At 43.9% G+C, this 72,089-nt stretch overlaps 1 long non-coding RNA gene across 1 annotated transcript; it reads left to right on the top strand.

Moving 5' to 3' along the window:
- Nucleotides 1–13,496: 13,496 nt before the first annotated feature.
- LOC308676145 lies at nucleotides 13,497–51,756 on the top strand. The gene is made up of 3 exons (XR_014028274.1): nucleotides 13,497–13,628; nucleotides 43,144–43,291; nucleotides 51,640–51,756. It is a non-coding gene; the product is annotated as an uncharacterized lncRNA (long non-coding RNA).
- The last annotated feature ends 20,333 nt before the right edge of the window (nucleotides 51,757–72,089 follow it).

Genomic DNA, 72,089 nt, shown 5'->3' with positions numbered 1-72,089 from the left:
TTACTGTGACCGGGTTGATGATTCTCACAATGGGGAAAGGCCCAAAGAATTTTGGTCCCAATTTCTTGCTGGGTAATTTAAGACATAAATATTTAGTTGACAGATAAACCTTTTTCCCAACTTGGAATGTCCTTTGGGGAGCCCTCTTTTTATCAGCCTGTTTTTTATAAGTCTCAGAAGTCTTTTTTAATGCCATTTTCGTATTTCTCCAAACCTCTTCCCACCCCCTCACCCATTGATCAAGTGTCTGGGAAGCGGAGGGCACCTGAGGATAGTCAGACATCGGACTGAACTCTTTTCCTGTGGCTACTCTGAAAGGCTTGTAGCCAGTGCTGCTGTGAACAGAATTATTGTAGGCCACCTCGGCGAAAGGGAGGAGGTCAGTCCAGTTTGTCTGTTGATAGGAAACATAGCATCTGAGGTATTGCTCCACGATTTTGTTAGCAGATTCTGCAGCCCCATTGGTAGCTGGATGAAAAGCAGATGATAAGCTTTGAGATGATCCAATTAATTTAAGGAAATTCCTGCAAAATTTCCCTGTGAACTGTACTCCTCTATCTGAAATTATTCGCTTAGGGGTGCCATGCAGTCGGTAGATATGTTTCAGGAACAATTTAGTAAATCGTTGTGCAGATGGGAGTCCTTTACAGGCGATAAAGTTAGCCTGCTTCAAAAACAGATCTATCACAGCTTTGGAAGCTTTGGAGCTGTTTGCGAGTCTTTGGGGGCTGCCATTCAATTATAGTTTTTGTTGTGACTCAGGGCCAGCCTGTGGGTCCGACAGCCGGCTCCGATGTATCGGATGACTCAGATGAGGGGGAGGAGGGAAACGAACCGGCTGATGATGGTTTGGAGGCTTTGCAGAGCCCTCAGCCGGGGACCTCTTCTCAGCTGCGTGAGCCCGAGAGTGCGGAGGAAGATGACCCACAGCTGGCCCTGTTCAAGGACGCCCGACGCAGGAGGTGTTCTGAACCAGCCCTCTTCTAGCAAACCCCTATTCAAAAAGAAGAGACTGGAGAGCGTCCAAGGCTAAAAGGCTTCTGCCAAGATTTAATTACGCAGTTAACAAAAACACTAGAGCTTGTCTTCTCAAGCGGAAAAGTTGCTTTCAGCAACCAGCCCCTCCCCAAACACTCCTTTTATAGAGAGCTCAGGGCGTGGTCTCCCTGTGCCTCCTCCCGAGGAGTCCCACATTCTTTCTTTGTTTGTTCCTGCTCGACTGCCTCCTGCGTCGGGCGTCCTTGAACAGGGCCAGCTGTGGGTCATCATCTTCCGCACTATCGGGCTCACGCAGCTGAGAAGAGGGCCCCGGCTGGGAACTCTGCCAAGCCTCCACGCCATCATCAACCGGTTCGTCTCCCACACGGTCCTCCTCCCCCTCATCTGAGTCATCCGACACGTCTGAGCCGGCTGCCGAAACCACAGGCTGGCCCTGAGTCACAACAGGAGGCAGTCGAGCAGGAACAAACAAAGAAAGGCTGCGGGACTCCTCGGGAGGAGGCACAGGGAGACCACGCCCTGAGCTCTCTATAAAAGGAGTGTTTGGGGAGGGGCTGGTTGCTGAAAGCAACTTTTCCGCTTGAGAAGACAAGCTCTAGTGTTTTTGTTAACTGCGTAATAAATCTTGGCAGATGCCTTTTAGCCTTGGACGCTCTCCAGTCTCTTCTTTCTGAATAGGGGTTTGCCTTATTACAAGGCCAGAAGAGGGCTGGTTCAGAACAGTTTTTACTTTGGCTCGGTCCATTTCGATACCCTCATTGGAAATTCTATAGCCAAGATAATCTAATCGGGTTTGGTGAAATTCACATTTCGACAATTTGACATAAAATTTGGCATTCAATAGTTTCTTTAACACTTCTCTGACCAGTTTTATGTGGTCGGTCATATTCGTGCTGTATATCAGGATGTCATCAAGGGATACTAGGACCCCTTTGTATAGGAGATCATGTAGGACCATATTGATCAACTGCATAAATACGGCTGGGGCCCCCTGCAGTCCAAATAGTGTGACTTTTAACTGGTAGCTCCCCAAGGGGCAGTTGAAGGCTGTCTTCCACTCATCCCCCTCCTTTATTCTCATCCAGTAATAAGCTTCTCTCAGGTCTAATTTAGTGAAGACACTCCCCTTCGCCAGGTGGGTTAGTAAGTCTTTCAAGAGGGGAGAGGGTATGTATTTTCCACACTCACAGCATTCAGGCCTTTAGAGTCCACGCAGAGACGAAGAGACCCATCCTTTTTCTCTTTGAACAACACAGGGGCACCCATGGTTGACTTGGCCTGCTCAATGAACCCCCTCGCTAGGTTTGTATCTACATATCGCTGCATCTCCTCCCTTTCAAGGGGGGACATAGCGTACATTCTTGGTTGGGGGAGTTTGGCCCCTGGTAACAGTTCAATGGAACAATCATTGGGACGGTGAGGAGGCAAGGTATCACATTCTTTTTCACAAAACCCCTCCGCTAGGTCCTGGTACTTGCTGGGGATAAGCGGCTCGCCAGGTGTCCATAAGGCAACCATGTGCGCTAGCTCATTGGGTGGGCTAAATTCTCCTGTAACGTCTGTTGAATCAATGGGGGGAATCGGGCCCTATGGGTAGTCTCACAGTTCTCATTCCCTTTTCCCACGAGATCAATAGCTTCCATTTGTCTAGCCAGGCTAGTCCTAGGATCACAGTTTCAGACATCTTTGGAGCTACCAGGAAGCAAATAAACTCCCAGTGCTCGCCTATTTCTAGGCGTAAGGGCTCCGTTAATTGCGCGACTAAAGTCCCTCCCATTAGGGAGCCATTGGCTTGCTCAAACATCACAGGTTTGGAGAGCGGTTTAGCCCGTATGCCCTGTCTCAAGGCACATGACAGGCTAATGATGCATCGGGAGCAGCCAGTATCGACTAGCACTTTCAGGTCTACTTGTACCCCTGACTTAGGGACTATGAGTTTAGCAGGCAATAAAAAAGGTAGGATGCGTCGACTCACCATCGGGTCATTCTCCCCTTCATCGTTGCTGTGAAAACTGGGTAAAGTGGGGGGGTGGGTCCGGTCGGTAGGCTAGCGTCCTCCTGGGTGGGGTACGTAACCTGGGTAACGGGCTCCTGGGTGACCCAGTTGGACATTTCTCTTTGTGGCTGTTGCGCGGGTTTCTTCCTCGTTGTTGGATCTTGTCTACTCTGCTGTTGTGGGTAAAGAACTGGGCAGTTCGCTCCTCGATATCCCTGCTGTCTGCATCGGAAACACTTAATTGCCAGGTCTACAGGTGACTTGGGTCTTTCAGCCCTCACAGTAGTTGGAGATCTTCGTGGGGGTGAGTGCCATTCAGGTTGTTCTGACCTTGGCTCAGGTTCAGGTAGGAGAGGCTTCTTATAGCGGGCGAGCTGAACATCTAATTTCACCGCTGCCTGGTACCATTCATGCAGTTCGTCAGGCACAGCTCGGTAGATACATGCCAGTGAAAGGTAGTCATCTAACCCTTCTCTAAAAAGATGAATTATGGATTGCTCAGGCCATCTCTCTATCCGACCAGCCAGCTTTCGAAACTCCCGCACGTATTCCAGGGCAGGCCGGCCAACTTGCTTTATCTTATGGATTTGCTCTTCTGCTCTGAGGGTGACGGATGGGTCCTTAATGTGGTGGTCTCTCATGAAAATAAGACAGAATCTTTCCTTCCTCAGGATGAGAGCCCAGAGCAATGTCCAAAGCTCCCTTTTATTTACAAGGAAATTCACTCATTGGATTGAGCTCGTGTACAACAAAAAATCCTACTTTCCCATTGGCTCTGAACCTGCATGATATTCCCCTGGCTTGGTTATGTCAGCTGCATTTTAATAGCTAACAATTAAGTAATTGACCTTATGCTGAACAGGTGGTTTCATTATGGCTCATCTTCAAGAGACTGAAAAACAATTGTTTCAGCTGCGCTTATTCTAATGGCTGCAGCCTGCAATAATTTCCCTACACCTCAAATCTTTCCCTCAGCCTTAGGAGGAAAAAGAGGGGGTCTTCCAAGTCAGGGGCTTGCTCATTATATAAATTGTTGAACCATTCGGATGCTTCTCCCTCTAGGCTGGACGCAATCACATCGACCAAAGCACCTGGGTCTGGGTAGAGATGGGCCCAGCTATTCAAATGAGAGCGTACATGGTTGAGGAAGAAAATCAGTTTCTCTGGGTCCCCATCGAAGGTTGCTCTGAAGGGTGGGTACATCATTGGTTGCTGGGGTCCCCATTGCTGCTGACCCCTCTCTGGTTGTTGGTTAACTGGTTGCAGAGGCCCCCACTGCTGTTGTTGTCTCTCCAGTCGTGGCTGGCCCCACTGGTCCTGCTGTACGTTCAGGGGTTGCACGTTTGGGTCCTGCTGCTGCCACCCTTGCTGTTGTCCTCCCACCAGCTCCTGATCTCCAGGCTTCTGCACCACCCCCAGCTGTTGCAAGGCTTCTATTAGCTGGGGCAAGCTCAGAGGTTGTTTGCCTTTCACTTGTGGGGGCTTCCCAACCTCCCATTGCTGCAGAGGCCCCAGGCTGGGGTCCTCTGTCTCTATAGGTCTGGAGGGCTTAGCAGGGGACTCCTGGGTCTGGCAGGCAGTCTGATCTGCAGACAGGATTTTCCACTCACCCAGATTCTCAGTGGCTGACGATATGACATCTCCTCCCCATTCTGCTTCTGGGACTTCTTGCCGCACAGTCTGGCCTCCGTATTCTTTACTGGAGTGGTTCCAGCTTGACGACGAGATAAGCTCAGTTATCGGTCTAGGTTTGGAGATCAGCCCAAATTCATCTTCCCACAGAAAACTATCTATTATTTCCTCTTCAGAAGTTTCGCCAGCAATCAGGCCTTCCCTTTCTATTTTGAGGATTCTTCCCTGAATCTTTGCCAGCTTATCTCTCTTAACTGGAGACAGCGGCAGGGGTTCAGGACCCCCCTTTGAAAGAAAGGAAATTCTGGCATGATGTCATGGTTCCGATGAATAAGACAAATCAAACAAATTTCAGGCATATTATTTATCTAAAAAGTCTTAGTAATGAAATGAAACATCGGCACTCATGGAGGGATGCCAGAATCTGAAATCTCCTCCTCCCAAACCCATCATAACACACACACGATCCCCGCACTTATCTACATGTCATAAATCACATTATCCAATTAGTTTTACATATGAGGTTTCACTTCCCATTCTGTACACAGCTTTTTGCAATCTTATCACAACGTCCAGAGGGGACAATACACTGGACCTTGCTTATTCCAACATCAAGAAGGCTTTCAAAGCTATCCACCGCCCTCACCTGGGCTCCTCTGACCATCTCTCAGTGTTGCTTATACCAGCATATAAACCTTTATTAATCAGAGTGAAACCTACAGTAAAGCAGGTGAGGGTTTGGACAGAGGGAGCTATAGAAGCATTACAAGACTGCTTTGAGTGCACAGATTGGGGTATGTTTAAGGAAGTAGCTACTGATAACCAACATACAAATGTTGAGGAGTATGCCACCACAGTGTCTGCATATATCCAAAAGTGCATAGAAGATGTCTGTGTCCTGAAAAGCATTGTTGTGAGGGCAAATGAAAAACCATGGCTGACTTATTAGGTCCACAAGATGCTGAAAGCACGGAATGTAGCTTTTAAATCTGGTGACATGCTGGCACTTAGAACAGCCAGAGCAAATATGAAAAGTGCCATAAAAGGTGCAAAGCAAGCCCATTGCCAGAAAATTCAGAACTGTTTTCAGGACCCAACAAACATCAGGCGAATGTGGCAAGGGATCCAGGCCATTACGAATTACAAGGTGACTCCATCGAGATCCAAGGATGACACAGACTTCCTAAACAAACTGAATACATTTTTTGGAAGATTTGAGGCATCAAATAGCACTCCTGCTAGGAAAGCTGTGCCCCATCCTGACGAGCAAGTGCTACGTTTTGATGTCACCTCTGTCCAGAAGACACTGCAGAAAGTTAACATTCAGAAAGCAGCAGGCCCAAATAACATCCCTGGACGTGTCCTTAGGGAATGCGCAGATGAGCTGGCTTGTGTGCTCACAGATATTTTCAATCTCTCATTGCAGCAGGCAGTGGTCCCATTGTGCTTTAAGATGGCCATCATCTTGCCAGTGCCAAAAAAGTCCACAATTACAGGCCTCAATGATTACCATCTGGTTGCACTGACCTCCACCGTTATGAAATGCTTTGAGAAGCTGATAAAAGACATTATCATATCCAGCCTCCCACCAGCATTTGAGCTGCTTCAGTTTGCCTACCGACCAAATAGCTCTATGGAGCCGGCCGCCCTGTTTGGGGTGACTCGCTCCCTCCTGAATCAGGAGGTGAGGGAGGAGCCCCTGCAGGGTCGTGCCAAGGAGTTTAGTCAATATCTGGTGGATAAAATCGCTCAGATTCGGGCCAGCTTGGACTCCGACTGGGCAGAGTCTGACGATGGGGAATCAAGTGGTCTTGGTAACATTACTTGGGAAGAATTTGATCCTGTGACTCCGCAAGACGTGGACAGGATCATGGGGAGGCTGAGTTCCACCACGTGTTTATTGGACCCGTGCCCCTCCTGGCTGGTTAATGCAGCTCGGGAGGGAACACGAGGCTGGCTCCAGGAGGTAATAACTGCTTCTTTGAGAGAGGGTAGCTTCCCTGCCGCCTTGAAGGAGGCGGTGGTGAGGCCAATCCTCAAGAAGCCTGCCCTGGACCCGGCTATTTTGAACAACTACCGTCCGATCTCCAACCTTCGCTTTTTAGCAAAGGTTGTTGTGAGTGTGGTGGCACATGAGCTTCCTCTGTTCCTGGAGGAAGCGGATTATCTGGACCCATACCAATCGGGCTTTAGGCCCGGGTACAGCACGGAGACGGCATTGGTCGCACTGGTGAATGATCTCTGGCAGGCTCGAGACAGGGGTTGCTCCTCTGTCCTAGTCCTATTAGACCTCTCAGCGGCTTTTGATACCATCGACCATGGTATCCTACTGCGGCGCCTCAGGGGGTTGGGAGTGGGTGGCACTGTCTTACAGTGGTTTTCCTCCTACCTCCTGGGTCGTTCGCAGTCGGTGTTGGCAGGGGGGCAGAGGTCGGCCTCGAGGCCTTGAGGCCTCTCGTTTGTGGAGTCCCTCAGGGGTCGGTCCTCTCGCCCCTTCTGTTCAACATCTATATGAAGCCGCTGGGTGAGATCATTCGTGGTTTTGGGGTGGGGTATCATCAGTACGCTGATGATACCCAGCTTTTTATTTCCACCCCAGATCAACCCAGTGATGCCCTCGATGTGATGTCCCGTTGCCTGGAGGCGGGGAGGGCCTGGATGGGGAGGAACAGGCTTCGTCTAAATCCCGACAAGACTGAGTGGCTGTGCATACCAGTATCTCGGGTTGTCCATTCTATTCCATCTTTATCTATAGGGGGTGAGGTGTTACCCCCCGTAGATAGGGCTCGCAACTTGGGTGTCCTCCTTGACTCACAGCTCAGTTTAGAAGATCATATAGGAGCTATGACCAGGGGGGCTTTTGCCCAGGTTCGCCTGGTGCGCCAGTTGCGACCCTATTTGGACTGAGATGCCCTACGCACAGTCACTCATGCACTCGTGACCTCTCGGATAGACTACTGCAACGCTCTCTACATGGGGCTGCCCTTGAATACTACTCGGAGGCTCCAGCTGGTGCAGAATGCGGCCGCGCGAGTTGTGATGGGGGTCTCCCGATACTCCCATGTAACACCTCTACTCCGCGAGCTGCATTGGCTTCCAGTTATCTTCCGGGTGAGATTCAAGGTGCTGGTGATGACCTATAAAGCCCTAAATGGCATGGGTCCGGATTATTTATGGAAGTACCTTTTGCCGGCGTTAACTTCCCATCGTCCTGTGCGCTCCCACAGAGAGGGCCTCCTCAGGGTGCCGTCGGTCAGGGAATGTCGACTGGCGGCCCCCAGGGGGAAATCATTCTCTGCGGGCGCGCCTGCCCTCTGGAATTAGCTCCCTGTTGAGCTCTGGATGGCTCCCGACCTTCGCTCTTTCCGCCGCGACCTGAAGACTTGGCTATTCGAACTTGCCGGCCTGGACTGAGGGACTGGGATTTTAGATTTAAAATTTAAAATTTTACATTTTAGAATGTGTTTTATTGTTTAGGGCTACTTGGTTTAATTTATTTTATTGTTTGTATATTATGTGTTGTATATAGTGTTTTAATTGCCCTGTACACCGCCCCGAGTCCTTCGGGAGAGGGGTGGTATATAAATCCAAATAATAAATAAATAATAAATAAATAAATATTTCTTCTGTTCTCCATCTGAGCTTGAAGCACTTAGAGGAAAGAAATACTCACATGCGTTTGTTGTTTGTCGACTTCAGTTTGGCATTTAACACAATCATTCCCCAGCATCTAGTAGACAAACTGGGACTTTTAGGCTTAAACACTCCTTTGTGCAACTGGATTCTTGATTTTCTTACCAACAGGCCCCAATATGTGCGAGTTGGAACAAATACCTCTAATACCATTTTCTTGAGCATAGGTTCTCCTCAGGGCTGCGTCCTAAGTCCGCTGCTGTTCACGCTGTTGACTCGTGACTGTTGTGCTAGGTTTGCCACCAACCATATTGTGAAGTTCGCAGATGATACAACAGTAGTGGCCCTTATTCATGATGACAAGGTGGAAGCTTACTGCAAAGAGGTTGAGGGGTTGGTGAACTGGTGCAAGGAAAACAGCCTAGTTTTAAATACCAGAAAAACCAGAGATCATTGTCGATTTCAGAAAAGGCAGGCTCAGCCACACTTCTCTGTGCATAAATGATTCACCTGTGGAGATGATTACCAGCATCAAATTCCTGGGTGTGCAGCTAACGAGTAGGCTGGCTTGGTCACTCAACAGTGAGAAACTGGTGAAGCAGGCACAGCAGCGCCTGCATTTTCTGCGTCGCATGAGAAAAGCACATCTTCCTTCCCCTGTCCTGACCACTTTCTACAGGGGAATGATCGAGAGCATCCTGTCATACAGCGTCACAGTCTGGTTTGGAAGCATCACTGCTTCAGACAGGAAGGCGGTGCAGAGAGTGGTGAGGATGGCCGAAAAGATCATTGGCAGTTCCCTCCCCTCCATCCAGGACATAGCACAGAAGCATTGCTTGAGCAGGGTCCGTAGGATTATCTGGGACACTACACATCCTCTTCACAACCTGTTTTCCTTGTTACCTTCTGGGAGGAGGCTTCGTGGTATCTTCAGCAGAACATCCAGATTCAGCCATAGTTTCATTCCATACAGCATTAACCTTGTGAACTCTCAAGCTTCCTCCTTCCGTTATATATTCAAGATGGACAGTATTTAATATTTGTTATGTATATGTAGGGGTCTTGGTCTATACATATGTGTATATAGTATGGTTAGGTGTGTGTCATGTATGTGTTCCACTTTGAGAGCAGGCAACTAATTTTCATTTTTGATTTGTGCCGTTGTGCCCACAGTAAAAAAAAAAAGACAATAAAGGTTATCTTATCTACGTTAGTGACCTTGACATTCTTGCAGGCTCTCACAGTGCGTGAACAGCTTCTTGGAATTCAGTTTCCTCCCTTTGCTTTTTACCCCTCCCCCTTTTCTATGGCAGGTTGATTAGTGATAGAAGCTAGCAGGCAACATAGCGATTCAATTTTGACATGCCGACCCCCTGAAAGAAGGGTAAACCTGGAAAAATATTAAACACAAATTAGCATCATTAATCAAAATTAACATTTCATTATCCTTTAGGATGTTGAGAGTATTTGGCATGAAATCTTTTTATTAATCTGTCTGCCCTAACATGATGGGCAGCTACCCATTCAGCATCCGCTGAGGTGTAGCCTTTCCACTGTATTAAGTACTATAATTTCCCCTTAAAAATCCTTGAGTCCAGTATTTTCTTAATCTCATAGTGTTCCTCACCCCCCACCATAACCGGAGGAAGGGGCTTCTCTCCAACTGGTCTCAGGCTAGAATCTTGGAATGGTTTTAACAGGCTGCAATGGAACACCGGATGAACCCATCTTAATACTTTTGACAACCGTAGCTTGACTGTAACTAGATTTATAATCCGAAAAATTGGGAAGGGTCCTATATACTTAGGACTTAGTTTCTTACAGGGTTGCCTCAGCTTTGAGATACTTGGCAGATAGGTATACTTTATTCCCAATACTAAATTTCTTCTGGGGAGCTCTTTTCCGATCAGCCTGCCTGTTATGTGATTCTCTGGCCTTAATGGCTTCTGTACATCCCCCAGGTGGCTTTTAGGGTTTCCATCCATTCAGCTAACGACAGTGAGGATGGAGGTTCTCTCGGAAGCTCTGGCATCGGTACAAAATCCACTCCTGTAGCTATCTTGAATGGGGTGAACCCAGTGCTACTGTGTACCAAGTTATTATACAGAACCTCTGCAAAAGGCAGGAGCTCCGCCCAGTTGGTCTGTTGATAGTTTACATGGCAACATAAATATTGCTTTATAAATGAGTTGGCTCTTTTAGCCGCCTCATTTGTACTCGGATGAAATCCAGAGCTAAATCCCTGTGAGAAGCCTATTAGTCTTATAAACTCCCACGAAAAGTTTGCACTGAACTGCCCCCCCCAGTCGGAGATGATATGTCTCGAGACTCCATGCAGCCAATACACATGCTGCACAAACAACTTGGCCAAACTTCAGGCTGATGGAATCTTCAGGCACACCACAAAGTGTGCTTGCTTCGAAAACAGGTTGAACACTGTCCAAATTACTGTATTCCAAGAACTTTTGGGCAAATCCACAATAAAGTCTATGGCAATTTCTTCCCATGGACTGTTAGGGTTGGCCACTGGCTGTAACAGTTCAGGAGGCTTCCCGGGCAATCGTTTCATGGATGCACATATTGGGGATCCTGTAACATAGCTCTCTATGTCCTTGTTCATCTTAGGCCACCAGTACTGCCTCTTGGTCAAGTGGAAGGTTTTCATGAACCCGAAATGGCCTGCAGTCTTCACATCATGACTCCATTGCAGGATCTGGGCTCTTAGGTTAGGTGGAACGTACAACTTGTTTCTCTTCCAGGCCATGGTCTCTGTTATTGTCAACTTTTCATTGTGATTTTGGAACCACTCATATGGACTAACATGTAACCTGGCGGCACCCCCACAACCTGTGGGGCAGCTACAGCTCTCTCAGAGGTATCCGAGTAGGTTGCATTCATAATGAAGAGAGCTGGTTTAATGTCAATAGTCTGACTAGTGAACCCAACAAAAGGATCCCGCAAGGCAATTAAGTCCCAAAGGTAAAACATTATTGGATACACCATCTTGGATCTGAAGAAACAAAACCAGCTCTGGTTTTCCCACGCGAAAGCTTGCTTAGTTAAACAATAGATTCCTTTGCCCCCACCCACTGGTTGTTCACATTGTCCAATAGTAATACTTTTTGTCATGGGAACAGTCCACTTCTCCATCAAGCACCTGCGTTAGTGACCTTGGCATTCTTGCAGGTTCTCATGGTCCATGAATGGCTTCTTGGAATTCCATTTCCTCCCTTCGCTTTCTACCCCTTCCCCCCTTTTCTATGGCAAGTTTATTAGCAATAGAAGCTAGCAGGCATCATAGCAATCCAGTCTTGATATCTTGGATGCAGAAGGCCTTTGATAATTTAAATTGGGCTTTTATGTTTAAAGTTTTGGAAGACATGGATTTTGGGGAGAATTTTATCCAAGGGATTAAAGCAGTTTATACATCACAGCAAGCTAAGATTATTATTAATGGGGACTTAACCAACTTCTGTGAAATTCAAAAGGGTATAAGACAAGGATACCCCTTATCTCCCTTATTGTTTACATTGTTGTTGGAAGCTTTGAAGAGAGATATTAGGCAAGATAACAGGTATAAATATTAAAAAGGAAGTTTATAAATTGAGGGCACTTGCTGATGACTTGGTTATATTTTTGCAAGACCCCAAAAATAATATAGAATATTTGATGAGGAAATTAAATGAGTTTGGGGTTTTAGCAGGTTTTAAAATAAATAGAGAACAACAATGCTTATTAAGAATATAACCTCTCAGGACAGTGACATATTGACTAAAAAGTCTGGCTTTATGGTTGAGAAAAAGGTGAAATACCAGGGGGTTATATTGGAAAATACAAACACAAAACTGTTTAAAAATAACTGTGTACTTCTTTGGAATGATATTAAAAAGGACTTATTGAAATGGGATAAACTGCAATTATCATTAATGGGAAGAATTTCTGTAATTAAGATGAATGTTTTACCAAAGATGCTCTTTCTGTTTCAGACGTTACCAATACTTGCAACTAATACTCCATTTAAGCAATGGCAGATGGATTTTGAAGAGGTTTCTTCCCTCCCTCCCCCAAAATTAATTTTGATGTACTTTTGCCTCTTGAGTTCGACATAGATCTTTTTTTCTTGCAGATTCACAAATAAATGTAATTATTTCCAGTTCCATGACTCCTTTGAAGACATTGTGTTCTATTATTGATGATCTTCACTGATAAAGTTTAGAATATAATACCACAGCAAAACACATTAGCGTTAAACCCACCTCTATAACACTAGTACAGGACTAATGCTGAACTTGGTCCATGAACTTTGTCTTGGTTTTTTTTCCTTTTGATGGATTGGATGTTTTTATTTTGTTGTGTTTACTTTGTGCACTGCCCAGAGTTCCGTTGGCTAGGTGGGTAGCCATATAAATTTGATAAATAAACTCTGGTCTGGGACATTATTTTTCTCGTCTTTATCTTCCCTGACCCAATTTTTCTTCTATATGTATACAGGAGCCAGGCAGATTTATTTTTTTCTTTCTTTCTTTCTTTCTTTTTCATTCCATTTCTATAGCTGCCCAACTCAACCAAGTGACTCTGGGCATTTTAAACAATTTAAAAGACATTAAAACAATAAAAACACAAATACTGTAGTAAATTCACAGTAACCTTTCATTTGCTCTTTGGGGTCAGAGTGGGTTTCTGTTAAGAAAGATTTTCCATATAGTGGAAAAGATAGTTATGAATAAATGGTTTATAGGTCAAAACTAGACATTCTGAAGTTTGAGGGAAACATTACAGGGAGGTTAGTATAAAAAGACAAGGAAATGTTTCTGGAATCATATTTGTGTGGTTTTAACTATTACACAAGCTTCTTTCTATGTTCTGTGTTCTGTGTTTGTGTGCGTGTGTGCAAGAATGGATGATTGCAAGATTCCTCAGTAAACTACACTTTTTTTTTTAATTTCCACTTCACTCTTCCAGAGCCTGTTGGTTTAAAACTGAAATATTTGTCCCTCTGCTTTGCTTTAAAGTGCACTGGGAAGACCAGCATTCTCATTTTTTACATTCAGCATCACCACAGATGGCAGCCTTCTGTGAGATACAATCCGTATAAGCTGCTAGTTGTCCGTCCCTGTCTTACAGTGTTAATTTTATAATGACTATGTTTACAGGAATTGAGTTACTTTTCATAAACATTGAAGTCTTATTGAAGCTAATCACTGTCATTTTTTTGTTTCCTTGTTTAATTTACAGTGCTGGCCCCAAGGGTGATAACATTTATGAATGGAGATCGACAATTTTAGGACCTCCAGGTTCAGTATATGAGGGTGGTGTTTTCTTCCTTGACATCACATTTACACCAGAATATCCCTTCAAGCCTCCAAAGGTAAGAAATGCATCACATGTTCTCATTTCCTGCTAATATATCACTGTATACAACATATTAACATTTTATATAGTATTCAGTATAATTTCATTCACCTTAGTATTTAGTATTTTTTTCCTTTCTACAAATGTACTGTAGCTCCCTACCACATGGGTAGGTACAACAGGCAATGACTGAAGCACATGGGTAGCCATAAAGATCGTCATGGAATCATAGAGTTGGAAGGGACCTTGGAGGTATGCCAGTCCAACCACCTAGCCAGAGCAGGAAAACTCACAACAACAACAACAACAACAACAACAACAACAACAACAACAACAACATAATAATAATAATAATAATAATAATAATAATAATAATAATAATAATAATAATAATAATAATAATAATAATAAACCTTTATTGTCAAAGTACAACATGTGTACATTGAGATTAGCTGAGCCTCCCACCGTGCTCTCTCCCCCCAACACACAGTGACAACAAACCCTCCATCCTACCACACCATGTGAACCAACTACACCACACACCGGCCTCCCAAGTCAATTCTGCATAGGTTCACAGAGATTATGTCCCATTTAAAAGCCTAACAGCCCACGGATAAAAGCTATTTTTCAGCCTGTTGGTACGGCTGGTTATATTCCTATATCTCCTACCGGATGGTAGGACAGTAAAGAGATACTGTCCAGGATGTGAGTCATCCCTGAGAATCTTCCTCACTCTTCCAAGGCAACGAGCCCTGGCGCTGTCATCCAGTGGTGTCAGGGAACAGCCCACAATGTCTTGTGCTGTGCTCACTACCCTCTGTAATACTTTCCTGTCCGTGGCTGTCAGACCAGCATACCAAACCACAATACCATACGAGAGGACGCTCTCTATAGTAGACTGGTAAAAGAGGGTCATTAGCCGTTGTTCTACCCTGTTCTTCCGCAAGACCCTAAGCAAGTGAAGCCTCTGTTGGGCCTTTCTAGCCACCTGGGTTGTGTTAACTTTCCAGGTCAGATCTTCACAGAGGTAGACTCCCAGAAATTTAAAGGAGGAAACTCTCTACACAGTCCTCCCCGATGTAAAGTGGGGCAGGTTCCTCCTTTTTTCTCTGGAAGTCTAACACCATCTCTTTCGTCTTGCCATTGTTTAGGTGCAAGTTGTTGTTACTACACCATATGGATAGTTTTTGTACCTCCGCCAGATAAGGGGCTGTCCAACCTTTGCTTGAAAGTCTCCAGTAATCAAGCACCCATGATTCCAGGAGGCAGACTGTCCCCCTGCTTAATAGCTGTCATGCCCAGGAAATTTCTCCTTATTTTGAGTTTAAATTCCCTTCTGTAACGCTTCCACCCACTAGTTCTTGACCTACCCTTGGGCAAAATAATAATAATAATAATAATAATAATAATAATAATAATAATAATAATAATAATAATAATAATAATAATAATAATAATAATAATAATAATAATAATAATAATAATAATAATTTAATTTCTATACCGCCCTTCTCCCGAAGGACTCAGGGCGGTGTACAGGGCAAATATAGTAAAAATACAACATACAAAAGTTAAAAAAGAATTAAATAATACAGCCCAATTCCAATAAAATTAATACAGTTAATATTAAAAAACCCCAAACCCATCAGACCAGGCCGGCTTGTTCAAATAAGTATGTTTTTAGGTCACGTCGGAAGGAGCAAAGGTCGGGAGCCATCCGGAGCTCCACTGGTAAACGGTTCCAAAGGTCTGGCGCGCCCACAGAGAACGCCCTCCCCCTGGGGGCCGCCAGTCGACACTCTTTGACCAACGGCACCCTACGGAGGCCCTCTCTGTGGGAGCACACTGGACGAAGGGAATTCGATGCCGGCAGCAGGTGCTCCCGTAGGTAATCCGGACCCATGCCATTTAGGGCTCTATAGGTCATTACCAGCACCTTGAATCTTACCCGGAGGGCAACCGGAAGCCAATGCAGCTAGCGGAGTAGAGGTGTTACATGGGAGTATCGGGAAACCCCCACCCCCACTCGCGCGGCTGCATTCTGCACCAGCTGAAGCCTCCGAGTAGTCCTCGAGGGCAGCCCCATGTAGAGAGCTTTGCAGTAGTCCAAATGGGAGGTCACGAGCGCATGAGTGACTGTGCGCAAGGCATCCCGGTCCAGATAGGGCCACAACTGGCGTACCAGGTGAACCTGGGCGAAGGCCCCCCTAGTCACAGCTCCTATATGATCTTCCAAAGAGAGCTGTGAGTCTAGGAGGACACCCAAGTTGCAAGCCCTATCTACGGGGGGGGGGTAATATCTCATCCCCCATGGTTAGAGATGGAATAATCTGAATTTCCCGAGATGCCGGCACCCACAGCCACTCAGTCTTGTCAGGGTTGAGCCGAAGCCTGTTCCTCCCCATGCAGACCCGAACCGCCTCCAGGCAACGGGACATCACATCGAGGGCATCACTGGGGTGGTTTGGGGTGGAGATGAAAAGCTGGGTATCATCAGCATATTGATGATACCCAACCCCAAAACCACGAATGATCTCACCCAGCGGCTTCATATGGATGTTGAACAAGAGAGGCGAGAGGACCGACCCATGAGGAACTCCACAAACGAGAGGCCTCGAGGTCAACCTCTGCCCCCCTGCCAACACCGACTGCGAATGTCCCAGAAGGTAGGAGGAGAACCACTGAAGAACAGTGCCTCCCACTCCCAACCCCGAGACGCTGCAGCAAGATACCATGGTCGATGGTATCAAAAGCCGCTGAGAGGTCTAATAGGACTAGGACAGAGGAACAGCCCCTGTCCCGAGCCCGCCAGAGATCATTCACCAGAGCGACCAATGCCGTCTCCGTGCTGTGCCCGGGCCTGAAACCCAATTGGTACGGGTCCAGATAATCAGCTTCCTCCAGGAACAACGGGAGCTGGTGCACCACCACGCTCTCAACAACCTTTGCAAGAAAGCGAAGGTTGGAGACCGGACGAAAGTTGTTTAATACAGCTGGATCCAAGGCAGGCTTCTTGAGGAGAGGTCTCACCACCGCCTCCTTCAAGGCAGCAGGAAAACTACCCTCACTCAAGGAAGCAGTTATCACTGCCTGGATCCAGCCTCGTGTCCCATCCCGAGCCGCATAAACCAGCCAGGAGGGGCACGGGTCCAATAAACACGTGGTGGAGCTCAGCTTCCCCATGATCCTGTCCACATCATCGAGGGTCACAGGATCGAACTCCTTCCAGATAATATCAACAAGACCGCCCATGTCCTCATCGTCAGACTCTGCCCAGTCGAACTCCAAACCGGACCGGATCCGAGCAATTTTGTCCGAAAGATGTTGGTTAAACTCCTCAGCACGGCCCTGCAAGGGCTCCTCCCTCACCTCCTGATTAAGGAGGGAGTGGGTCACCCTAAACCGAGCGGCCGGGTGGTTATCTGCGGACGCGATGAGGGTAGCAAAGTATTTAGACCTTGCCATCCTCATCGCCGCGAGATAAGACCTAGTAAAGGACCTTAGTCGCGATCGGTCAGATTCAGACCGGCTGGATCTCCAACAGCTCTCTAGGCCCCATCTCTGACGTTTCATTTCCCGGAGCTCCGTGGAAAACCATGGAGCCCACTGGGATTTCACCGGGTCAGGGGCCGCATGGGTACAACTCGGTCAAGTGCCTCCGTGGCCGCCTGTTCCCAGGCTTCCACAAGGGCATCGGCCGAGCTGTGAGCAAAGGAGGCAGGTGGGGACCCCAGCGCTGCCTGGAACCTCTCAGGGTCCATTAAGCGCCTAGGACGGAACCATCTCATTGGTTCAACAACCCCACGACGGGGAGTGGCAAAACGGAAGACCAACCGCAGGAGATGATGATCGGTCCATGACAGGGGCATAACAATTGGAGAACCCCCACCCAGATCATCTAACCACCGTCCAGATAGAAAAACCAAATCGAGCGTGTGGCCCCCCACGTGAGTCGGGCCCTGAATTACTTGCATCAGGTCCATGGCCGTCATGGAAGCCATGAACTCCTGAGCTGACTCAGATGATCCTCCCAGGGATGGTAGATTAAAGTCACCCGAAATCATAAATTTAGGGAACTCAATCACCAACCCCGAGAGGATGTCGAGAAGCTCAGGCAGGGCTACTGCTGCGCGACTAGGCAAAAGGTACACCAGCAGCAAGCCCAACTGAGCCCTAGGGCCACATCTCAAGAGGAGGGACTCACACCCGGCTATTTGGACAACGGTGGCCTCCCGCGGGCAAAGGGTCTCCCTCACAAGTACCGCCACTCCCCCGCCCCTACCCTGAGCCCGAGGCCGGTGCAGCACCCGGAAACCTGGTGGGCAGAGATCGACCAGAGGGACACCACCCTCTGAGCCCAACCAGGTCTCCGTAATGCAAGCCAGGTCCGCATGCTCTCCCTCAACCAAATCCCGGATGAGAGGAGCCTTATTAACTACGGACCTGACATTGAAATACACAAGCCTGAGCTCAGGTGGCTGCTCATCCTCGCTCCCGGAACCACGGGCCAAAACCAGAGGGTCGGAGCACATCACTGCTTGAAGATAGCGGGGACGCACTCCCGGATGTTGATACGGCCCTCTATTCATACACCTGCTGCCATTCCCTAACGTCGTGGGAATAGGTAATCCCACACCCCGTTCCGGGGCCCCGGAGGCAACCAGCCCTAGCTCCCTCCCGACGTGATCAATCCCGGACCTGGCCTGAACAACAGTTGGTGGACACCCCCCAGTTTCCAACCAAACCTGTAATCCCTCCCCCCTCCCTAACCCCACAAACAAATTAGCTAAAAAATTAACCAGGGGCCTCTTATTAAGTTTATACCGGAGGCTCCTGTCCCTGCCCAACCATCTCTCAGGGTCCCAACAATTGGGCCCTTCATCAAGAGGAGAAGTGGAGAAAAAGGCGGGTCGCACCCAGGAAGGGGGGGCACCCCTGAGGGCGAACAAGTCCGTGCAGGTATAGCAAAGGCGAGTCATGATTGTCCAAGCAAGTCCAGCAAAAGGCGATCCCATAATTAATCAGGAGGGTCTAAAGTTAGAAGGAGAGTGGGTATCCAGACCGCCGACCCAGCTCCACTGCCACTCAAGCTGGGTGAACCTCCAGAACAGGTCAACCACCGTCCTCTCACAACGGTCGTAGCTCTGATCCGGGGAGCGGCCTGGAACACACGCCCAGGGTAAGGCATACCCCATAGATCTCTCACCTCTAGGGGGGTAGCAAATGTTAAGTCTAAGCCACTCTCTCACCGTGACTTTATACCCGGGTCCTTCTGAATCCCTTGGGGGCACGGCAGACAAAAGAATTAAGCAGCTATTCGTCCAAGGCATAAAAGCCTGATGAAGCATAAAATAGCAAAATATCCCGGCTGCAGATGTTCTTCTCCGTGGAAGGAGAGGGTCAGGCGATAAGTAGGCAAACAGGGGAGGAAACCAAGATCCCCGCAGATCTTCCGCTAGGCCGCAAACTCGGTCTAGCTGGCCTTTTGGAGCATGAGCGACGTAAAGATGGTCTGTGCCGCCCAACCATCCTAGACACGAACCGTCCGCACTCCACCACTGGGCCGCAGGTCTCCACGTCTGAGCAGCCGCAGCACTCCAGCTCACCTCCACACCAGCTGCTCCAGACGCCACCGCAATTCCTCCGCCACTCCACCATTCTGAGCGCTGTTCCAAGCTGCAGCTCCATAGGCTCCGAATATCAGCTGATCGGCGCCTTCCAGAGCGCGGCTCCTCCGGGCCTTCCAGGCTCTTCCAGGCTCCGCCGAGCTCCATCGGCACCAATAACCTGCTGATGGGTGCCTCACAGAGCGCAGCTCTTCCGGGCTCCTTCAGTCCCACCAGGCTCTCCTAGGCTTCACCGGGCTCAGCCGAGGCCCCTCCAAAGATCGCCGGGACTCACGGAACTCACGGAGGACTGCGCCACCACCGCTGCTGCCGCTGCTGAAAAGGCAGCCGCCACCGAAAACACTGCCACCGCCAAAAACGCCGCCGCTGCCGCTACCGAAAACAGCAAACCAAAAGCCCTCTGTCTGCCAATCCTAACCCACCAACATAGAGGGCACAAAGCACCTCTGTGGGACTCCTGTGGGACGCCAAGCAGCTGGAGCTCGCGGAGCTCAGCCAAGCACGTCCGCCATCTTGGGCATGCTAGAGAATACAGCCACATCCTCTTCCCCGTGACAGCCCTTCAAAATATTGGGAGACTGTTATCAGGATTTATACATATTTAACTCATATTACAACAGCTGCCATAATGTAAATGCAGTTCCACAAGATGAATAATGAGAACTACCAATGTGAAAGTAAACAAAATACAGAATAATAGAGCTGGAAGAGACCTTTGAGGTCTTCTCGTCCAACCCCCTGCTCAGGCAGGAAGCCATTTCAGACAAATGGTTGTCCAATCTCTTCTTAAAAACTTCCAGTGTTGGAGCATTCACAACTTCTGGAGGCAAGTTGTTCCACTGATCAATTGTTCTAACTGTCAGGAAATTTCTCCTTAGTTCTAGGTTGCTTCTCTCTTTGGTTAGTTTCCATCCGTTGCTTCTTGTCCTGCCTTCAGGTGCTTTGGAGAATAGGTTGACTCCCTCTTCTTTGTGGCAGCCCCTTAAATATTGGAACACTGCGGCTTCTGGTTCTGCACAGCTAGTGCTACAGGCAAGGGATCAAGATGATCCGAGCCCTACAGCTGATTTCTCTCTGTTTGGGGACCCTAAATGGGCCCAAAGCCACCCCAGAGAGGTGGCAAGGAAGGACAGAAGCCCCGCCGATCCTGGGGAGATGGTGGTCGATCTGGACATCTGGGGAAAGCTCTCCAAAAACCGACAGAAGAAAAGCTAGCGTCATTCGTGACTCTAGCCCAAGCTACATGCAGCTGAAGCCAAAAAGCACTAAACTAAGCGTGATTGTAAACAGTGTGAGTGAACTGGGTAAGAATATTGATTTTCTCTCTTCTACCTGACTGATTTCCTAAGGGGAAAAAAAAACAGAAGTAAAAATCCTCCGGAAGTGAGAAGGGGGGTGGGACTTCCTCTAAATGGAAGTGGCGAATTATGTTTACTGCTGGGGGGGGGGGAGATACAGAAAATTGAAAGATGGACTGGTGCTGACATCTAGTGGTGGATGAAAATACTGCCCTAAATATACAGCCCAGAAAAAAAGCCCACAAAGTAAATTTGAGGATAAGGAAAAAGATTTGACAAGATGGATTGCTGAGCTGTTGGGAGTACCACAAGAAATGGGGAGACAAGGAATGATGAGAGAAATCTTCAATGAATATGAAGGGGCAAAATCTTCTTACAAAGACATGATGTTTGATTTGCCTACTATATCTACAACAACATTTACAAGGTTATGGAAAGACTCTTTGATTCAACGTAATATATTGATTGGGAAAGATGCTTGGCAAAAGAAAAAGGGCTAAAATGAGAATTGAGGAATTAGATGATGGGGTGTATCAGAAGGAATATTTAAAAATTAAACACTTGTTTCAATATGGCTGAAGAAATAGAAAGATTTTACTTTAAGAGGGATGAATCCCCCCCAAGTAAGACAGTATTTTTTCTTTTCTCTTTTTTATTTTGTTTTTTGATATGAACTAAAGAACTAAACCTTAGTTCTTTCCTCTAGCCATTTGTAAAATGAATCCCAGATTTGGTAATATTCTGTGTCTTCTTTATCTTTCAATCTCATAGTTAATCTGTCCATCTCTGCACATTCCAATATTTTTTTTTATTAAGTAGTATATTATTTTCTTACTTTTTTTCTCCCTTTTTTCTTTTTTTTTCTCATGTGTTTTCTTTTTCTATGTTTTTCTTTTGTGTCTTTTTCTTACTTATTTTTAAGACATGAAAATAGATTTAAATATTTTAAGGTAATTAACTCTGGGAAAATTTTAACCAGTAGAAATGTTTTGAACATTATAGGGAAAATAAATTTAAATAACAATTGTAAACAGGATTTATGACGAGGCAACCAAGATGACCAGATAGAAAAGAAGCATGATATTGATGTGATTATTATTGGTAGAAATTTTAGAAAAATCTTTATATTTAATTGTTACCTATCAAATTAATAAGAATTGTATTAATTTAAGGTTGCAAAGAGTATATTATTGGAAGAAGAGAAAATCAAGCAATGCTATTATGTGAACTTTGGAATATAGAAACTAACTGTTAGTGACTACTTTGTAAACATAAACCCAGACAACACGCTGTTTACCAAATATCAAGGTGTTTATGTTAAAAACTCAATTTTATATATATATATATATATATATATATATATATATATATATATATATATATATATATATATATATATATATATATATATATATATATATATATATATATATATATATATATATATATATATATATATATATATATATATATATATGTTTTCTGAGGTTTTCGCGGGTGTTTATATGTGGATCTTCGGTCATTCAGGTTTTTTCCCGCGTAGAACTAAAGGTGTAGGTGCAACGTTTCGACGGAATCCCATCCGTCATCATCAGGCTGGAGGCTTCAGCTTCCTTCTTCTGGGAGAAGCAGAAGAAGCATACCCTTCTGAGATTCGAACCTGGGCTGATTGTAAATAATTAACATTTGACTCATATCTCCCCTTGCAGAAAGCTAACAGAGAGCGAGAGAGATCCTGTGGCTCAAGAGGTAAAAATACTGCCTAATATGCAATCAGCCCAGGTTCGAATCTCAGAAGGGTATGACTGACTGATGAAGACTAAAGAGTCAGAAATGCATCTTAGTCTCCCTTAATTCTTTGTTAGTAATTTACACAAATATATGAACTGTCCGGTGTGACTACAGCCTGTTCGATGGCCTTTGAGATAAGGCTGAAAACAGGAAATAAAGATTTGCCCCATGTTTGGGGCCTAGCAAGGTAATCTAAATAGTTAACATTTGACATATATATATATATATATATATATATATATATATATATATATATATATATATATATATATATATATATATATATATATATATATATATATTGGAACACTGCTATCATGTCACCCCTAGTCCTTCTTTTCATTAAACTAGACCAGGAGTGTCAAACTGCCGGCCCACGAGCCAGTTTCATCATACTGAAGCCATGCCCACCCCATTGCTAGCAATGCAAAAAGAATCGCAATACATCACGACACGTCACATGACATGGTGAGTTTGACACCCATGAACTACACATACACAATTTCAGCAACCTTTCTTTATATGTTTTAGCCTCCAGTCCCCTATTCAATTTTGTTGCTCTTCTCTGCACTCTTTCTCAAGGTCAAGGTCAAGGTTCCCCCGCACATGCGTGCTAGTCGTTTCCGACTCTAGGGGCCGGTGCTCATCTCCGTTTCAAAGCCGAAGAGCCAGCACTTGTCCGAGGACGTCTCCGTGGTCATGTGGCCGGCATGACTAGACGCCAAAGGCGCACGGAACACTGTTACCTTCCCACCGTAGTGGTCCCTATTTTTCTACTTGCATTTTGACGTGCTTTCGAACTGCTAGGTTGGCAGAAGCTGGGACGAGTAACAAGCGCTCACTCTGCTACGCGGCACTCGGGATTTGACCCGCCAAGCTGCCGACCTTCTGATCGACAAGCTCAGTGTCTTAACCCACTGAGCCACCGCGTCCCTGCACTCTTTCTAGAGCAGGGCTTTTCACCCTTTTCACCCATTGTACCACTTTTAGGATATGGCAACATCCGAGTACCACCAGTCACCTAGCAAGGTGTCAAAAACTTGATGACCAAAAAAACAAAAAGGAAAAAAGTGATGAAGTACAGGTAGTCCTCAACTTACAACAGTTCGCTTAGTGACTGTTCAAAGTTTATGGAACCAACTGCCGGTTGAGCTCCGGACGGCACCGGATCTTCGCTCCTTCCGGCGCGGGTTAAAGACCCATTTATTCGAACAAGCTGGCCTGGCCTGATGGGGGAACGTTAGGGTTTTAATGGGTTTTATATTCTGATTGTTTTAATTGGGCAATTATTTAATCCTTTTTTTAACTTTTGTATTTCTATTTATATGCCCTGTTCACCGCCCTGAGTCCTCCGGGAGAAGGGCGGTATAAAAATTTAATAAATAAAAAAATAAAAATAAATAAAAGTTACAATAGCACTGAAAAAAGTGCCCAAGACACCAGCCTGCCCACCCGGCAGCGCTCTTCCTCCTGTACGAGGTTTTCATTGTTGTGAGCATTTCTGTTCAGGATTGGCAGCGGGGGTGGGGTGGGGAGGTGTTTGGTTTTTATTTTCCCCCCCCTCTGCTGGGTGGTTGCAGCAGGTTTTGGTCACTTCACATGACCCTGGGACACTGTGACCATCATAAATATGAATCAGTTGCCAAGCATCTGAATGTAAATCACAAGACCCTGGGGATGCTGCAACATTCCAGCTGATTGGCACTTCTTCTAGGCTCAGCAGACGTGCCAGGATCAGCGCCGAGCTCCAGCTGGAGCCTGCCGCTGATCCTGGCCCTTCTGCTGAGCTCCGACAGCCCTGCAGCTCCAGCTATCTCTCGCTTAGGCTTGTGCGGTACTGCCACCAGTTCAGCTCATTCCCCTCCCCCGCTACCACTTTTCTAGGATGGTCGCATACCACCTGCCAGGTGCCAATGTACCACAGGTGGTACCCATACCACTGGTTGAAAAGCCATGTTCTAGAGTCTCAACATCTTCTTTACATTGTGGATGTCATGGTTCTGATAAATGAGACAGTTCAAACAAATTTCAAGCATTGTTTATCTAATAAATGTTAATAATGAAAGGAAGCATCGGCACTCATGGAGGGATGCCAGAATCTGAATTCTCCTCCCCTTGACACATCATATCCTGCAGAATCTCCCTCCCTTAATTACAGGTCATGAATCACGTTCACCAATTAGTTTTACATATGAAGTTTCACTTCCCTTTCTGTGCGCGGCTATTCTTTTTTATTTTTATTGAAAAGTTTTACAATACATTTTTGAATACAAACCCCCCTCCCTCCCCCTCCCCTCTCCCCAACCCTCCCCAACCCTCCCCTCCCCCCTTAGCTAAATACAGGGTATAAAAATACAAACAAACATAATCTAAAATATGCAAACAACAATAAAATATTAAATTCTATCGCACTTTAACTCTCAGTAAAATAACTACAAGCTAGTTATACATCATATATATCCACTACTTATTCAAATGCTAAGTGAAACTTTTTAGTCCCATATTTATTCTGAATATAATAAATCCATCTCCTCCACTCCACAATGTATCTCTGTTGCGATTGGTCTTTCAAATACGCTGAAATCTTTGCCATTTCCGCCAAGTTAGAAACTTTCAAAGTCCATTCTTCTATAGTCGGCAGTTCTTCCTTCTATTCTTATCTTCTCAAAATAGCCGTTTACATTTCCCTCCCTTCAGGATTCAAACCCAAGGAGTTTAAACAAAAGGCTGTCTCTTATATTGTCAGTGCAAAAACATGTCAATGTTTGCAGCATTGACATCCAGCCCCCCTTACAAAAAGAACAGATCCTGTAATGTAAACAAATACAAGTTAGGAGCTGGCTTTTGGTTTGTTGGGGTGTTTGTCATAAAAATTTTTGATAAGTCTGTCAGCTTTCACATCGCTAGATTTCACCCAAATGGCTTCAGACAATGGGTATCCCTTCCATTGTACTAGGTACTGCAATTTTCCCTTAAAGATTCTAGAGTCAAGAATATGTTTCACTTCATAATGGGTCTGACCCACTAATACGAGGGGTCCAGGTGCTTTCTTAAGGGTGGTCTTAAAGTGGAGGCTCGAAAAGGTTTCAGTAAGCTACAATGGAACACCGAGTGAATTTTTCCCAAAAGTCTGGGGAGTTTCAATTTTACTGTGACCGGGTTGATGATTCTCACAATGGGGAAAGGCTCCAAGAATTTCTGTCCCAATTTCTTGCTGGGTAATTTGAGACATAAATATTTAGTTGACAGATAAAGCTTTTCCCCAACTTGGGATGTTCTTTGGGGAGCCCTCTTTTTATCAGCCTGTTTTTTATAAGTCTCAGAAGTCTTTTTTTAATGCCATTTTCATGTTTCTCCAAACCTCTTCCCATCCCCTCACCCATTGATCAAGTGTCTGGGAAGCGGAGGGCACCTGAGGATAGTCAGGCATCGGGCTGAACTCTTTTCCTGTGGCTACTCTGAAAGGCTTGTAGCCAGTGCTGCTGTGAACAGAATTATTGTAGGCCACCTCAGCGAAAGGGAGGAGGTCAGTCCAGTTTGTCTGTTGATAGGAAACATAGCATCTGAGGTATTGCTCCACGATTTTGTTAGCGGATTCTGCAGCCCCATTGGTAGTTGTATGAAAAGCAGATGATAAGCCTTCGGATGATCCAATTAATTTAAGGAAATTCCTGCAAAATTTAACTGTGAACTGCACTCCTCTATCTGAAATTATTCTCTTAGGGGCGCCATGCAGTCAGTAGATATGTTTCAGGAACAATTTAGTCAGTTGTTGTGCAGATGGGAGTCCTTTACAGGTGATAAAGTAAGCCTGCTTTGAAAACAGATCTATCACAGTCCAGATGACAGTATTTCCTCTACTGTTGGGTAGGTCTACAATAAAGTCCATAGCTATTTCTTCCCATGGTTGAGAAGGGTCGGCTACCGACTGCAGTAGCCCAAAGGTTTTCTCTGGAATTCTTTTCATGATGGCACATACGGTACAACTCTTGACATAGTTTTCCACATCTCGTTTTAGCCCTGGCCACCATAATTGCCAGCGGATGAGGTGTAGAGTTTTTAAATATCCGAAGTGTCCAGCCTGTTTTACATCATGGCTGTGTCTGAGAGCATTGAGACAGAGGGTTTCAGGTACATGATTTTCCCCCATGTATGCCAAACCATCCCTGCATGTTAGGCAGGTTTGATTACCTTTGAACTATTGATCGGTAAGCAGCTTCACTCCCGGGTCATCAGGATTAGGGGTTCTGCGAGGCGTAAGTTGTGTTGCAGGTTGTGAACTGGGGATAATTGCCTTGTAGACCTCTTCGCGTTCACTTTTGTACTGTGGCAGTCGGGATAGCGCATCAGCTACGAAGTTTTTTCTTCCTGGTATGTACTTTAAAGTAAAGTTAAAACGGCTAAAGTACTGTGCCCATTGCACTTGCTTTGGGGACAATTTGTGGGGAGTTTTTAGTGCCTCTAAATTTTTGTGATCTGTCCATACTTCAAAAGGCACCTTGCTCCCTTCTAAATAGTGTCACCAGTTTAATAGCCCCCAACTAATTGCGAAGGCCTCCTGCTCCCAGACTGTCCATTTCCTCTCGCCTTCTGTGAATTTCTTAGAGGTGTAGGCACAAGGTTGTAGGACTCCACTCTTATTCTTTTGTAGTAACACAGCTCCGACTGCCACGTCGCTGGCATATGCTTGAATTACAAAGGGCTCCCCGGGGCAAGGGTGCTTTAGGACCGGTTCAGCTGCAAATAGTTTTTTTAAATTCTTCGCTCCTTCCGACGTGATCTAAAAACTTATTTATTTGAACAAGCCGGCCTGGTCTGATGGGTTTGGGGTTTTAGTTACTGTTTTTAAGTAATTTATTGTATTCGGGCACAATGGTTTAATCTGTTTTTAATTTTTGTATTTTGTACTTTTGGTATTTATTGCCCTGTACACCGCCCTGAGTCCTTCGGGAGAAGGGTGGTATACAAATTAAATAAAATAAAATAAAAATAAATAAAATAAAAAAGCTTTCTGACAACTCATAGTCCATGCTAGTGGTTGGCCATGTCATGGTTTCCCGCCTCCCTTACCCGTTTCGAGTAGTTCTGTAAGGGGTAGAGCAATCTCGGCAAAAGAGGAAATGAATTGACAGTAGAAATTGGCAAACCCTTATTGTTTTCACTTTGGCTGGGTCCATTTCAATGCCCTCGTCGGAAATTCTATAGCCAAGATAATCTAATCGGGTTTGGTGAAATTCACATTTCAACAATTTAACATAAAGTTTGGCATTCAATAGTTACTTTAACAGTTCTCTGACCAGTCTTATGTGGTCAGTCATATTCGTACTGTATATCAGAATGTCATCAAGATACACCAGAACCCCTTTGTATAAATGTTCATGTAGGACCTCATTAATCAACTGCATAAATACGGCTGGGGCCCCCTGCAGTCCAAATGGCATGACTTTGAATTGGGAGCTTCCCAAGGGGCAGTTGAAGGCCATTTTCCACTCATCCCCCTCCTTTATTCTCTTTTTTTATTGAAAAGTTTTACAATACATTTTATTTTTAACAAAACAAAACCCCTCCCAACCCCCTCCCCTCTCCCCAACCCTCCCCAACACCTCCCTCCCTTCCCCCTCCCCCCTCCCCGACTTCCCAGAGCTAAATACAGGGTATAAAAATACAAACAAACATAATCTACCTTATGCAAACAACAATAAACTATTAAATCTATCGCACTTTAACTCTTATAAAATAACTACAAGCAATATAAATATCACATTAATACTTATTCAAATGCTAGGTGAAACTTTTTAGTCCCATATTTATTCTGAATATAATCAATCCATTTTTTCCACTCCACAATATATCTCTGTTGCGAATGGTCTTTCAAGTACGCTGAGATCTTTGCCATTTCCGCCAGGTTGGAAACTTTTAAAGTCCATTCTTCTATAGTCGGCAGTTCTTCCTTCTTCCAATGTTGCCCTACTAAAAGTCTTGCTGCCGTAATTAAATTCAGCATCAACTTAGTGTCCACAACAGTAGTATCAGTAATAATGCCCAGTAAAAACAGTTGCGGACAAAACTTTATCCTTTTCTTAAATATCTTTTGCATATTCCACCAGATTTTAATCCAAAAAGCTTTAACCTTTTTACAGGTCCACCATATACGAAAATACGTTGCATCTTCACCACCACACCTCCAACATTTAGGCTGGCAGTTCGGATACATACTTGCTAATTTTTTAGGATCTAAATGCCACCTATAAAACATTTTATAAAAGTTCTCTCTTAAATTTTGAGCTTGCGTAAATTTTACATTTCTCACCCAAATCTTTTCCCAAGTATCCATTGTAATGACTTCTTGAAAATTCTGAGCGCACTTTATAATACAGTCTTTAACGAGTTCTGTCTCTGAATCAATTTCTATCAAAGCAAGATATATCCTTTTAATATGTGCTTGACCTTGATCTCTAATTTGCTTTACCAGATTTTCATCAGTCATTAAACCAATTTTCTGGTCTTCTTTCCACCTGGCCTGTAATTGCCCATACTGAAACCAAGTTTGTACAATCTTTTCTTCTCTTAAGATATTATACGGCTTCAAATACCATACATTCCTTTCCAAACTTAAAATTTCCTTATATGTAGTCACATCATGTTTAAACCCAACACTTATATTTTCTATTGCGTGTTTTGGTATTGCCCATATAGGTATCTTATAATTTAACTTATGTCTATACTTTTTCCAAACTCGCAACAGAGCATGTCTTAAAATATGTACCTTGAACACATTATCCACCTTCTTATCATACAATAAATATGCATGCCAACCAAATAACAAATCATGGCCTTCAAGATTTAATAATCTCACTTGTGATAAATTAATCCAATCACTTATCGCTGACAAGGCAGCAGCTTCATAGTATAGTTTAAGATTAGGCATTTTAAGACCACCTCTCTCACGCGTATCCTGCATAATCTTAAATTTAACTCGTGGCCTTTTCCCTGCCCAGACAAATTTATTAATACCCTTTTGCCATTCCTCCAACTTTGAATCCTTTTTAAGAATAGGTATCATTTGAAATAAAAATAAAAATTTCGGCAAAACATTCATTTTCACTGCTGCAATTCTTCCCAATAAAGATAATTGTAGTTTTTCCAGCTATCCAATTCTTTTTGAACTTTTCCCCATAACTTTTCATAATTATTTTTCTATAACTTTACATTTGAGGGTGACAAATATATCCCCAAATATTTAACCCTTTTAACAATTTCAAATCCCGTTAGCTCTTCTAGAACAGCCTTTTGTGATACTGTCATATTCTTAGACAACATTTTAGTTTTTTGTATGTTAACCTTGAATCCAGAAACTTTCCCATATTGCATTATTATCTCCATCAGTTCTACAACTGAATCTTCAGGCTGAGTCACCGTAACAACCAGATCATCTGCGAACGCCCTCAGTCTGTAATCCTGATCTCTTATTTGAATTCCCCTGATTTTTCCCGAATCCCGTATTTTGATCAATAATATCTCCAATGTTAACACAAATAGTAAAGGTGACAACAGGCACCCCTGCCTTGTGCCCTTTTCAATCTTACATACTTCCGTCAAACTATTATTAACTATTATACGGGCTGTTTGCTTTTGATATAATGCCCTAATTGGTTGTAAAAATTTATCCCCAAAATTCATTTTATCTAATACTTTCAACAAAAATTGCCAATCCAATTGATCAAAGGCTTTTTCAGCATCCAGAAAGATCAACGCTGCAGGGATCTGATTGTTTCTTTCCAGAAATTCCAACAAATCAACTATATGCCTCACATTGTTCTTCATTTGTCTACCACTTATAAACCCAGTTTGGTCACCATGAATTACTTGTTGCAATACCCTCATTAATCTGTTAGCTAAAACCTTAGCAAATATCTTGTAGTCTGTATTCAAAAGTGATATTGGTCTATAATTTTTTGCTTGGGTGACATCCTGATCTTCCTTCGGAATCAAAGAAATAAAAGCAGTTTTCCAGGACGGGGGCACCCCTCCTCCCATTTGAATTGACTGAAACAATTCCCTTAATGGCTTTACCATCTCTAACTGTAAATTTTTATAATACACAGCAGTCAATCCATCCGTACCTGGGGCCTTACCCACTTTCAATTGTTTAATTGCTGAAAAAATTTCTTCCTCAGTTATCAATTGATTCATCTCTTCCTTTTGTTCTTGTGTAAGAACAGGAATATTAGCATTCATCAAATATACATCAATATCTACCTCACTAATCTTATCTCTAGCATATAACTTAGAGTAAAAATCAACAAAAGTCTTCTTAATAAGACTCTGCTGGTACACTACCTTACCCTTATGTTCTATTCTATCTATATTAGAAGCCCTTTGTTTCTTCCTTAACAAATAAGCTAACCATCTACCTGGTTTATTGGCATTACAAAAAGTATTATGTCTAGCATACCATAAATTAGTTGCCACTTGATCAGCCATCAACTTGTCGAACTGTCCCCTTAATAAATTAATTACCTCTTTAATCTTCACATCCGATGGATTCAAAATTAAGGCCTTTTCTTTTTCCCTAATTTCATTCTCTACTTCCTTCCTCCTGAATTCCAGATTGCGTCTATATTTGTTATTCAAATATATTAATACACCTCTCATATAAGCTTTACTAGCATCCCAGACCATTTCAATAGAAGTACCCTTATGCATATTAATTTGAAAAAAATCCTTCATCTGTTTTTTACATTCTTCCACATTTTCCTGATTTCTAAACAGGTTCTCATTTAGACGCCAGGAGCGCCTATCTCTATTATCCTTGTCTATCTCTAACCAGACTGGACTATGATCAGACATAGTTCTTGGACAAATCTTAATCTTCTTAATCCTGGAAAAGAAATCATTAGTAGTTAATATAAAGTCAATCCTAGAAAAAGATTGATGTCTATCAGAAAAAAAGTATAGTCCTTCTCTTGCAGATTCCTTTCTCTCCAAATATCTCGTAGTTCCAAATCATCCTTCATTTCAAAAAAGGATTTAGGCAGTTTAGCATGACTTGGAACACTTTTAAAAAAACCACTCTTGTCCATTTGTACATCCAAAACACCGTTCCAGTCTCCCATAAAAATAAAAGATTTATAATCCCACTAAGTAATCTTGCTGTGTAGTAAACTATAAAAGTCTGCTTGTTGTTGATTAGGAGCATATAATCCAACCAGAAGTGTTTTCTTGCCTTCTATTAACAGTTCAAGTATAACATATCTTCCTTGTTTATCTGCTTCAATTAACTCCGCTGTCAAGGTATTCTTAACATAAATAACCACTCCATTTTTCTTATCCGTTGCAGAGGCAATAAATTGTGTACCCAGTCTTGAATTTAATAAGTACTTTTGATCCGTAACTCTAATATGTGTTTCTTGTAAACAAATAACATCATTCTTAAATTGTTTTAAATATTGAAAAACTTTCTTTCTCTTCTGTGGTGAGTTTAAACCATTAACATTCCAGGTTAGAAACTTTGTCGCCATCCTTCGCGACCCGAAGCTTTTGAAGCGCTTCTTCCAGGATCACCTGCACTTTCTTAGGTCGCGCTCCTCCCACAGCTTCACTATAAGTAAGTTTTGGAGGTGCCATCATGACTTTCTGCTGGTCTTGTTCTTGCTCTCGTCTCATTCGTCTCGAAGCAGCACGCATCATCCTCTGGTCTCTGGCCTCCTCCGATGATACTGAAATTTGATCCACTCCTGTAGCTTTCTCATCTATCTGCGTTGTTCCTTCAGCACCTTGTAAATTCTCACTGCGTAGTTGAGGCTCTCCCTCGCCATTCTTCTTTGTAGATTCCAAAAGTGGTATGGGGACTGCTTTTAAAACATTACTATAAAAATCACGTGCCTGCAACACTGTGGTAAGACGATGTCTCATGCCTTCATGCATCACCACCATACCCACTGGTAACTCTCATCTGAACTTAATATCACGTCATCTTAATTCTTGTGCCAAAAAGGCAAATTCCTTCCTTCTCCTTAGGATTCTTGGAGGGATCTCTTTTAAAATCAAGACTTCTTGCTCAGCAATTGCAAATTTAGTATTGTAAGAGGCTTGAATAACCTCATTTCTAATTGCTCTCTTTGTAAAGTAAACCACCACATCTCTGGGTAGTTTCCTTTGTCTTGCAATCCACGAATTAACACAGAAAATTTTGTCTATATCTTCCATAATTGCATCTTCTGGTCGCCCCAGCACCCCTTCCAAAGCCTCAGAAACTATTTTCTTCAAATTTTTTTTAGGATCCTCTTTTAAGCCTCTGATTCTCACAGCAAACTCCATCTCATGGTACTGTACCAAGGTCAAATCACTATCAATTTTCTCCACCACATTTTCAGTCTCTGTCATTTTTGCATCTAATCTAATATTATTTTGGCTGAGATCTTCCACTCTTTCGTCCCCCCCCCTCCTTTATTCTCACCCAGTAATATGCTTCTCTCAGGTCTAACTTGGCGAAGACACTCCCCTTCACCAGGTGGGTTAGTAAGTCTTTCAGGAGGGGGAGTGGTTATTTATTTTCCACACTCACAGTGTTTAGGCCCTTATAGTCCACGCAGAGATGAAGAGACCCATCTTTTTTTTCTTTGAACAACACAGGGGCTTGCACAGTACACTTGGCCCTTTCAATGAATCCCCTCGCTAGGTTTGTATCCACATATCGCTGCATTTCCTCCATTTCAAGGGGGGCATAGCGTACATTCTTGATCATGGAAGTTTGGCTCCCAGCAACAGTTCAATGGAACAATCATTGGGCCGGTGAGGAGGCAAGGTATTGCATTCTTTCTCACTAAATGCCTCCGCTAGGTCCCGGTACTCACTGGGGATGAGCGGCTTGCCTGGTGGCCATGAGGTAGCCATGTGCGCTCGCTCATTGGGTGGGCTAAAATCCCCTGTAACATCTGTTCAATCAATGGGGGGATCAGGCCCTATGGGTAGTCTCACAGTTCTCATTCCTTTCTCCCACCAGATAAACGGTTTCCATTTGTCCAACCAGGCTAATCCTAGAATCACAGCCTCAGTCATTTTTGGAGCCACCAGGAAGCGAATAAATTCCCAGTGCTCACCTATTTCTAGGCATAGGGGCTCTGTTAATTGCGTGACTAAAGTCCCTCCCATCAGGGAGCCATCAGCTTGCTCAAACCTCACAAGTTTGGAGAGCAGTTTTGCTCGTATGCCCAGTTTCATGGCAGATGGTAAGCTAATGATGCATCGGGAGCATCCAGAATCAATTAGCACCTCTAAATCTACCTGCGTACCCGACTTAGAGATTATGAGCTTGGCAGGTAGTGAGAAAGGTGGGACGTGTCAGCTCACCATCGGGTTGTTCTCTCCGTCATCGCTGTCAAAAGAGGGTAGAATGGGGGTGGGTTCAGCCTGAGTTCTGGCGTCCTCCTGCGTGGGGGATGTGACCTGGGCAACAGGTTCCTGCGTCATCCGATTGGATTTCTCTCCCATTAGCCGTTGTGCAGGTTTCTTTCTCACTACTGGTCCTGATCTGTTCTGCTGTTGGAGGAAGGGGACTGGGCATTTCACTGCTCGATGACCCTGCTGTCTGCATTGGAAACACTTATATGCCGGGCCTACAGGTGGCCTGGGTCTTTCAGCCATCACAGTAGCTGGAGATTTTCGTGAGGGTGATTACCATTCAGGTTGTTCTGACCTCAACTCAGCTTCAGGGAGGAGCGGCTTCTTATAGCAGGCGAGCTGAACATCTAATTTCACCACTGCCTGGTACCAATCATGCAGCTGGTCAGGCACAGCTCGGTAGATACATGCCTTAGAAAGGTGGTCATCTAACCCTTCTCTAAAAAGATGAATTATGGATTGCTCAGGCCATCTTTCTATCCAACCAGCCATCTTTCAAAACTCCCGCACGTACTCTAGGGCAGGCCGGCCAGCTTGCTTTATCTTATGGATTTGTTCTTCTGCTTTGGGGGCAATGGATGGGTCCTCAAATCTTTCCCTCAGCCCCAGGAGGAAAAGCTGGGGGACCTCCAACTCAGGGGCCTGCTCGTTATATAAATTGTTCAATCATTTGGATGCTTCTCCCTCTAGGCTGGATGCAATCACATCTACCATAGCACCTGGGTCCGGGTAGAGATGATCCCAGCGATTCAAATTAGAGTGTACTTGGTTGAGGAAGAAAATCAGTTTCTCTGGGTCCCCATCAAAGGTTGCTCTGAAGGGTGGGCTCATCATAGGTTGCTAGGCCCCACATTGCTGCTGGCCCCACCCTGGTTGTTGGTTAAATGGTTGCTGGGGGCCCCACTGCTGTTGTTGTGTCTCCAGTTGCTGCTGGCCCCACTCTGGTTGTTGATTTAACAGCTGCCAGGGCCCCCACTGCTGCTGGCCCAACTGGTCCTGCTGTATGTTCAGGGGTTGCACGTTCGGGTCCTACTGCTGCCACCCTTGCTGTTGTTGTCCTCCCACCAGCTCCTGATCTCCAGGCTTCTGCACCACCCCCAGCTGTTGCAAGGCCTCTATTAGCTGGGGCAAGCTCAGAGGTTGTTGGCCTTTCACTTTTGGGGGTTTCCCAACCTCCCATTGCTGCAGAGACCCCAGGCTGGGGTCCTCTGTCTCTGTGTGTCTGGAGGGCCTGGCAGGGGACTCCTGGGGGTGGCAGGCAGTCTGGTCTGCAGACAGGATTTTCTATTCACCCAGATTCTCAGCGGTAGATGGTCTAGCAGCTCTCCACCATTCTGCTCTTCGGGGCTCCGGCAGTACAGTCTCACAGCCTGTGTAGTCTCCACTGGATTTGTTCCAGCCTGACGACCAACTAATCTCTGCTACCTGCTCGGATTCTGCCCCCAAATGGGACTTCTGCAAAAATTCATCTTCCCACAGCATGCTATCTGTTAATTCCTGCTCTGAGTTGTCAGCAGCCTCCAAGTCTCCATCTCCAAGCCGATTCTCTGTTTCCATGATAAAGATTCTCCCCTGAATCTTTGCCAACTTCTCTCAAGGCTAGAGACAATGGCAGGTTGCTTGAAAGAATTTTGATTCTGGCATGATGTCATGGTTCCGATAAATGAGACAGTTCAAACAAATTTCAAGCATTGTTTATGTAATAAATCCTAATAATGAAAGGAAGCCAGAATCTGAATTCTCCTTCAAGATTCAAAGCAAAGCAGTTTAAACAAAAGGCTGTCTCTTATATTGTCAGTGCAAAAACATGTCAATGTTTGCAGCATTGACAGTGGTGACCAAAAGTGGATGCAGTATACCAAGTGTGACCTTACCAAGGCATTATAAAGTGATATCAGCACTTCAGGTGATCTAGATTCTGTCCCTCTGTTAATGCAGCCTAGGACTGTGTTGGCTTTTTTGGCAGCTGCAGCACACTGCTAGTTCATCTTTAGGTGATTGTCGACTAGGACTCCAAGATCCCTCTCATAATTACTACTATTGAGCCAGGTACCACCTATACTATACCTGTCCATTTGGTTTTTCTTGCCTAAATGTAGAACCTCACTTTTTTCACCATTGGATTTCATTTTGTTAGAAAGGGGCTTATGTTCAAGTCTGTCAAGATCCTTCTGTATCTTAAGCCAATAATAATAATAATAATAATAATAATAATAATAATAATAATAATAATAATAATAATAATAATAATAATAATAATAATAATAATAATAATAAGAAGAAGAAGAAGAAGAAGAAGAAGAAGAAGAAGAAGAAGAAGAAGAAGAAGAAGAAGAAGAAGAAGAAGAAGAAGAAGTTGGAAGGGACCTTGGAGTTCATCTAGTCCAACCCCCTGCTGAGGCAGGAAACCTTATACCATTTCAGGCAAATGGCTGTCCAGTCTCTTCTTAAAAACCTCCAGTGTTGGAGCATTCACCACCTCTGGAGGCAGGTTGTTCCACTGGTTAATTGTTCTAACTGTCAGGAAGTTTCTCCTTAGTTCTAGGTTGCTTCTCTCCTTGACTAGTTTCCATCCGTTGCTTCTTGTCCTGCTTTCAGGTGCTTTGGAGAATAGCTTGACTCCCTCTTCTTTGTGGCAGCCCCTTAGATATTGGAACACTGCTATCAGTGTTAAGGAATTTGTTGTGCAGAGGTCTCCTTGTGCTACCAAAGAGTTGCACAGACAAGGAAGGGTACTGAGAGCAGCAAGAGTCACACAGTAAACACGAGTAAACTGAGTTGTAAAAGCAAAAAGTAGTTTACTTTTGAGGTGGTGTAAAAACCAAAATGCACAGTCAAAAATAAACAGTCCAAGTCATACACAATAGCAACAGTCCAAGGAGTAATCCAAAATACAAAGTCTTCTTACCGGTCCAGAGGTTAATACACAGTTCACAGTAACAGAGCAAAAACAGTAACAGTAGAGAGCAGTGAATTCAGAGAGAGAGAAGCTACGTTCCTAGCTTCCTCTTATGGCCATGAGAACACTTACACACCCATTGGCCAATTAACATCTTAAAGTCACAACATCTTGGTTAATATATTTTCAACCCAACATTGTAGGCTAACACCATATGCCTAACAATGTCACCCCTCACTCTTCACTTCGTTAAACTACACATACCCAATTCCAGCAACCGTTCCCTATATGTTTTAGCCTCCAGCCCCCTAATCATCTTTGTTGCTCTTCTCTGTACCCTTTCTAGAGTCTCGACATCTTTTTTACATCGTGGTGACCAAAACTGGATGCAGTATTCCAGGTGTGGCCTTACCAAAGCATTGTAAAGTGGTATTAGTACTTCACGTGATCTTGATTCTATCCCTCTGTTAATGCAGCCTAGCACTGTGTTGGCTTTTTTGGCAGCTGCAGCACACTGCTGGCTCATATTGAAGTGATTGTCTACTAGGACTCCGAGATCCCTCTCACAGTTACTACTATTGAGCAAGGTACCACCTAAACTATACCTGTGCATTTAATTTTTCCTGCCTAAATGTAGAACCTTACTTTTTTCACCATTGAATTTCTTTTTGTTAGATAGTGCCCAGTGTTCAAGTCTGTCCAGATCCTTCTGTATTTTAAGCCTATCTTCTGGAGTATTGGCTTTTCCTGCCAGCTTGGTGTCGTCTGCAAATTTGATGAGTTCCCCATCTATCCCCTCATCCAAATTGTTAATGAAGATATTGAAGAACACTGGGCCCAGAACAGAGCCCTGGGGCACCCCACTACACACTTCCTTCCATGTAGATGCAGTTCCATTGAGGACCACACGCTGAGTACGGCCTGTCAGCCAGCTACGAATCCATCTGGTGGTGATGCTATCTAACCCACATTTTTCTATCTTATCAAGTAGTAGGTTGTGATCTACTTTATCAAATGCCTTACTGAAGTCCAAGTAAATTATATCTACAGCATTCCTCTGGTCCATTAATTTTGTCACTTGGTCAAAGAATGTACCGTATATACTTGAGTATAAGCCGACTCGAGTATAAGCCGAGACCCCTAATTTTACCCCCCAAAACTGGGAAAAGTTCTTGACTCAAGTATAAGCCGAGGCTGGGATCCGCCGAGTGGCTTTCAGCACTGGAGAAAATGCAAAATCGCTCGAGACCAAACTCGAAGGAATCAGCTGCCGGTGGGAGCGAGGCGATCCGTGCGGTCCCATGACAGCCAGTCGGGCAAGCAACGCGAAGAGCGGCAGGGCTTTATTTTTGCACCGTGGAGCTCCCCCTCCCCCTCCTCCCAAACTCCCCCTCTCTCCCCCTTCCCCCCACTTCCCAGAGCTGAATACAGGGTATTAACCGGTGGCGGAGGCTTGCAGAACGGCGGATCGAGCCTCTGTCGCCGGCGGCTGGATCCGCGCTCCGCAAGCCTCTGCCGCAAGCCTCTGCCGCCGGCGGTTCCAGCCTCCGCCGGCGGCAGAGGCTTGCGGAGCGCGGATCCAGCCGGCGGCAGAGGCTTGCGGAGCGCAGATCCAGTGGGGGGGAAAAGCCCTTTAGCAGGATTTGCCTGCATGCCGGCGGAGGCTGGATCCGTGCTCCACAAGCCTCTGCCGCCGGCTGGATCCGCGCCCTGCCACTGGCAGAGGCTTGCGGAGCGCGGATCCAGTGGGGGGGAAAAGTCCTTTAGCAGGATTTGCCTGCATGCCGGCGGAGGGTGGATCCGCGCTCCGCAAGCCTCTGCCGCCGGCTGGATCCGCGCCCTGCCGCCGGCAGAGGCTTGCGGAGCGCGGATCCAGTGGGGGGGAAAAGCCCTTTAGCAGGATTTGCCTGCATGCCGGCGGAGGGTGGATCCGCGCTCCGCAAGCCTCTGCCGCCGGCTGGATCCACGCCCTGCCGCCGGCAGAGGCTTGCGGAGCGCGGATCCACCCTCCGCCGGCGGCAGAGGCTTGCGGAGCGCGGATCCAGTGGGGGGGAAAAGCCCTTTAGCAGGATTTGCCTGCATGCCGGCGGAGGGTGGATCCGCGCTCCGCAAGCCTCTGCCGCCGGCTGGATCCGCGCCCTGCCGCCGGCAGAGGCTTGCGGAGCGCGGATCCACCCTCCGCCGGCGGCAGAGGCTTGCGGAGCGCGGATCCAGTGGGGGGGAAAAGCCCTTTAGCAGGATTTGCCTGCATGCCGGCGGAGGGTGGATCTGCGCTCCGCAAGCCTCTGCCGCCGGCTGGATCCACGCCCTGCCACCGGCAGAGGCTTGCGGAGCGCGGATCCACCCTCCGCCGGCGGCAGAGGCTTGCGGAGCGCGGATCCAGTGGGGGGGAAAAGCCCTTTAGCAGGATTTGCCTGCATGTCTCAAGTGCTACCTAATGTGCTTTCAGCCTCAGTCGGCCACTCCACATTGTAATCACGAAGGTAGCTCTCTAACGGAAAGGGAAGGGAAGGGAAGGGAAGGGAAGGGAAGGAAAGGAAAGGAAAGGAAAGGAAAGGAAAGGAAAGGAAAGGAAAGGAAAGGAAAGGAAAGGAAAGGAAAGGAAAGGAAAGGAAAGGAAAGCCCACCATCTCTCCTCTGCCGCTCGCTCTCGCCGCTCCAGCCCTGGCAAGCCAAAGAGACGAAAGGCCCCGAGCGATAGGAAGGGGATCTCTGCCCTAGAGCGGGAGGGGGGAGGGAAAGGGGGGGAGGAAAGGCCCGATCGCTTTGTGTTGAGCTGGTTCAGCTCAGCCGGACTAGGCGGGGCTGCGGCTCCCAGCTGATGCCGCTGCCGCCATCCAAGTCCGGCCGGCAAGAACTTTTTTTCTCCCCGCCCCGCAGTGACGAGTAAAGTGCGACTTACTTCCTCCTCCATGCCCACGTCGCCTTCTCGCCCAACAATCCCAAGTAAGGGGCGGCCTCAGAAAGGGACTCTAACTTTCCCCTACCGCTCGAACTTATCTTGGAGAGGAAGGCAAAATCGGGAGAGGGAAGAAGAGCGAGGACTGGAGCAGCGCTTGCCCGGCTTCTCTCCCCTGCAGGGAGCGGCGGGGTCGGTTCCGCCTCCACCATGTTCTCTCTCGAGAGCCTTGTCCCACCCGCAAAACGCCAGCGCCGCCGCCGCCGCCCCCTTCCTAGCCAGCCCTCAGCCGCTTCACAAGCACCCGTTGCCGGCCCAGTTCTATCAGACCCGCGCGGCGCCGCACGTACTCCGTTTACACGGCCCCCGTACTTCCCCCACACGTCCCTTCTCCCGCCTCCTTCCCATAACGGCCTCTACCTACCGGACGGCGCCTCAGCTCCCCGTGTCCGCCGCCGCCGCCACCCTGACCAAACCCTCTCTGCCTGCGCGCGCCCTCCCTCCCTCCCTCCCTCCCTCCTTCCTCTCTGTCTCTAGCTGGGCGAGGCTTCCAGCCGTCGCCGTGACGCTGCACGCCCAGCTTCTCTCTGATTTCCCTGGCCCAGTCCAGTGATGCTTGAGAGGAAAAAAAAAGCGAGCGGGCGGGCGAGGGGGGGAGGGAAAGGCGAGAATGACCGCTTTGTGTTACCTGCCATGAAACCAGTCCTTGCAGGCGTCGCACTCTATCATGAAGCGGGTTACATCGTAGGGCAGCCAGGCAGCGGAAAGAAGCAGGCAGGCAGGGCGCGGAGGTCCAGAGACCTGCCGACGTTTGGGGAGGTTTGGGGAGGTGCGCGCGCACCTCCCCAAACCTCCCCAAACTTCGGCAGGTCTCCGGACGGCGGCGGCTTGGGAGAGATGCGCGCGATCCCGGAAGCACCGAAGCCTCGGCCGCGCGCAAGTCCTCGGTAAGTTCTTTTTTTTTTGTTCACTGGAGTATAAGCCGAAGTGGATTTTTTCAGCCCAAAAAGTGGGCTGAAAAATTCGGCTTATACTCAAGTATATACGGTAATAAGATTTGTCTGGCATGATCTGTTTTTGACAAACCCATGTTGACTTTTAGTGATGACTTTGTTTGCATCAAGGTGTTCACTGATTTGTTGTTTGATTATCTTTTCCAGAATCTTCCCAGGTATTGAGGTCAGGCTGATAGGTCTGTAGTTTCCTGGATCTATTTTTTCCCTTTTTTCAATATGGGAACTACATCAGCTCTCTTCCAGTCCTCTGGTAGTTCCCCAGTGCTCCAGGATCTATGAAAAATATAGCTCAGTGGTTCTGAGTTCACGTCTGCCAGTTCCTTGAGAACTTTGGGGTGTAATCCATCTGGTCCTGGTGATTTGAACTCGTCTAGGCTGGACAGGTGTTCACTTACTATTTTTTTGCCTATCTTAACTTGCGTTTCTATTCTGTTTTTTATGGCACTGGTTTTGGTAGGTTGGTCTGTTTTTTCCCTTTGTGTAAAGACAGATGCAAAAAACGAGTTAAACAGTTCTGCTTTCTCCCTGTTGCTTGTCACCTTCTTGCCACTTTCCCCCACTAATGGACCAATCATTTCCTTAATTTTTTTCTTGTTTTTTATATGTTGAAAGAAGCATTTTTTGTTATTTTTGTCTTTAGTCGCAAGCCTTAGTTCATTTTGAGCCTTAGCTTTCCTCACTTCATCTTTGCAGGCACGGGCTATTTGCTGATATTCTGACTTAGTTATGTGCCCCTCTTTCCAATTCTTATACTTGTCCTTTTTATCTTTCAATTTATCATAGAGTTCTTTATGCAGCCATGCTGGTTTCTTTTGAGAGCTGTTGTTTTTCTACTTTGTTGGTATTGTGCTAGACTGGGCCTTTATTATCTCACTTTTCAAAATTTCCCAAGCTTCTTGAGTTGTTTTCCCCTTTAGGATTCTCATCCATGGAATTCTTCCCATGGTCTCTCTAAGTTTATTGAAATTAGCTCTTTTAAAGTCCAAGACTCTAGTTTGGCTGTGTTCTATTGCTTGTGCCTCCAGAATGTTGAATTCCAATATTGCACTTCCCCACAAGGTTCCTGTGGCTTCGACACCTATCTTCTGGAGTGTTGGCTATTCCTGCCAGTTTGATGTCATCTGCAAATTTGATGAGTTCCCCTTCTATCCCTTCATCTAAATCATTGATGAAGATATTGAAGAGTACTGGGCATAAGACAGAGCCATGGGGTACCCCACTGCATACTGCCCTCCATTTAGATGCAGTTCCATTGAGGACTACACGTTGAGTGCGGTTGGTCAGCCAGTTACGAATCCATTTGGTGGCTTCTCTATGGGTATAATAAATTGGGTGGCCGGTTATTATCAATATAAGTGTCAGCATTGTGCATTGATTGTACCTGAGATATTTCAGTATTACTATAGTTTAAATCAGGCAAGTCCAACCCGCAGCCCACAGACCGCATGTGGCCCTTGATAGCTAGTAATGTGGTCCCACAAGATAATAAAAAGTAAAAAATAAAGGAAGCTTATTATATTTATAGACATTATTATATTTTATATGCAACCCAAGACAATTCCTCTTCACTGGATCAGGAATGTAACAAGAAATGTTCTCCTAATCAGTACTTGTAGCAAAAGATTACTAATTTCTACCTCTTAATAAAGTACCTGTCTTTAGAAAGCAGATGTTGTATAAGTTATTCTGCCTAAAGTTGAGAAGAAAATTAGCATAGATTAATGCTGCAGTAAATTTCCTCACCCCTGTTAAGGCTGTTTAATTCTCATGTAATGCAGACAATTGTACACATGATAGCAGTGGTTCACTGTAAATTGAAATGGTCAGTTTTATTCTTGTATAATGGCTAGTTGAAAAGGAAATACAACTAATACTTTTTAGAATAGAATTTAGCATATATGAAATTAAAACCTAAAATATAATTACATTAGTTGGTGTAACATTCATAAGTTACTAGCACAGATTCATGAATTGGGAAAATAGAGATAGACAAAGTAAGTTTCTACAAGGTTAAATCAGCCTCTGTAACCAATCTACTGTCATTAAAAATATTGCAAAAACAAAATTTGAGCAAGATTTTCCTTCATGAAATATTGCTTGCTGTTGACAATTAGAAAGTGAAATTTTAGTTCTTTTCTATGAGATCAGAGAACATGTATTAATGTAGTAGACATCATTAATAAAACTAATGTTAATCCCTTTGAGTGAAAATCAAATGTAGCAAAATTTTAACAGTATTGACTGATTCAGCTCAGGTAACATTTAAGAATTTTTAAAATTATTATTGTAAACTAGAAAAGCCTTCAAATTATGTAATTAATAAGCAATTATTGGTATTTTGGAATTAAGGGAGAACAGCGTTTGGTCAAAAGCTATGGCAGAACCAGAAATCATAGAAAGTTGTCTCATGGCAGATCAGTAATTTATCAGAAATTGGAAGCTGTTTGTAAATATGCTTAGACAAATTCAGTATTTAATTTCTGTTGTAGGTAAATGCTGGAGGCCTATCTGAAAAGACAGAATATACTTACAACTCTCTTGCTTCAGAGCCGAGGATAAACACAAATTCCTTATGTGTTTCTGTCTTTTCTCATATAGGTTACCTTTCGAACAAGAATCTATCACTGCAACATTAACAGCCAAGGAGTGATCTGTCTGGATATATTAAAGGACAACTGGAGTCCAGCATTAACTATTTCTAAAGTTCTTCTTTCAATTTGCTCACTTCTCACAGATTGCAATCCTGGTAAGTTGGGCCAAAAGGAGGGATGGGGAAGACAGAAACAGGATCTGTCACAGAGATTGAATGGTACTCCCATTTCCTTGTTTGCCCATATTTGATACAGGGTTAATTACAGTAAAGTCATTGGGATTTTTCACATTGATTTCTACTAACTAATACAGGAATATCTCCTGCAAGATTGGCTACCCTCTCACATTGTACTCTTTTGGGTCTCAAAGGTGCATTTTTCAAAAGACAACGGGACTTTGTTTTTCCTTGAAGACATTTCGCTTCTCATCCAAGAAGCTTCTCTTCAGTTCTGACTGGTGGAGAATGGAAGGATTTATATTCTTTGCAGTCATCTGGTCATTAGCACTCTCTCTGAGAGTCATTGAGGCCACTTGGAGGTTTATCTGTGCTCTCAGGGTCACCTAAATAGTACAAATGGGTGTGGAACCTTCTTGGAACTGCTGAAAGGACTGTTGTAAACAGGAGACAGGTGGTGTCGTATCCCTCCCCCTCTGTTGAGAGAGGGCTGTTCAATCTTTTTTATATATATAATATTTTATTAGTTTTCCAATATTTACAATGATATCTTTAAAAAGCAACGTGGTGTCCGAGTTACAATAGTTCCATTTCAAACAAATACATATTATTACAAATCTCCACATTATTATAACCAATACTTCCTCTCTCTTTTTTCTTCGATATATACTATCTCTTATCGAAATTAACATATTTCTTATTGCTATCCATCAATCATTTAATAGTTTATTTTATTTATTTTTTTGAATATATATCCATCAATCTTTTAGTATATTTCATATTTTAACATTCCATCTTTAAAACATCAAACACCTTATCTATTTTTTCTAGCTTTAATTTTACATTGATATTGAAATTGAAACGTTTAAGATTTATCAATTTCATATTACTAAAAAACCTCTTTTTCCTTTATACAATTCTCTTCAATACCTAGTAATGAAGTCCAGTTCTCATTTATCTCATTTCCATATCTATATCAATTATACAATATTTAAAATAGTAGTCATTAAGATACAAATCACAAGGAGGAGAAAAAAAGAAAAAAAGAAAGAAAAAAGAAAAAGAAAAGAGGAGGACAATAAAATATTCTTGTTTCTCATTTATAGTTTCCACATATTAAAAAATTTACCAAAATTTGTTCCATTTTAACATTCAATACATCCTTCATGTCTCTGCATCCAAATATATTAGTTACATTCTATCATTCTTAGCATATATACATCTTAACCCATATCATTTAGAAAAACTCAATATTTCAATGTTAATATTCATACATTTGTATTTTGTTTTTTATTTTTGTTTTTATTTTATTAATCAATATTTTTATCTACTCATCAAAACATTCTCGTAATCCCAGTACCATCCTGTCTATTTTAATATTATCTATTTGGCCTCTTAAAAATGTTCATATTTCTTCAATCTTATTCTTGCTTTCTTCCTTTGCCATGTCATTTTACGCTTCTTTGCCTCAGGGTCATCAAAGCATTCTTGTATTACTACAGTATATCATATTGAAGTGGACCCCCAGTCTCCACCTTTGAAGAATTAGAGTCTGCCAACAGCACCAAATCTTATTATTTTCACCTCTTGGTACAATTGTCCTGGTCCAAATAAACTTCCTTCCATATTTTCTCCATCACCATCTTCAAAAACCTGTATTTGTTGACTGTTTAATTCTTCTGCCGATGTATTTAATTGTTCAATTTCTTCTGTTAAGTTCTGTCCCAGTAAAATATTAGTTGTAGTCACAGTTTGAATTTGAGTTTGTTTCATCGAGATGCTTTCTAATTCTTTTCCAAAAGCTCTTATTTCATCGCCAGCTGTAGAAAGGAGGTGATAAGTTTGGTAAGATATTTCCCACAGAGCATGAATTTGTTTTTGAAACTCTCCCATTGTAAGCTTTCACATCTGATGTTCAAGGTTACTCTTTATCTTATTTTCTTAAATATTTTCTTTGGTTTTTTTTTTAAAGAGAAAGTCAGAATTGCAATTTCAAATTTAGCCACTGAGTGTCCCCCAAGTACTTTAAGAGTTCTTTTCTTTTGTTATTTCTTTCTTAAACGTTCTTTTGTTTCCAAAAAAACCCGAGTTTGTTTGCCGCCTTCTGAAGGGAGGGTTAAATTCCCCCTCCCTCTCCACAGGGGGGAAAGTACTTAGCAGCTTAATTAGGTGAAAGGAAGATGATTAAGGTACAAGAGAGGAATCTTACCCTCGTCTCTTCCATGCTGTTTTAATGTTGCCTGATGGTAGATTTGACTTCGGCTGTCTGCAGCCTAGGAGCTGGCCATATTCCTATGGTCAGTCTTTTGTCCACTGGTACAAAGGGAATGCAGGCACTAACGAGGGGGTTGCTGCACCCCCGTGTTTCTGCAAAAGCCCCTTCTGTCTGGACACCCATCCAGGGCGACTCTTCGGTCCTTTTAGGACCCCCCAGCGATGTGAATCTGGACGTGGAAGACAGGAGCCGTCCTCCAGGCGTCCATTTACAGCTGTCGGCAAACCGGAAGTCAGGGCTGTTCAATCTTAATGTAGATGGCCTCTTTGGCCCCTCTTTCAAGAATACATTAAGGCAGAAGCTTGTCCACCCCAAGGATAAAACACCCAGACACAAACTGAGCAATGTGATATATGCAGTACAATGCAGTGAGACATGTGCAGACCTGTACACTGGAGAAACAAAACAACCACTTCACAAATGCATGGCACAACATAGACGAACAAACCCATCAGGACACGATTCAGCGGTCCATCTGCATTTGAAAGACAAAGGTCACTCTTTTGAAGACAGTAAAGTCCACATTCTGGACAGAGAGGACCACTGGTTTGAAAACGAAACATCTTCAAAGAAAAACAAAGTCCAGTTGCCTTTTGAAAAAAAAGCACCTTTGGGACAACCATGACCTGGATGACTGAGAATCTCCATAGACATTACTCTTTTGGTTTTTTAAGGACATATTGAGTAGGAGGGGGCAACAGAGCTTTTTAGCTCCAAACAACCTCATATTTTTGTGCAGAATTTGAAATATATTCTTTTAATTAGAAGTGTTGCAGCAAAACTGCATTATAGCTGTTTTTCTATAGGTCTCTCTATCATCACTGCAGAAGGCATTCGCTGCTCAGGCTACCTTTTCCTTGTCCAGCCTTATTTTAGGCTATTCTGTCAACCCATAGGCTTTACTGCACTGTCCTGGCTGCTTCTTGCTAAGGACTCATTTCCAAAACACAGTACACAAGGAAAACAAAAGCAAGTATGTCTCAAATCTATTGTATGTAAGCAGTCCTCATTTAATGATGGTAATTAGGACTAGCAATTCCATTACTGAGTGACATGATTGTAAAGCATGACATCATATGACCATGCCACATTACAGTGGATATAAAAAGACTACACGCCCCTGTTCAAATGCTAGGTTTTTGAGATGTTAAAAAATCAGACCAAGATAAATCACTTCAGAATTTTTTCCACCTTTAATATAACATATGAGCTGTACAATTGGAAAAACAAACTGAATTCTTCTAAGGGACAAAAACCCCTAAAATGTGGCTACACAAAGATGCCCACCCTTAAACTGATACTTTGTTGAAGCACCTTTTGATTTTATGACAGCATTCAGTCTTTTGGGGTAGGAGTCAGCATGGCACAACTTGCCTTGGGAATCTTTGCCCACTCTTCCTTGCAAAAGCACTCCAAATCTGTCAGATTGCAAGGGCATCTCCTATGCACAGCCCCCTTCAGGTCACCCCATAGATTTTCAATTGGATTCAGGTCCAGGCTCTGGCTGGGCCATTCCAAAACTTTGGTCTTCTGGTGAAGCCATTCTTTTGTTGATTTGGAGGTATGATTTGGGTCATTGTCATGTTGAAAGGTGAAATTCTTCTTCAGCATTTTAGCAGAGGCTTGAAGGTTTTGTGCCAAAATTGACTAAAGCCCCATTTCCAGCTGAAGAAAAGCAGCCCCAAAGCATAATGCTGCCACCACCATGCATCACCGTGGGTATAGTGTACTTTTGGTGATGCACAGTGTTGTTTTTGTGCCAAACATAGTTTTTGGAATTATGCCCAAAAGGTTCAACCTTCGTCTCATCAGACCATAACACATTTTCCCACATGCTTTCGTCAGACTTGATGTAGGTTTTCACAAAATGTAGCTGGGCATGAATGTTTTTCTTTGGAAGAAAAGGCTTCTGTCTTGCTACCCTATCCCACAGCCCAGACATATAAAGAATACAGGAGATTGTTGTCACATATAGTACACAACCAGTACTTGCCAGAAATTCCTGCTGCTCCTTTAACGCTGCTAAAGGCTTCTTGGACCACTTGTTTTTTCATCAATTTTGGAGGGACATCTGGTTCTTGGCAACGTCACTGTTGTGCCATATTTTCTACACTTGTTGATGACTGTCTTCACTGTGTTCCATGGTATATCCAATGCCTTGGAAATTGTTTTCAATCATAACACAGATGGAAGGGACCTTGGAGGTATTCTAGTCCAACCCCCTGCTCAAGCAGGAGACCCTATACCATTTCAGACAAGTGACTGTCCAGTGATGAAGCACCCACAACTTCTGAAGGCAAGCTGTTCCACTGGTTAATTGTCCTCACTGTTGGGAAGTTTTTCCTTAACACCAGGTTGCTTCTCTCCTTGCTTAGTTTCCATCCATTGTGTCTTGTCTTGCCTTCTGGTGCTTTGGAAAATAAGTTGACCCCCTCTTCTTTGTGGCAGCCCCTCAAATGCTGGAATACTGCTATCATGTCACCCCTAGTCATTCTTTTCTGTAGACTAGCCATACCCACTTCCTGCAACTGTTCTTCATATGTTTTTGTCTCTAGGCCTTTAATCATCTTAGTTGCTCTTCTTTGCACTTTTTCCAAAGTCACAACATATTTTTTGTAATCTAGTGACCAAAACTGGATGTGGTATTCCAGGTGTGGTCTTACTAAGGATTTATAAAGTGGTACTAATACTTCACGTGATTTTGATTCTATGCCTCTGTTTATACAACCAAGGATTTATTAGCTTTTTTGACTGCTGCCGCACACTGCTGGCTCATGATTAAGTGATTATCCACTAGGACTCCAGGGTCCCTCTCACAGTTACTGTTTTTGAGTCAGGTTTCATCTAATCTGTACTTGTACCTTTGGTTTTTCTTGCCTAGGTGTAAAACCTTGCTTTTCTCCACATTAAATTTAATTGTGTTGGATAGGGTCCATTGTTCAAGTCTGTCAAGATCTTTCTGGATCCTGAGCTTGTCTTCTCAGGTGTTGGCTGTTCCTGCCAGCTTAGTGTCATCTGCAAATTTGATGAGTTCCCCTTCAATTCCTTCATTTAAGTCATTTATGAAAATATTGAAGAGTACTGGGCCTAAGAGGGAACCTTGTGGTACCCCACTGCTTACTTCCCTCCATGTAGATGTAGCACAGGGGTCCCCAACCCCTGGTCTGCGGAACGGTACCGGGCCTTGGCCAGTTAGGAACCAGGCCACACAGCTGGAGGCATCCTGTGAGTCTGCAGGGATCTGGCAAGGGGCGGAAGCGTGGCAGGGCAGAAGCTGTCTTGCTCAGTGCAAAGGTTCTCCAGAGGCTGTGCTTGCAACTGGCTTGCAACATCTGAGCTCCAGGTCCTTCCTCCTCCTGCTTCTTGTGCTATCTCTTCTTCTGCCTCCTCTTCCTGCTTCCTCTTCCTCCTGCTACATTTTCTTCCTCCTCACTTTCCTCCTCTCCCCCTCCCGGCACCCCAGCTGAGCTCATGCTCCCTTCGCACAAGTCTCCAAGTTTGCAAGACAAGCATGCACCAGCCCAGCATGCAACCGGGGGCTTCCCCAAAACCTCATTGGAGGGGGATCCCCCCCAAGGTATGTGTTTGTGAGGGTGCTTTCTCAGGGTGCAAATAGGGGCAAGGAGAAACTACCTTTCACTTTAAGCACTGCGTCTTCAAGGGAATCTCTCTCCTGTTTGCACCTTTTCTAAGACAGCTTAGTTTTTTGCTTTTGTTTTGATGCTGCTCCAGGTGCCTCATGTTTTGGCAATTTCCTGCCTGCTTTTTGTGGTTTAATTTGGTGTGTGTATTTGTGTGTGTGTGTGTGTGTGTGTGTGTGTTCATGCTCCTTTCTTCATGCAGCTCTCAAGTTTGCAAGCCAAGAGCGCTCTTACCAGGCTTGCAATGTGGGAGGGGGAAGGGGAGAAGCTACATTTCCCCTTAAGCACTGTGTCTCCAAGGGAATCCCTCTCTCATTTGCACCTTTTCCAAGGCTGCTGGACCTCTCTCTCTCTCTGTCTTTGAATAGTTTTCTCAGCATTTCCTCAACATGTTGGGTCTTTGCTTTGTTTTGCTGGAAGGCTGAGTTTAGGATTGTTTCTTTTCCTTCCCACTTTCTTAGAAGCAGAAAGTCACTGGTCTAATCTAATACAATGTAATAATAATAGAAATAAAGTGCATTATTTATTTGTTTGTTTATTTAGAAAATTTAGAATAAATATAATGCACTTGAATCATACTGAAACCTCCCCCACTCTCTCCCCCCCCAGTCCATAGAAAAATTGTCTTCCATGAAACCGGTCCCTGGTGCCAAAAAGATTGGGGACCTCTGAAGTAGCACCATTATGGACTACTCGTTGAGTACAACTTGTCAGCCAGTTACAAATCCATTTGGTGGTGATGCTGTCTATCCCACATTCTGGTTCACCAAGAAGAAGGTTGTGGTCTACTTTGTCAAATGCCTTGCTGAAGTCTAAATATACTATGTCCACAGCATTTTGCTGGTCTACTAATTTAGTCACTTTGTCAAAGAATGAAATAAGATTGGTTTGGCGTGATCTGTTCTTAACAAACCCATGCTGGCTTCTAGTTTGCAGATCTGTTTCTTTATTATCTTTTTCCAGTATCTTTCCAGGTATTGATGCCAGGCTGATTGGTCTGTAGTTTCCTGCGTCTGTGGTGGGTTTTTGTTTGTTTGTTTGTTTTTGTTTTTTTGAAGATAGGAACCACATCAGCTCCTTTCCAATCCTCCAATAGTCCCCTGGTGTTCCAGGATTTTTGAAAGATATGGTACAATGGTTGTGAGATAACATCTGCCAGCTCCTTCAGAACAGAGCCTTGGTGGAGCAGTGGGCTAATGCCTCCTTAAGTAACACCAGCTGCCTGCAATTAGTGCAGGTTCGCGTCCCACCAGGCTCAAGGTTGACTCAGCCTTCCATCCTTCTGAGGTAGGTAAAATGAGGACCCAGATTGTTGGGGGCAATAAGCTGACTTTGTAATAATGCCGCTTGGGGGGTGTGTGAAAGCCCTAATAAGCAGGCATATACATAGAATGAAGGCTACTGCTAAGTTTGTAAGCCGCCCTGAGTCTTCGGAGAAGGGCGGGATATAAATGGAATTAAAATTTAAAAAAAATTAAAATTACTGCTAAGCTTGTAAGCCGCCCTGAGTCTTCAGAGAAGGGCGGGATATAAATGGGATTAAAATAAAAAATAAATAAACTGTGTGATGTAATCTGTCAGGTCCCAATGATTTATATTCATCAAGGTCAGATAGGTGTTCTCTTATCTTTTTTTTTTCCTTTTTTAATTTTTATTTCTAGTCTGTCTTTTACAATTATGTTTTTGGTAGTTTGGGCCATAGTTTCTTTTTCATGAAGACTGATGCAAAGAATGAGTTAAGCAGCTGTGCTTTCTCTCTACTGCCTGTTACTTCCTTGCCATCTTCTCTCTTTAGTGGACTGACTGTTTCCTTGACTTTTTTCTTGTTATTTATATGTTGAAAGCAACTTTTTAAATTATCTTTCACTTTTGTTGCAAGTCTTTGTTCATTCTGAGCCTTATCTTTCCTGACTTCATCTTTGCAGGTTCGCACTATCTGCTGATATTGTGTTGTGAAAGCCATTATCATCTCTTCAGGAGAGTTGGCTGTTGTGAGATATTTTAAAGGATTGTTAGAAACATACTTTATCTATGGAAACAGGAGTTGTCCAGCAAGTCGTATTATTATAGTAGGTCTTTAATGTCCATGTGCCTAACAGAGATACAGTGTTAACTATGATTGCCAGCAGTTTCAGCGAACATGGCTATTGTTGAAAAAGCACTGTGAACTCTAGTGGAAAAGTATAAAAGTTGGGACTTGCACTTTAGCAACATCTAGAGGGCCACAGGTTCCCCTCCCCATCCTTGGCCTAAGTAGAAAATGTACTTAAATTCTAAAATTGAAAGTAAAATGTCAGGTTTTTTCACTAAAGCAATGCTGTAGGAGTACTCATCACATCTGATCTCTGTCTTTTGTGTCTTTTCTCTTCTCCTAAAATGGATAATTAACTGGAAATTGTTTTATTTTGCAGCTGATCCCCTTGTTGGAAGTATTGCTACTCAATATATGACTAACAGAGCAGAGCACGACAGAATGGCTAGACAGTGGACCAAGAGATATGCAACATAAACTGGATTTTTGTCAGACCTTTGTGTTAAATCATCTGTGATGGAAAGAGCTGCTTATGATTTTGAAGGGGTAGGAGAGGGAAGGGGAGAAACTGAAAAAAGTAGGGCATTTCTATAACAGGTTTTATTCTGTCTTTTATTTCCTGAGATGATGATGTTGTTACTTAAGGTATCTTGCTACACTAGACAGCTAGAATGGGAATAGCATATTTTAAGACTCATTAGTTCAGCAATAGTAGCTCTGATATAGCACCAAGAAGAATGTAAACTAATCTGACAATTGGATTAGGGTAGGAAAGGGTGTTTGGTTACTTGAGATAGATAAAAAGAAAATAGCTTAATTTATGGGTATGTATATATATTTGGCATTTATGTAAAAGTTCTTGCAAGAGGGCTTGCAACTTGCTTTTCTTTTAGCTTGGTTTTATTGGGAATATTTTTCCCTAGGGAAGGTGCTAGAGTTTCAGGTTTAACACATCTTTTTATAAGACTACCATTTCATTAATTTCAAAATAGGGGATTCATTTTTCTATACCAGGTTACCTTTGTGAAAATGAAGGTTTTAACTGAACTTGAAGCATCCTGTAGGAAAATACCTTAAGCTGTATAACTGTAAGGTGTGGAATAGGAGTCACTCAGTGGATTGGTTGTATGTTGTGGACTATAAGTCTGCATTTGTTACTGTGCTAATAAAAATATGTACAACCCCCACCCCCTGCTACCACTTCTTTCTGAAATACATCTATGTTTGTTGTGTGTAACAGACAATATAATCCATTCCTGATAAGTGAATCATGTAGGAAACAAGTAGTTTCCAGGCCACAGAACAAAGAGATGAAAACCTTTAATGGTTGTGTAATTAAATCCCTGGCCAGAAGGCAGACTTACATACGTATCCAAATGTCTGTTCTATCTTTTGCAGCTGACTTTTATCAAAGGGTATCCTATTTTCTCTCTAAGCTGTGAATTAAAGAAAAAAATTGGACTAATGCTACAAAAGTTCTATATTAATTTGGAAAAAAGAAAGTTTTTACATTGCATTTTATATGTTATTGATGACATCTTGTGGCGAAACCTGGTACAGCAAGTAAATTTCTTTTTTCTGTTGTGAGAGCTGACTGAATAATAGAGCTGTCCTTGACATTATTTTTAAAGATAAATGTGGGAACACCTGGCACTGAAAACAACTCTTTTGGAGGTGGATAATCTTTGACTCTTATTAAAATAGCCTCCATGGAAGATTTAGCTGCAAACAATAACGAAATGGATGAATATATTCCACCACTTGACTATAAACTGATACTGGACACGATCTTGGCAATGACAGAGCAAATTAAAGCCAAACTGCAAGAAAAATCTGACAACTTAAAGCCACTAAATCAAATTTTGACTTTAAATGAGGAAAAGATAATCCAAAACCAAATAGAAGAAGTGGAAACTAATACTAAAATAGGAGATTTCAAAGAACAACAAATGCAACCTACAGAAAACCTTAAAGTCCAAACTTCAATGACAACTACAAAACTTACAACTCAAAAAGCAACAGCACCTGAAGAAAGCAATACTGAGAGTGAAGACACTAAAGGTCTTCAAATATACTATATTGAGAATTCAACTAATCAAATGACAATAATAACACCAGCTACTACTTTCTACCTAATAAATAAGGGGTCTAGGAAGAAAGCGAGATACATTTGAGAATTTAAAGATGCCAAAAGGGAAGCATGATTGGGACAAAAAGGAAGGCAAGAGTTAGATTTAAAAAACTGAACTTGTTTCTTTTTTGGGATTCCTAAAGATAGAGTTCCAAGATCACTGCAGATGGGGACTGTAGCCAAGAAATTAAAAGACGCTTTCTCCTGTGGAGGAAAGCCATGGTAAATCTAGACAGTACACTAAAAAGCAGATACATCACCCTGTCAACAAAAGTGCATATAGTCAAGGCTATGGTCTTCCCAGTTGCAATGTATGGCTGTGAAAGTTGGACCATAAAAAAGACTGAGCGCCAAAGAATTGAGGCGTTTGAACTATGGTGCTGGAGAAGACTCCTGCGAGTCCCTTAGACTGCAAGGTGATCAAACCGGTCAGTCCTAGAGGAGATCAACCCTGACTGCTCTTTAGAAGGCCAGACCCTGAAGCTAAAACTCAAATACTTTGGCCACCTAATGAGAAGGAAGGACTCACTGGAGAAGAGCCTAATGCTGGGAAAGATTGAGGGCAATAGAAGAAGGGGACGACAGAGAATGAGGTGGCTGGATGGAGTCACTGAAGCAGTAGGCATGAGCTTAAATGGACTCCAGAAGATGGTAGAGGACAGGAAGGCCTGGAGGAACGTTGTCCATGGGGTCACAATGGGTCAGACACGACTTCGCAGCTAACAACAAAGATAGAGTATAAAAATACTTTTAAATGGATTAAGGGGAATCTCTAAAAAATATAACTGATTTTACATTTAGGTTTTAGATCTGTAAGGGAAAAGAAAAGTAAGCTTTTAGAATACAATTCTGAACTATATTATAGAATTTGGAATGATATATCAAAAGATAGTATTTTAACAATTGATGTACGGTTAAGACAACTTTTAGAATATATTAGTTGTTACTTTTGAACTATATTATAGAATCTAGAATTTTATATACAAAAGATAGTATTTTAATAATTGTTGAATGGTTAAGAGAAAAAATATCTTTCTAATAATTGGTGATTTGTTAAGATGAAAACTTGACTTTAATGGTAAAATATAAGAATGTTTTTTAATGAACAATGTAAGTTTTGTAGACAAGAGAATTATTCTTTAGTGAAATAGGGAATTGTGGGTTACCCAAAAATTAAGCTTTCCTTTGTATATTATAGGCTATTCTAGAATATTTTATTGCAATTAGATAAAATTTAAAAACAGGATATTGATATGTATTAGTGAAAATATATTGAAAATTTTGTTAATTGACTAGGTTACAACTAGAAATGTATTAACTTGACTATTTTGACTATGTGATAACTAAGGGAATCAGAGAGGGAATTTCTGTTGATGCAACCTGAACTATTTACATCTTGTTATTTGTTATTTTGACTACCCAACCACTGTATTGCTTCACAAATACACGTATATGTAAATATTAAAAAATCAATAAAACTTGGGGGAAAAAAGATTTATAATCTAAAGTGTTCCATGTTTCTTCTACAATAAAATAAATCCACAATACAGTTCTGAAAGTCAGTATTTATGTTCAAAATTCAGACAGGCCAAATTTAGAATATTTGTTGTCATCTCTGTCACACAGATAAGCAGTCCCCAAGCCTGTTACTTTTTTCTCAGCTGCAATACTCAATCATAAAAGCTTCCAAGTCCAGCCAAAGTCTTATCTAGTTCTGGGCTTTGAGCCAGGTTTCTTTTAGGCATAAATAAGTTGTAGTGCCATAATTCACCACTAGATGTCATCAACACCATTTTCCAGTTTTTAGATCCAAAACTTAAATTGTAAACGTTTCAAGTCTGGAATGGGCTACAAGACTATCGCCAAGCAGCTTGGTGAGAGGTGACAACAGTTGGTGCGATTATTCACAAATGGAAGAAACACAAAATAACTGTCAAACTCCCTCGGTCTGGGGCTCCATGCAAGATCTCACCTTGTGAAGTTTCAATGATCATGAGGAATCAGCTCAGAACTACACGGGAGGATCTTGTCAATGATTTCAAGGCAGCTGGGACCATAGTCACCAAGAAAACAATTGGTAACACAATATGCCATGAAGGACTGAAATCCTGCAGCGCCCACAAGGTCCCCCTGCTAAAGAAAGCACATGTACAGGCCCGACTGAAGTTTGCCAATCAACATCTGAAGGGTTCAGAGGAGAACTGGGTGAAAGTGTTGTTGTCAGATGAGACCAAAATCGAGCTCTTTGGCATCAATTCAACTCGCCGTGTTTGGAGGAGGAGGAACGCTGCCTGTGACCCCAAGAACACCATCAAACATGGAGGTGGAAACGTTATGCTTTGGGGATGTTCTTCTGCTAAGGGGACAGGACAACTTCACCACATCAAAGGGATGATAGACGGGGCCATGTACCGTCAAATCTTGGTTGAGAACCTCCTTCCCTCAGCCAGGGCATTGAAAATGGGCCATGGATGGGTATTCCAGCATGGCAATGACCCAAAACACATGGCCAAGGCAACAAAGGAGTGGCTCAAGAAGAAGCACATTAAGGTCCTGGAGTGGCCTAGCCAGTCTCCAGACCTTAATCCCATAGAAAATCTGTGGAGGGAGCTGAAGGTTTGAGCTGCCAAACGTCAGCCTCGAATCCTTAATGACTTGGAGAGGATCTGCAAAGAGGAGTGGGACAAAATCCCTCCTGAGATGTGTGCAAACCTGGTGGCCAACTACAAGAAACGTCTGAACTCTGTGATTGCCAACAAGGGTTTTGCCACCAAGTACTAAGTCATGTTTTGCGAAGGGGTCAAATACTTATTTCACTCATTAAAATGCAAATCAATTTATAACTTTTTTGAAATGCATTTTTCTGGATTTTTTGTTGTTATTCTGTCTCTCACTGTTAAAATAAACCTACCATTAAAATTATAGACTGATCATTTCTTTGTCAGTGGGCAAATGTACAAAATCAGCAGGGGATCAAATAATTTTTTCCCTCGCTGTAGTGTCAACCTCCAGCTCGACTATCCAAATAAAGTCCAGGATTACTTTCATTGCTGAAAAACATACTGGTTTATTGAATACATGGCTTGATATAGGTGAAGGAAAACTAACTCTAAAATCCCAAGGCCTCTAACTATAGCATATAACAATGACATTCCCATCCCAACCCCCTAGATGTCCACGTAGCTCATGTGAACAAATTCTCTTTGTTATGAGAACTGTCTGTTATCTTCTTCACACCTGCTAGAATGTCCTTGAAAAGTTTCCAGACAGCCTTCTCTCGGCAAACTTCCGAAGAACTGGAAAGGTTTGGTTTCTCCAACTAACCCAGACCAAAGCATCATCCTCCCCGCCCCTTTCTCTAATGGCAACATGAAAAGAAAGAGTCATGTACCAGCCAAATTTTCACTTTTGACACATAGGTTCCATATCCCTCTGCAAGATCTAGATATAATCATGCTTCAAATAGATATTAACATTAATGATGCCAAGTTATTAATTTGAAACCTCTTGAATCCAATGGGACTGCTCCATGCTTAATTACTGTAAGTCTGGCTCTGTCCCTTTTTTTAAAAAAAACAGTGTTTTTCAAGTATCTTGACGTTGGGCCCACTTCTAAATTTTGTTCTGTAGTAATAGTGGCTATAATTTTAAAATATATTTTATTGCTAGTATAATCTTTTCTACTGTAGTTTTATTGTAATCAGTGGAGACAAAATAGGTGTTACCTCTTTTATAGCAACAAATGTTTTTAAAATATATATGGAGAGGTAATATTTTAAATAAAAAACCCCTCCCTTTTTAACAACCCTGTAATCCCTTAATTTGGGGTAGAGTTGGGGCAACTGGATGGAGCTGAGCATTTACTGGCTGGATGCCCTTCCTGACACCTACATGGGGTTCACAGGGGGTTTTTTTCTTTGCACCCTAGGAGAGAAACATTTGCTGCTACTTAGAATTGAACTCTAAACCTTCCAAGTGGGAGGTGAGTGACTTCACCACTAGGCCACCATGCCACTCAAGATAAATACTTCAAGTAACAGTAATAAAATATGGGATTAAATCTTATTATAAAATTGAACAAAACATATTTTGAATATTACAGAGATGAGCCAAGCAGCCAATGGATTATATCTTCAGCTCATGGATCTATTTGAATTTGGCATGGACTACTTAAAATGGTAGAAGCTATCTAAATTAAATTAAATAGAGTTGGAAACGACTAGCACGCATGTGCGGGGGAACCTTTACCTTTATCTAAATTGCAAGGGAGAGGGCATTCCAGTCCCCCCCACCCCATACTTTGATTATTCTATATTTGGATACAAAATAAGTGTTACAGCACTGAGTTTATTTCCTATTTTGATCGTTTCATTCCTTCTTTCCAGGGGTCAATTATTGTTTTAGGTACTAAAACTGATCTTTTGGAGGAAAGACAAGTATGGAGTGAAGTTGCATAGCAGTGGGCTAGGTTTGAGAATGTGAAGTTATGGGAAGTAATGGTTAACTGACAGAAGTACACTGATGGAGCCCTTTATGGTATTAGTAGGCAAACTCTGCCAATCACAGAACAAGTAGAAGTTTCCTTTATGGGTGGGAAAACCCGAAGGCAATAATAAGGTTGGCTGAACTCTCTTCTGCCTCCTGCTGGGCAAAGAATCTGCTGTGGCTTTCCCATTTCCAGAGGAGATGATGGTACAGTCATGGTTGTTTATTTCTAGAGCAGGGCTTTTCAAACTTTTCACCCACTGTACCACTTTTAGGATATGTCAATATCCGAGTACCACCAGTCGCCTAGCAAGGTGTCAAATACTTGACCAAAAAAAAAAGAAAAAAAGTGATAAAGTACAGGTAGTCCTTGACTTACAACAGTTCATTTAGTGACTGTTCGAAGTTACAATGGCACTGAAAAAAGTGACTTATGACCATTTTTCACACTTATGACCATTTCAGTGTCCCCAGGATCACATGATTTACATTCGGATGCTTGGAAACTGATTCATATTTATGATGGTCACAGTGTCCCAGGGTCATGTGATCCCCTTTTGCAACCTTCTGACAAGCATCGCTTAGCTTGGAAACCTCCCTTTCCCCTCAGCATGGCTGGCTCAGGAATTCTGGGAGTTGAAGTCCACAAGTCATAAAAGAGCCAAGGTTCCCAGCCCCTGTCTTAAAACAGCTGCTCCACGGGAATTGCATCCCATGAGGGAAGCCCAGCAAGGGATTTACTTTGGAAATGGGCATTTGTAAGTCTAACCAAACAGGCTAAAGCTGACAGCTGCTCTTTGCTAAACTCCCCCTCCCCTCCCCCAAAAAAAGCAATGTTGCAAAAAGAGAAACCAGAAAAGGAGCCAAACTTTTCCCTTCAACCTTCTCCGGAGGAAACAGGAACACGGCATCCGCCAGGGATTTTTTGTCCAAATTGGCACCCAAAGCAAAGAGAAAAAACTGCTGTGGAGTTTTGAAAAACTGCCAGGGCTGCTGCACCCCTTCCCAAAGCAAAGTGCCCCGTGCAGCCCAGCCTCATCCCACACAGCCACCACAACACCTGGCCACTTACTTGTCCAAAATGAAGTACAGGTTGAAGCCCCTGTAGCAGGTGGCCCCCCTCCTCTTGCTGCTCCCCTCCCCTGTCAAAGGGGACCATCAGGATGGCCAGGAAGAGCCATTGCAAGCCCAGGGGAAGAGGTCTCTCTGCTGCATGAGCCATTCCCAAATCCAGGCAGCCCAAGGCGGCAAAGGTCCCGGGGCTCTGCTCTTCCCCAGTGCCTTCAGCAGATGGCCAGGCAGCAGCGGTGGCTTCTCCGGATCAAATCCTCATGTTCAGAAAGGAGGGGAAAAGGCTGTCTGGAGATGGGTTTGGGGTTTTTTTTGGGTGGTTTCAGATTTCCCTTCTGCTCTGCTTTCCCTCCAGTCCATTTTCAGGGTGCCTCTGCCTTGCGCTTCAACAGTGAAGCTGAGCCCGCCACTGTCGGCCAGGCAATTGGCAACTTCTGCTTCCCGTTGCTTTGCTTTGCCCCAGATTTGAGGAACGTGAAAGCCTCATCCCCTGTCCCACCCCCTTCCAGCGCTGATCCTGGCATTTCTGCTAAGCCCCGAAGAGGCGCCAATCAGAAGAAGCACCTATCAGAAGAAGCACCAATCAGAAGTAGCGCTGATCAGCTGGAGCCCGGGGCTGATCCTGGTGCTTCTGCTGAGCCCTGACAGCCCTGCAGCTCCAGACGTATCTTGCTCAGGCTTCTGCGGTGCTGCCGCTGGTTCAGCTCATTCCCCTCCCTCGCTAGGATGGTCGCGTACCACCTGCCAGGTGCCAATGTACCACAGGTGGTACATGTACCAACGGTTGAAAGGCCCTCTTCTGGAGCAACTAAATACTCTAACAGGGTCAGTGAAATTGCTTCATAAAAACACTGAAATTATCACAGTTGTCTATATTCAATTATATGTTTGTGGAATGTAAGCTGGAAACTGCTAGAGTGCACACAAAGGAAAGAAAGCCTTCTGTTTCCAAAGGGGGCATTCAAGAGTCATTGGGAATATTGCCACTTCACTCACCACTTATTACAAAAAACTAAAGCTATTTCAGAAAACAATGAAAGAACAAGATGAAAAAAAATATTTTGATCATACGTTGCATAGCTTCTTTCATTATGCTGTGACTTTGAGAAATAACTTCTGAAAAAGAGAAGGTAACATAAAATTGGTTGGTTCTGAGGAAAATAAGCATTTGACATTCGCCATCTTTATAAAGTGAGCTAATACTCTTACTAATGCTTTTAGATGAACCAGTGTTTATCCAAAGCAGTCACTCCTCTCAGGTAGTGTAACACAATGTCCTCTAGGATTGCTAAAAATGGGGCCAAAGAAAGAAAAAAAATAAGTTTCCATCACTTCATACATGGATGGGGAAAACTTTGGCCCCATCTCCAATTTCACAACCCCTCCATTATCTGTCCCTGTGCAGCAGTAGCAGCAGCAACTTCCTGAAAAAGAGAGAGGAGGGCATCAGAAAAAAAAACAAAAAACAGTAGCTTGGTTCATTTAAAAGGCTAAGGCAGAGCTTCTCAATCCCAGAAACCTAAGTGTGAACTTCTAATTCTCAGAATTCCCCAACAAGTATACATGCAGTACATCTTGAAGTTGCTGAGATTGCACAGGACTATGTTAGAGTATTTGTTTGATTCTGGCTTAGTTTGTTGTATGACTAGAATATTCTACTGTATGTATTAACTGAGTTACTTGGCAATAAATTCACAGATTATCTGGAGAAATATTTAGACTGAACAACGGGGACAGTGAGTTAATTCATACAGAACATTCCTGTCCCTGGCAATCTAAAAATTATAGGGTTATTAGTGCATGAAACACAGCAGGTGTGTGTGTGTGGACAAGAATATCAACCTAGCTGTCAAGCAAAACCAAGCTTTTAATAGTGAGTGCCAAACAAAGTGCACTAATCAAACAGGTGGTAAGAAAATACAGGAACTCAGGCACCACACAACTTATGTAGAAAGTAAACACAGGGTCAGTCATAAAGGACTCAAATGTCTATACACGAACAGACAGAGTATGAGCAACAAACAGGGTGAATTAGAAATTCAGGTAAATGAGGGCAGATATGATATTGTTGCCATTACGGAAACTTGGTGGGATGAAACCCACAAATGGAACACATAGCTAGAGGGATTTAAATTATTTAAAAGAAACAGACCAAATAAAAGAGGAGGTGGAGTTGCTCTCTATATAAGAAACAACTACATCTGTACAGAAATAGAGCACAACAATGATGAAAACTGTCTTGAATGCATTTGGGTCAATATAAAAGGGGGGGAATGGCATTGCCATAGGTGTATACTATAGGCCACCTAACCAAACAGAGGTAATAGATGAACTTTTTGCTAGTCAGTTAACTAAGGTATATAGGAAGCACATCACAATAGTAATGGGGGATTTTAATTACCCTGACATCAACTGGGAGACAAACTCTGCACCAAGTGGAAGATCAAAGAGATTCCTGACAAACCTAGCAGACAACTTTGCCTCCCAAAAAGTAGAGAAGGGAACTAGGGGATCAGCCATATTGGACTTAATTCTCACTAAAATAGATGAAATGATAGAAGGTGTTGAAGCCACAGGAACCTTGGGGGGAGTGACCATGCAATATTGGAATTCAACATTATGCAAGCACAAGCAATAGAACATAGTCAAATTAGAGTGTTGGAATTTAAGAGAGCTAATTTCAACAAACTTAGAGCCTGGGAAGGTTTCAATGGATGAGAATCCTAAAGGGGAAAACAACTCAAGAAGCTTGGGAAATTTTGAAAAGTGAGATTATAAAAGCCCAGTCTAGCACAATACCAACAAAGAAGAAAAATAACAGCTCTCAAAAGAAACCAACATGGCTGCATAAAGATCTCTCTGATAAATTGAACAAAAAGGACAAGTATAAAAAGTGGAAAGAGGGACACATAACTAAGGCAGAATATCAGCAAATAGACCGAGCCTGCAAAGATGGAGTGAGGAAAGCTAAGGCTCAAAATGAACTAAAGTCAAAAATAACAAAAAAAGCTTCTTTCAACATGTAAAAAACAAGAAAAAAGTTAAGGAAATGATTGGTCCACTAGTGGGAGAAAGTGGCAAGAAGGTGACAAGCAACAGGGAGAAATCAGAACTACTCAACTCGGTTTTTGCATCCATATTTACACAAAGGGAAAAAACAGTCCAACCTATCAAAAACAGTACTGTAAAAAACAGATTAGAAACATAAGTTAAGATAGGCAAGAAAATGGTAAGTGAGCACCTGTCCACCTTAGACGAGTTCAAATCACCAGGACCAGATGGGCTACACACCAAGGTTCTGAAGGAACGGCCAGATGTGATCTCAGAACCACTGAACTATATTTTTCAAAGATCCTGGAGCACTGGGGAACTACGAGAGGACTGGAAAAGAGCTGATGTAGTTCCCATCTTCAAAAAAGGAAAAAAAATGGATCCAGGAAACTACAGACCTATCAGCCTGACCTCAATAGCTGGGAAGATCTTGGAAAAGATAATCAAGCAACGAGTCAGCAAACACCTAGAGGTAAACAAAGTCATTACCAAAAGCCAACATGGGTTTGTCAAAAAGAGATCATGCCAGACATATCTTATTGCATTCATTGACCAAGTGACAAAATTAGTGGTCCAGAGGAATGCTGTGGATACAATTTACTTGGACTTCAGTAAGGCATTTGATAAAGTAGATCACAACCTACTACTTGGTAAGATAGAAAAATGTGGGTTAGACAGCATCACCACCAGATGGATTCGTAGCTGGCTGACCAGCTGTACTCAGCATGTGGTCCTCAATGGAACTGCATTTACATGGAAGGAAGTGTGTAGTGGGGTGCCTCAGGGCTCTGTTCTGGGCCCAGTGCTCTTCAACAACTTCATCAATGATTTGGATGAGGGGATAGATGGGGAACTCATCAAATTTGCAGACAACACTAAGCTGGTAGGAATAACCAACACTCCAGAAGATAGGCTTAAGATACAGAAGGATCTTGACAGACTTGAACATTGGAAGAACATTGGGTGCTATCTAATAAAATGAAATTAAATGGTGAAAAAAGTAAGTTTCTACATTTAGGCAAGAAAAAACAAATGCACAGGTATAGTAGGTGGTACCTTGCTCAAGAGTAGCAACTGTGAGAGGGATCTTGGAGTCCTAGTGGACAATCACTTAAATATGAGCCAGCAATGTGCTGCAGCTGCCAAAAAAGCCAACACAGTGCTAGGCTGCATTAATAGAGGGATAGAATCAAAATCATGTGAAGTGTTAATACCACTTTACAATGCCTTGGTAAGGTCACACTTGGTATACTGCATCCAGTTTTGGTCACCACAATGTAAAAAAGATGTCGAGACTCTAGAAAGAGTACAGAGAAGAGCAACAAAGATGATCAGGGGACTGGAGGCTAAAACATATAAGGAACGGTTGCTGTAATTGGGAATGTCTAGTCTAATGAAGAGAAGGACGAGGGGGGACATGATAGCAGTCTTCCAATATCTCAGGGGCTGCCACAAAGAAGAGGGAGTCAAGCTATTCTCCAAAGCACCTGAAGGCAGGACAAGAAGCAATGGATGGAAACTAACCAAAGAGAGAAGCAACCTAGAACTAAGGAGAAATTTTCTAACAGTTAAAACAATTAATCAGTGGAACAACCTGCCTCCAGAAGTGGTGAATGCTCCAACACTGGAAGTTTTTAAGAAGAGACTGGACAGCCATTTGTCTGAAGTGGTATAGGGTTTCCTACCTGAACAGGGGGTTGGACTAGATGACCTCCAAGGTCCCTTCCAACCATTATTATTATTATTATTATTATTATTATTATTATTATTATTATTATTATTATTATTATTATTATTATTATTATTATTCGATCATCACACAGTCAGCCAGATGTTCAGACTAGATTTGGCATTTTTGTCTACCTATCGAGTCCTTACCAACGACCTGGGATAGTCAGATGTGGATGTTTGATGGTATTACAGATATCGTCGCAGGATGGAAGCAGTTCCTAGTAAGGCCGCCTTTTGCAATTGACTAATGGTGAATTTGTTAATGCCAATGGTATTCAAGTGGTGCTCCAGTTGTTTTGGGATTGCACCCAAGGCGCCTATTACTATTGGTATTACCCTTGCTTGCCTTTGCCACAGTCTTTCTATTTCTATTTGTAGGTCTTTGTATTTTGTTATCTTCTCCAGTTATTTCTCATCTATTCTGCTGTCTCCAGGCACTGCCACATCCACTATCCAGACTTTTTTGTCTTTCTTATCGACAATTGTTAAGTCTATTATTATTATTATTATTATTATTATTATTATTATTATTATTATTATTATTATTATTATTATTATTATTATTATTATTATATAATGGTGAATGATCTCTGGCGGGCTCGGGACAGGGGTTGCTCCTCTGTCCTAGTTCTATTAGATCTCTCAGCGGCTTTTGATACCATCGACCATGGTATCCTATTGCGGCGTCTCAGGGGGTTGGGAGTGGGAGGCACTGTCTTGCAGTGGTTCTCCTCCTATCTCCTGGGCTGCTCGCAATCGGTGTTCACGGGAGGGCTGAGGTCTGCCCCGAGGCCTCTTGTTTGTGGAGTTCCTCAAAGGTCGGTTCTCTCTCCCCTCCTGTTCAACATCTATATGAAGCCGCTGGGCGAGATCATTTGTGGTTTCGGGGTGGGGTATCATCAGTACGCTGATGATACCCAACTTTTTTTCTCCACCCCGAACCAACCCAGTGATGCCCTCGCCGTGATGTCCCGTTGCCTGGAGGCGGTCCAGGTCTGGATGGGGAGAAACAGGCTTCGTCTCAATCCCGCCAAGACTGAGTGGCTGTGCATACTGGCATCTCGGACTAACCAGTCCATTCCACGTTTAATGATGGGGGGTGAGGTGTTACCCCCCGTCGATAGGGCTCACAACTTGGGCGTCCTCCTGGATTCGCGGCTCAGTTTTGAAGACCATATAGGAGCCGTGACCAGGGGGGCCTTTGCCCAGGTTCGCCTGGTACGCCAGTTGCGGCCCTACCTGGACCGAGATGCCCTGCGCACAGTCACTCATGCGCTCATGACCTCCCGATTGGACTACTGCAACGCTCTCTACATGGGGCTGCCCTTGAGGACCACACGGAGGCTTCAGCTGGTGCAGAATGCAGCCGCGCAGGTTGTGATGGGGGTTTCCCGATACTCCCACGTAACACCTCTGCTCCGCGAGCTGCATTGGCTTCCGGTTGCCCTCCGAGTGAGATTCAAGGTGCTGGTGATTACCTATAAAGCCCTAAATGGCTTGGGTCCGGGATATCTGAGGGAACACCTGCTGCCAGCATCAAGCTCCCTTCGTCCTGTGCATTCCCACAGGGAGGGTCTTCTCAGGGTACCGCCGGTAAAAGATTGCCAGTGGACAATACCCAGGGGGAGGGCCCTCTCTGTGGGTGCGCCGGCCATTTGGAACCAGCTGCCTGTAGAGCTTAGGACTGCCCCTGACCTTCGCTCATTCCGCCGGTACCTGAAGACCTGGCTCTTTGAACTTTCTGGCCTGGACTGAGAGTATTACCTGGGGTTTTAATTGTATTTTAATTGGGGTTTTTATTTCAAGGTTAATGTAATCATTTTAATTGTTTTTAATTTTTGTAATTTGCTGTATTGTTTTTAAAAAACCTTGTGAACCGCCCTGAGTCCTACGGGAGAAGGGCGGTATATAAGTCTAATAAAATAAATAAATAAATTATTATTATTATTATTATTATTATTATTATTATTATTATTATTATTATTATTATTATTATTATTATTATTGTTGTTATTGTTGTTGTTATTGTTGTTGTTTTTATTATTATTATTATTATTATTATTATTATTATTATTATTATTATTATTATTATTATTATTATTATTATTATTATTATACCAAAAGCTTCCCTTATTCAAACTTCTTAGCATTTTCCTGTTTCCCTTCTCATACCCAAATCTAATATTCTAATTACAAATCTTATCTTTCTAGTTATGATAATACTTCTATTTCTAGCAATTATCTATTCTCCACCATATTCAAACATCTAATTAATAATATAATATCCCATCTAATGGATTGTTTGGACTAAGGACCATTTGATTAAAGTATTTTTGGAAGAACAAACCCATTGATATTCATTAAACAACCTCCTTCCTTCTACAGTTCCCCACAGTTCTCCTAACACAGGGGTCTTCAAACTTGGCCCTTTTATGACTTCTGGACTTCAACTCCCAGAATTCCTCAGCCAAGCAGACCCCTGTCCTAACAGCTCTATCTTCCATTCAATCAGTTCTTCTTCCTTTTCCTCAAATGTATTCTGAATTCTTGATTCTTGATGTCTTTTCCATTACCGATATTATCGCTCCGTCTTAAAGTTCTTCAGTTGTCTGAATCTGTTGCTTAGTTCCTTCCTTTAGGTCCTCCATCTTTGGATCTGCTTCCTCTAGTTTTCCTTCTATTTTCTGGGTTGCTAGTTCCTTCTTTGTAGTCATGTTCTGGGTTTGTAAATTTAGATTAGAAAATTGTTATTTTATCTCCTTTGTGTTATTTCTAATCTCATCACAAGGTAAAGCAACAGTCTCTTGTATTGATTTCAACATGGAGAGAATTTCTTTCTGATCTTCATCCATATTTTCTTGGTGGTATATCAAACTGAAGACTTTGGGGACAGGTGTTAGAGATGGTTTTTTAAAATTTAGAGCTGAGTATGGGACATCCATTTCATTTTTTTGTAGGTGGTCTAGCAGCAGGAAAGTCAAAATTCTCTTACTATGTGAAAAAGGCATATCATCCCCATCTTTTGACAATCCATACATGACAGAAGTGGGGAGACAAAGATTCAGTCTTTTGGGTGCCAGTTTTCCCAGTACATCCCCCCCATCCCTTCCCTGCATGGAAGATCTGCGGTATACCATGTTTCCCCAAAAATAAGACCCACCCCAAAAATAAGCCCTAGCCTGACTTTTGGGGTGGGCCTAATATAAGCCGTACCACAAAAATAAGCCAGGGGGGTGGGCATGGCCAGCACAAGCGATGGCGAGTGTGCGGGGGCCGACGGTGTCCGGCAGCAGCCACAGCCCACCAGCCCTTTGGTGCAGCATAGGTAAGTCAGAGTGCGGAGGCAGAGGCGGGGGGGGGGGAAAGCAGACGATCTGGACACCCACACACTTTTTGCCCAGGAGGAGACTGGAAGCTTCATCTGCTTGCAAATGAGGTGCTTAGAAACTGAGCAATTCACTCCATCTCCAAGGGCTCCATTTGCAAGCAGATGAAGCTTCCAGTCTCTGTTATTTCTCCGTCTAGGTGAAAAGTGTTTGGGTGCCCATGGGGCATTCGGAAATGGAGCGCTCCATTTCCAAACACCCCATAGGCGCCCAAACACTTTTCGCCTAGAGGGAGACTGGAAGCTTCATCTGCTTGCAAATGGGGCACTTGGAGATAGAGCAAATTGCTCGGTTTCTAAGCACCCCATTTGCAAGCAGATGAAGCTTCCAGTCTCCCTCTGGGAAAAAAGTGTGCAGGCATCCAGATCGCCTGCCTTTCCACCCACCCTGCCTCGGCCTCCATGCTCAGACTTACCTGCGCTGCGCTATATTATTTAAACAAACTTTTAATGTCTTGGAATATGTAACTCCATTCATAAGCAGAATCCTAGTTAAGAATATCATCTTTTATTAGTAGTTTATTATAGTGAAATTTTTGATTAGTTTAATAATAAGGATATTTGTTTATCTTATTGGTATGTATATTCTAACTTGGTCTGTATTTTTAGTTTAAAGGGAGTTAAAGCGCATTAAGAATTTGGTTACTTACATAGTTGGTTAATGTTAGTTAGATTATGTTTATTTTATTTGTAACCCTGTATTCAACTCTGGGAAGTGAGGGAGGGGGAGGGTGGAGGGTGGGGTGGGCTGGGTTTATATTGTAACTTTTATAAAACTTTCAATAAAAAAAGAATATCATCGGAGATTATTCCTGAACTCTGAGAAGTTTTTAAAAAGGACTGAATTTTTAGACTAATTTGTATAACAATACATGATGACTGGTTGAGAGTCTATACTCATATAAGGAAAAATAAGAAAATATGAGCCCATTTAATTTTTTTAATTTTTACTTTTTCTTCTTATGTAGATAACCAGTAGAATCAATTGAACTAATCCTAAAGCTTCCAAAAATGAAAGAATTTAAAACTTATAATTAAAAACTATTATTTGCTTTAATATAAAGGCATATTGATCCATGTGGAAGAAAATCCAGAATCCATTGTTAGGCTTATATAAAACCAAAAGTGACAAAAAAGTGGTCAAACTTTCCAGTATTTCCATTAATTAAAATATTGTTCTCTTTCTTGCTGTTTCAATTAATCATAAGAAAATATAATCCAGTTATACATTCTGCATGTCTTTTAAAAATTGTTTTATTGAAGTTAAACATTTACTAATGTACTAATACTAATGTCAAGTTTCTTATGGATGAGCTCTTCAAAGAACCCTGAGGCATTGTTTACCTTAAAAGTCTTTTATTACAGCAATATAACATCGGCAATGCTTGGGAGAAGCTGGAGTCTGGATTCCCCTCCCCTAAGCACAATAATATTAAAACACAATTCCCTCCTTTTGTTGCTGTCATAAATCACATTGTCAAATTAGTTTGAAGGGTAAGTTCTCCCTTCTTAGCTTAACCCCCCAGTTCTTTCTTATCGCCTCTTATTACATTCAACCTTGAAACTGCTCTGCTACTGGTTATTATGTCTAACTAATTCCCCATGCATTTTTCCTTCCCCTTCCCTTCTTCATCTAACTTTAACTGTAAAGGTGATACACAAGGAGAAATATGAAATAGCTACTTCTTCATCTTTTGTCAAAGCAACAACATCCGATGTTAGCAGCGTTGACATCCAGTCCCCCTTTCAAAAAGGACAGAAACTGTAATGTAAACAAAAACATAAATTAAGAGCTGATGTTTGGTTTGTTGGGGTGTTTCTCATAAAACTTTTTGATGAGTCTGTCAGCTTTCACATCACTAGATTTCACCCAAGTGGCTTCAGACAATGAGTATCCCTTCCATTGTACTAGGTACTGCAATTTTCCCTTAAAAATTCTAGAGTCAAGAATATGTTTCACTTCATAATGGGTCTGACCCACTACTACGAGGGGTCCGAGTGCCTTATTAGGGGTAGGTCTTAAAGTGGAGGCCCAAAAAGGTTTCAGTAAGCTACAATGGAAAACCAGGTGAATTTTTCCCAAAAGTCTGGGGAGTTTCAACTCTACTGTGACTGGGTTGATGATTTCCACAATAGGGAAAGGCTCCAATAATTTTGGTCCTAATTTCTTGTTGGGTAGTTTAAGGCGTAAGTATTTGGTCGACAAATAAACCTTTTCCCCAACTTGGAATGTCCTTTGGGGAGCTCTCTTTTTATCAGCCTGCTTTCTATAGGTCTCAAAAGTCTTTTTTAAAGCCATCTTTGTGTTTTTCCAAACTCCTTCCCAACCCCTCACCCTGTTCTGAACCAGCCAACTACCGGCCTTGTAATAAGGCAAACCCCTGTTCAAGCAGTAGAGACTGGAGAGCGTCTGAGGCTGCAAAGCGTCTGCCAAGTTTAATTCACAAGCAAAACAACAGAACAAGAAACACAGGAACTTGAATCCTCAAGCGGAAGGGTTGCTTTCAGCAACCAGCCCCTCCCCAAACACTCCTTTTATTTAGAGTTCAGGGCGTGGTCTCCCTGTGCCTCCTCCCAAGGAGTCCCACAGCCTTTCTTTGTTTGTTCCTGCTCGACTGCCTCCTGCGTCGGGCGTCCTTGAACAGGGCCAGCTGTGGGTCATCATCCTCCGCACTATCGGGCTCACGCAGCTGAGAAGAGGGCCCCGGCTGGGAGCTCTGCCAAGCCTGCAAGCCATCATCAGCCGGTTCGTCTTCCACACCCTCCTCCTCCCCCTCATCTGAGTCATCCGATACATCCGAGCCGGCTGCCGGGCCCACAGGCTGGCCCTGAGTCACAACACTATCCCGCACCGCAGGGCCCTTCCCCCGGGGCTGCCGATCCGGATGCGGTCGGGATGGGAACTGTTCGTGAAAAGCAGTCACCAACGCAGGGGCATGAACGGCGGTCGCGTCTTCCCATGTGAAGTCCTCCGGCCCGTACCCTTTCCACTCGATCAGGTACTGGAAGCGACCTTTCAGCCAGCGGGAATCCCTGATGCTGGCGACCTCGTACTCGGGGGTGCTGCCGCCATCGCGAGGTCCTGATGGGGGAGGTTCCGCTTGGCGAAGTGGACAAGCCGGTTGTTCGGGGACCAACAAGGACCGATGGAAGACGGGGTGCACGCGCAGGGAACGTGGCAGAGTTAAACGATAGGCGACCGGGTTGATGACGGCCTCGACTGGGAACGGTCCAAGGTAACGGTGGTCCAGCTTCCTCGCCGGCCGAGTGGATGGTAGGTTCCTGGTGGACAGCCAGACCCGATCCCCCACCGATAGTGGAGGCGTATCCCTTCTCGACCGATCGGCGAACCTCTTGTAGTCGGCCTTGGCCTTCTCCAGCTGCCGTCGCACCAACCGATGGATCGCCTGTAACTCCGCCATGAATTCGTTCGCTGCCGGCTCCGGTGAGTCCACGGGAGAAAGGGGGAAAAACCGGGGGTGATAACCCACGTTGGCCAAGAACGGTGTCATCTGCGTGGAGGTGTGCTGCGAGTTGTTAAAGGCAAACTCGGCTATGGCCAAATAGTCCACCCAATTGTCCTGCTGCAGGTTAACGTAGCAGCGCAGATACTGCTCTAAGATGCCGATGACCTTCTCGGTACCCCCGTCGGTCTGAGGATGATGCGCGGACGAGAGGCAAACCTTAATGTCCAACGCCCGCATCAACTCCTGCCAGAAGCGGGCTGTAAACTGGGCCCCCCTATCGGAGACGACTCTATCGGGAAGGCCGTGCAGCCGGAACACCTGTTGGATGAACATGCGACTAGTGGCGCGAGCTGATGGTAAGCCGCGACAGGGGATGAAGTGCGCCATCTTGGTCAACATGTCCACCACCACGAACACTGTCGTGAAGCCGGAGGATGGGGGTAGATCCGTCAGAAAGTCCATGGACACAGCCCCCCAGGGTCTCTTGGGTGTTGGCAAAGGCTGCAGTAAACCAGGCGGGGCCCCTGTCGCTGACTTGGCCTGCCTGCATGGGACCCAGGAGGTGACATAAGACTGGACGTCGTGTCGGACTCGGGGCCACCAGAAGGTACGGGAGACCAGGTTCAGAGTCTTGAACAGGCCAAAATGCCCCGCAGCCGGGTTATCATGACACTGGCTGAGGACGAGTCCCCTGAGTGGCCCTCCTGGAACATAGAGCCGGTCACGATAATACAGGAGTCCATCCGTGACCGACCAAGGCGAATCTGGCCCCACCTCTTCCTTCCGCTGAGCCACCCACGCCTCCTGCTGCTGCGCCTCCCGGATCCGAGCCCGTAGATCCACCGGCTCCCGCACCGCAGCAAAAGACTCGACGGGGATCACGGTCCTGGGCGGAAGCTTGTCTTCCGCTCGGGTGTACTCGGGCTTCCTGGACAGAGCATCCGCTCTCTGGTTGTGCCCGCTTGGTATGTACCGTACCCGGAAGTCAAACCTCGCAAAGAAGAGGGACCACCGGATCTGGCGTTGGTTCAAATTCCGAGCGGTCTGCAGGCTTTCCAGATTCTTGTGGTCCGTCCGGACCTCGATTTGATGCCGCGCCACCTCCAGATGATGCCTCCAAGCCTCGAACGCCGCCTTGATGGCCAGCAGCTCCTTCTCCCAGATGGTATAGTTGCGCTCCGAGGGGTTCAATTTCCGAGAGTGATACGCGCAAGGGAAAAGGGTACCGCTGGGCGTCGCTGCCTGGAGTAACACGGCCCCAATGGCAATGTCGGAGGCGTCCGCCTCCACGACAAACGGCCGTTGCGGGTCGGGATGCTTCAAGATGGGCTCCTTCATGAAGGCGTCCTTCAAAGCTTGGAACGCCTGTTGTTCGGGGGCGTTCCACTGGAACCGAGTCTTCTTCTGCAGGAGCCGGGTGAGGGGGGCTGTCAAGGCAGCAAAGCCAGGGATGAATGTTCGATAGTAGTTGGCAAATCCAAGAAGTCGCTGAACATCCTTCACGCGAC

The sequence above is a fragment of the Vipera berus genome (assembly GCF_964194415.1).
Source record: "Vipera berus genome assembly, chromosome: W".
Lineage (NCBI taxonomy): Eukaryota > Metazoa > Chordata > Lepidosauria > Squamata > Viperidae > Vipera > Vipera berus.
Note: the sequence above shows the minus strand (reverse complement) of the source record. Positions and strands in the feature narration are given on the sequence as shown.